At 46.2% G+C, this 63,466-nt stretch overlaps 2 long non-coding RNA genes across 2 annotated transcripts; both read left to right on the top strand.

Annotated features, from left to right (window-relative positions):
• The first annotated feature begins 4,124 nt into the window (after window positions 1–4,124).
• LOC132582458 (uncharacterized) lies at window positions 4,125–4,682 on the top strand. The gene is made up of 2 exons (XR_009556191.1): window positions 4,125–4,289; window positions 4,379–4,682. It is a non-coding gene; the product is annotated as an uncharacterized LOC132582458 (long non-coding RNA).
• Window positions 4,683–7,609: 2,927 nt separating this feature from the next.
• On the top strand, window positions 7,610–29,478 carry LOC132582456 (uncharacterized). Its single transcript, XR_009556190.1, has 4 exons — window positions 7,610–7,833; window positions 9,341–9,429; window positions 28,416–28,611; window positions 29,419–29,478. It is a non-coding gene; the product is annotated as an uncharacterized LOC132582456 (long non-coding RNA).
• Window positions 29,479–63,466: the final 33,988 nt, after the last annotated feature.

Here is a 63,466-nt window from a genome sequence, read left to right as displayed (position 1 = left end):
TGTGTTGTTTCCACTTCTGTTGCTGTGAGCCGTTGCTGATGCTAATGGCTAGTAAAAGAGCTCTTTAAGAAACCCCTCGCTGTGTGCCGATAAGCATAAAAGGTTGGCTTTAGAAACACTTGTAGAATTAAGATTATGTTTTGTTTTTTTTTTAAAAAGGTCATTTCACTGCTCTGATGCATATAAGCAGGGCCAGCCCTAGACTGTCTGGCTAACTTCTGGCACCCCCTCCAGCACTGATAACATCACTGAGTTACATGGGGGGGGGGAATTCGTTGCCCCCAGAAGGGTGGCGCCCTAGGCAATCACCTAGTTTGCCTAGTGGCAGAGCCAGTCTTGTGTATAAGTGCTTGGCTTTTTAAAAACTCTGGACTCTCCCCCACCCCATAAACATTTCCATGCCTTTCTGGCAACATGCCTCTCCCCCCCCCCCCACCATCCCAGAAAATGGGCTCAGGAAGTGCTTCTTGAGGGATATGAAAGTAATCCGCCAGCTTTGGCCCGGTACAGATGTGACTTTCCAGTATAGCCAGGGTGGAATTCTAGCAGGAGCTCCTTTGCATATTAGGCCACACACCCCTGATGTAACCAATCCTCCAAGAGCTTACAAGGGTCTTTTTTGTAAGCTCTTGGAAGATTGGCTACATCAAGGGGGGTGTGGCCTAATAGGCAAAGGAGCTCCTGCTAGAATTCCACCCCTGAATATAGCAGCTTTGTAAATGTGAATACTGGTTGCTTATCTTGGAGTTCCTTGGAAACATCTCATGGGTCCCTCAGTGCCTCTCTTTGATATTATATATTCTATTCATCTTTCCCTACAATGTACATGTTGAGGCAGAAAGAGACATGGCTCAGAGGTAGTGCTTTCACTTTGCATTCAGAAAGTCCCAGGTTCAGTCCAGTCAAAGGATCAAGGAAAGATCCTTCTGTCTCCCTGAGACTCTGGAGGGGCCACTGCCTTTCAGTGTAGAGAACGGAGAACTTGATATAAGGCAGCTTCACATGGGTTCAGTTTGTGCGGAGCAAACATGAGCCCGACAGGCTTGGCAAAGTGCTGTTTAAGAACTGGGTTTGTCCCCTGGAACATGCTCTGGAATCCTTTGCGACATGAAAGTGTTTGGTGTAGTGGCTAAGTAGAGCCAGTTTGGTGTAGTGGTTAAGAGTGCGCGGACTCTTATCTGGGAGAACCAGGTTTGATTCCCCACTCCTCCTGCAGTTGCTGGAATGGCCTTGGGTCAGCCATAGCTCTGGCAGAGGTTGTCCTTGAAGGGGCAGCTTCTGGGAGAGCTCTCTCAGCCCCACCCTTCTCACATGATGTCTGTTGTAGGGGAAGAAGATAAAGGAGATTGTAAGCCAGTCTGAGACTCTGATTCAGAGAGAAGGTCTGGTCTTTTTCTTCTTCTTTTTGGTGGATGAGTCAATATCAAAAAGTTTCCTTTCGGCAGGAAGTTGGACAATCACTTCCTGTAGGGATGCTTCTGGAGTTCTGCATGCTCAGAGGGAGAGGAGAAATTTTGCTCAAGGTGCCTTTACTTAGGGAGTTCTTAATTAGTTTGCATTAACTCCCAGCCCAGGAACAACTGACTTTGATAGATAATAGGCTAATGTTCCATTATGGGAAGGCACTTAGTAGATACTTTGTCCCATTAATGTTGGCCAGTTTCAGGATTCCCACTGCCAGGGTCTTTTTTTTGTAGCAGGAACTGCTTTGCGTATTAAGCCACACAGCCCTGGTAGCCAATCCTTCAAGAGCTTATAGAGCTCTTCTTACAGGGCCTACTGTAAGCTCCAGGAGGATTGGCTACATCAGGGGTGTGTGGTCTAATATGCAAAGCAGTTCCTGCTACAAAAAAAGGCCTGCCCACTGCCCCCTTGTCTTTCTGGACAACAGCCCCACTGCGCCTCCCCTTCTGTCCCTTCCCATGATAACGGATCTTCCTGTCCCTATATGAGACTAGTTTCTCTATCCGAGAGCAAAATTCAAATCCAGGAGTGCCTTAAAGACCAACAAGATTTCCAGGGTCTGAGCTTTCGAGAGTCAGAGCCCCCTTCATCAGATACAAGTGGGAATGGAGATCCTTGAGTCCTTATTCTCCAGTCAGAAGGGGTGTGTGTGTGTGTTGCAAAAAAGCGAGTCAGGACAGAAAGGTATAATATCAACAGGGCTTTTTTGGTAGCACAAACTCCTGTGCATATTAGGCCACCCCCCACCCTCCCCCCGATGTAGCCAATCCTCATGGAGCTTACAGTAGGCCCTGTACTAAGAGCCCTGTAAGCTCTTGGAGGATTGGCTACATCAGTGGTGTGGCCTAATATGAGAAGGAGGCCCTGCTATGGTTGCCAAGTCCAATTCAAGAAATATCTGGGGACTTTGGGGGTGGAGTCAGGAGACATTGGGGGTGGAGCCAGGAGCAAGGATTGAACTCCAAAGGGAGTTCTGGCCATCACATTTGAAGGGACCACACACCGTTTAAATGCCTCCTCTCCAGTGGAAATAATGGATAGGGGCACCTTCTTGTAGGGCTCATAGAATTGGACCCCCTGGTCTAATCCTTTTGAAAGTTGGACGGTCTCTTGAGGAGAGACATCAGATGTTATGCTGAAAATTTGGTGCCTCTACCTAAAAAGACAGCCCCCTCAGAGCCCCAGATACTCAAGGATCAATTCTCCATTATACCCTACGAGAATCAGTCTCCATAGGGAATAATGGAATGCCCAGTAGACATTTCCCTCCCCCTCCCCCACGCTTTCTGATGACCCCAAAGCAGGGGGAGGACCTCCAAACCGGGGGATCCCCTGCCCCCAACTGGGCATTGGCAACCCTAGGCCCTGCTACAACCCCCCCCCCCCCCCCATGAATACCAAATACTTGATTAGAGCATGGGAGACATTCTTTGGGGCAAAAAATTAGCCTCTGCATATTTTATCCAGGAAAACTTGTTGGTCTTTAAGGTGTTACTGCACTCGAATCTTGATCTTCTACTGCAGCCCAACATGGCTACCTACCTGAAAACCAATTTCCTTGCCCAAATATCCTTCTCAGAAGTGAGATTTCCCCAGATGCAGAGCACCAGAGAAGTTTTTTATGCTACCACCCAGATTCCAACTACGAATCTCTAGAAATGGTGCTATAAATGATATTATATTTGGCTTTTAACAATTATTAATATTAGGCTTATTTTAATGAGTTGAGTGTTATCACATTGTTGTCACCTGCCCTGAGCCTTGTGTTGCAGGGAAGGGTGGGCTAGAAATCAAAGCAAATAAATAAATAAAGTCAGGCATAGCTTTTTGTGGGTCCAAAGAAGTGTGCTTGTCAGCAGCAGCTGGAGAAACACACTGGTAGAACCATGTTCTACAATAGTTCCACATTTGTCTTAAGTGACATTTTTGCAAGGGTCAGAAGTTATAACAGAACTATAGAATCCCGTTCTTTTCCCCCCAAGAGCAGTCTAAAAGCACAACAAAGGCACACACACGTACACAAAACTCACCAACCTCACATTGCATATTAAACCGAGGAAACGTTTATTTGCTGCAAATTTTTCATTCAGCTCTAGTAAATAAGCTGTTGGAAACCAACTAAACGAAAATCTGTTCCTCGACATCTGTTTCCTCTCCTTTTTTCGGTACTGTGGTATTTGCACAGTGGTTTATTACACTCTGAGGCTGCCTGCCTTTTAAAGTGGTAAACACTTCAATTTTCTTTGAGAATGAGAACACCAAGACAGCAGCATTTATTTAGGTACATAAAGCAGAAATGACTTTTTTTTGCAAACATCCACAGCAGATAAAAATAGGGCGAGATCTTCAAATAAGACCAATGCAGCCTACCTAAGAGGGTCTTCAGAGAGCAGAGACTCCAATCCTTCTCTGAAGACTGCTGGGCACCTTCATCCCCTCCTTGACATGGACAACCATTTTGTGTGGGAAGCGCATCCTCCTCAACGGTCCAAAATTACCCCCTGATGGCTGTAGTTTCTTAGCCCATTGGCCTCATAGTATCAGTAGCTTCCCTGCCTTATATTTAATGCGTTGGATCTTTAAATTGAATTCATTGATGCCCAATGTGCTGAACAGTGATTGGGACCTGTCGTGCTTTTTATAAGTTGTATTAATGGATCTGGAATATCGCTGTAGATTTTCTGTCTAGGACTTTAAGAAATTGCCCTGATTGTCAACACCTGGCATTTAAAAGTGCATTGTGGTCTGTAATTGTATGCTGTTTCTTGTCTGCAGAATGGTTGGCGCGTCGGTCTCCATTATGAATTGTTAAGTGTTATTTGAAGGTATGTATTTCTGAAAAAAAATATTTTTTTTTTGTGTAACCTTGGAATGACAAGATTTGCTAGTGATTTTTAATATTTCATTCACGCAGCTCGTAGAAGCCTTATGTGAAACGGGGCATTTAGCACAACCCTGTTGTGCACCTTTGCCTTGCTGCTTTCATCCTTTCCACTGGCTAAAAGAGGACTTGGAGCATTGGACTCTGTTCTACTCTACGGCTCTTTATACCACATCCCGGATTTTGAAATTGAAAGAATGGACTATCGGCTATGAGTACTTGAATTGTATATGGGAGTGGTCTCTACTTGCACTTTATTGATGCTTTTTGTATATGTGTTTTGACTACAAATATTTTTTCATTATATAATCATTTAAATTATTGAGGTTTCTCTTGACGTGGATGCCTTTGGCTGTATACCTGTGCTTCGTTTCATGTTACTCTTTTGGGGTTGCAAATCCCTAGGTGGGGGCAGGAGATCCTCTGGTTTGGAGGCCATCCCCCTGCTTCAGGATCATCAGAAAGCGGGGGGAGGGAAGGGAAATGTCTGCTGGGAACTCTATTATTCCCTATGGAGACTTATTCCCATAGGAAATAATGGAGAATTGATCCGTGGGTATCTGGGAGGGCTGTTTTCTTAGGTAGAGGCACCATATTTGCCACATAGCATCCAGTGCCTCTCCCCAAACTACCCCCCAAGTTTCAAAAAGATTGGGCAAGGGGGTCCATTCTATAAGTCCCCAAAGAAGGTGCCCCTATCCTTCATGATTTCCTATGGAAGGAAGGCATTTAAAAAGGTGTGCGGTCCCTTTAAATGTGATGGCCAGAACTACCTTTAGAGTTCAGTTATGCTTGTCACACCCTTGCTCCTGGCTCCACCCCCAAAGTCCCCAGATATTTCTTGAATTGGACTTGGCAACCCTACAAGTTATACTCAGTGCTCTAAGGAGGCCTACGAGCAGCTTGAATAGCCCAGCTTAGCTCAAGCTTATCAGAATCTGGAAGCTAAGCAGGGTTGTCCTTGGTTAGTACTGGATGGGAGTCTGCCAGGCAGGGCTTCTTTTGTAGCAGGAACACCTTTGCATATTAGGCTGCACACCCCCTGATGTAGCCAATCTTCCTGGAGTTTACAGTAGGCCCTGTACTAAGAGCCCTGTAAGCCGCAGGAGGATTGGCTACATCAGGGGTGTGTGGCCTAATATGCAAAGGAGTTCCTGATACAAAAAAAAGCCCTGCCGCCAGGGAAGACAAGAGTTGCTATGTGAAGGAAGGCAATGGGAAACCACCTCTGCTCATCTCTTGCTTGGAACAACCCGTAGATGAGGTCACCATGATAGAGTTGCCAACCACCAGGTGGGACCTGGACCTGGAGACTTTTATGAGTGATCTCCAGCTGGCAGAGATCAGTTCCCCTGGAGAAAATGGCTGCTTTGAAGGGTGGACTTTATGGCATTGTACTAGGCTGAGGCCTCTCCCGTCCCCAAATCCCACCCTCTCTGGGATCCACCCCTAAAGTCTCCAGGTATTTTCCAACGCAGACCTGGCAACCCTACATGAATTGGTTGTGACTCAAGAGGCTTACAGCAGCCGCAGTTATGCCAGTGCAGTAGTCAAGGAGTTACCTGAGCTAAACAGCAACTTTTTCATGACTCTCAGTTTCTCAGACTTTCCCAACAGTCATCTTTTTGCCTGTCTCTTTTGTGAGCACTACTAGTTCACCTGCCTTCCTGTCAACTGTCAGCTTCCTAAGGAGGGGCTACAAGTTATAACTCAGTGGGTGAGACCTTGTGTTGTATGTAGGAAGACCCAAATTCAGTCACTGGCATTGTCCACCATAGGATCTCAGGGAATAGCTGTTGAAGACCTTTAGCTCATGCCTTTCTTTTTAGCTGACAAGAAGACGACCGTAGATTTATACCCCGCCCTTCTCTCTGAATCAGTCTCAGAGCAGCTTACAATCTCTTTTATTTTCTTCCCCCACAACAGACATCCTGTGAGGTAGGTGGGGCTGAGAGAGCTCTCCCAGAAGCTGCCCTTTCAAGGACAGCTCTGTGAGAGCTATGGCTGACTTAAGGCCATTCCAGTAGCTGCAAGTGGAGGAGTGAGGAATCAAACCCGGTTCTCCCAGATAAGAGTCCCCACACTTAACCATTACACCAAACTGGCTCTCTGACAAAGAGAGGCACGGCCTCTGACAAGGAAGGCACTCTGAGACTCATTCTGTTTAGTAGTTGGGGGAAATATTATAGAGGTGAAGGAGATGGAAGGGAACAAAAAGGCACATGGAACCTCTGACCTGGATAGCTCAGGCAAGCCCTATCTCTTCAGATCTCAGAAGCTAAGCAGGACCGACTCTGGCAAATAGTTGGATGGGAGACCTCCTTGAAATACCAGCAGTTGGGAGGTGGGGGCAGGCTTTATTCAGTTTCAGTCACCTCCCTGAATATTATTATATTATTCATACTCCTAGTAGGAGTCAGTCACCAGCAATACTCCCTCTAAGCTGTGGAGTCTTGTGAGCAAGATGAGTTTGAGCTGGCTACCTAAGAGGAATCACAAGGAGAGACGGAAATGAATCATTGTGAAAATTCCTTCTACTTTGTGAGCTACTGGCATTAAAGTTGTGAGCTGTTGCATCAATTGGTTTGTTTTGGGGCCATTTTTCCTGAGCTAAGACGACGAGTGAGCTGGATGCTAAAAAACTGTGAGCTAGCTCACACTAACCCAGCTTAGAGGGAAAACTGGTCACCAGAGGTCACCATGATTTCCAGGTGTGTGCGTGTGCGCGCACACACACACATGCACATAAAAATACAAAAACAAACAACCCCCCCCAAAAAAAAAAACCAACACAAAAATGCACATGAATAAATTATCTGGAGCTGCTGGACAGCTCAGCAGCTAATGGACAGTCATAGTCAGGTGCACAGAGACCTGCAAGGAGTAAGTCTCAACATAAAATACAAAATGTACACATTTGAAAGGGGGGAAAATGAACAGTTAGGTTGGCTGAAACAGCAGTGGTGCCAGATGTGGTAGCAGGATTTGTGCTGCAGCTGTCAGAAAACAATAAGACACATTTGAGGCATTCGGGCGCAGATGATTCCATCGAATTTCAGCTCCGTCATTTGCTACAAGTGAGTGGGACATAAGCCAAACTGGTGGGTCATCAAACATCCCTTGTAAATAGGGAGGGGGGGGAATAGAATTTAGAGGACAGAACTAATTATAGCCGATCGCTTTACTGAAGAGACAAACGCAGAAGTTTGGCAAACAGCTGGGGAACATTTTAATCAGCTGAGAGCGGCTCGCTCTGGCTCCTTTAAGGAAAGAGATATTTAATCAGTGTGTATCGCTTTGTTTATCTGTGGGAAGGAAAGACGATTGCGCTAATGATGTGGAATGTCTTTGGAGTAACTCACTGCACTGTGGAACTTTTTGGGAACTTGATGAGTTTGAGCTGGCTACCTAAGAGGAATCACAAGGAGAGACGGAAATGAATCATTGTGAAAATTCCTCTTGAACCAAATCTCTCCCAGCAAATTACAGTAGGGGCTTGTACAAGGCAATTTTCGTCTTTTTCTTTTCCTCTCCCCCCCCCCCCTACTTTCTACCGTTTTAATTTATTCTCAACCCTCCTGAGAGTTCCATGTCTCCTAAAACATCCTCTGACTGCAGCAGACCATTTTCCCCGAGTTTATTTTCTTTCTTTTTAATTTACGTAGTCATGTTCCCCCCTCCCCCCCGAGCATAAAGAAGCTCATACTGTGTCTATTGGAAGCCTGGTTTTGCCGCATTTGTGTTCAGCATGGGTCAGCTCTGTTACTGTGATAAGGAAAAAGATGTAAGCTTTTAGACAAGTTTATAATAACTTGTGTAATGGTTGCCTCGTTGCTGTTAGCAAGAAACACGCCACTATTCTGATTCTTTTCTTTATTCAGTCTTTGGTAGATTTTTGCTCCGCTCCTTTTCCTGAAAACTTTTGGAGTACCTTTTAACATAGATCAGTTAAAATATAAATCAGAATTATAGGTTGCTAGTCGCCAGGAGGTGGCTGGAGCTCTCCCGCTATTACAACTGATCTCCAGGCGACAGAGATAAATTCACCTCAAGAAAATGGCTGCTTTGGAAAGTGGGACCAATGGCATTATATCCAATTTAAGTCCCTCCCCTCCATAAACCCTGCTCTCCTCAGGTTCCATCCCCAAAATCTAGAGGTATTTCCCAACCTAGAGTCAGCAACCCTAGAATTATACCATTTAAAACATCTAATATATTAAAGTAAAAAGTGGTAAATATTATATCAGCCGCCCTGAGCCTGCTTCGGCGGGGAGGGCGGGATACAAATAAAATAAAATAAAAATTTAAAAAATATATTTAAAAGGCAGGGCTTTTTTGGAGAAGGAATGCACAGGAACGCAGTTTCGGCTAGCTTGGCATCAGGGGTGTGGCCTAATATGCAAATGAGTTCCCGCTGGGCTTTTTCTACAAAAAAGGGGCCCTGTTAAAAGGGAACAACATTTAAAGTAGCATTAAAAACAAAAGCAAAACCATTTCCCCTTCCCTCTCTAAACTAACTGGAGGCATAAAAAAAAAGATTGATTAATCAATATTTCCTTACTTTAAATATTATATTGGTTTAAACTAGATAACAGTTTGTTGACTGAGCTTTTTCACCATTTGGGGTTTATGGAGCCCCTAGCCTGATGGCTCAGAGTGGTAAAGCTGCAGTACTGCAGTCGGAGCCCTCTGCTCACGACCTGAGTTCGATCCCAGCGGATCTGGTTTAGGTAGCTTGTTCCAGGTTGACTCAGCCTACCATCCTTCCGAGGTCGGTAAAATGAGTACCCAGCTTGCTGGGGGGAAAGTGTAGATGACTGGGGAAGGCAATGGCAAACCACCCCGTAAAAAGTCTGCCGTGAAAACGTTGTGAAAGAGTCGAAAACGACTGGTGCTTGCACAAGGGCCTACCTTTACCTTTAATATCTCGGATAAGTAGTGTTTTAAGGTTTTTGTGCTGGTCACTTTAATTGACTGTCCTCAATTTCCTTTCAGTGAAATCTTCAAGATTAAAACAGAATATGAGGCAGGGTTTGAAACACGACGATATCAGCACAGTTGAGCTTCTTGCAGGAAAATACACGGTGTGTGAAGTTTTTATATCATTTTATACATCTTTTGGGGCAGGAGGATTAAAAGGTAGGTGCCTCAGCTTTGCATCCGAGATGTAGTGGAAAGCGGAGAGGAGAGATCTCAACCGCTGCTGTGGAGAATTTGAGGCACCTTCATACAAAAAGAAACAGGTATTAATAGCGGCAACAGCCTTATAGTTAATTATAATTATGCGCAGCTTGTAAATGCTTTGAATTTTTAATGGGCCTCTGGAATTCTCTGCAGAGAGTGATTCAACACCAATAACTTTTTGCAGTCCTCTTTCCCCATGTACTCCAGTTTGAAAATGACATGCGCTTTTTGAGGGGCTATCACAATGCAGGAAATGATTTAAGTTTATTAGCATTCTTTTTATTATTTTTTTAAAAAGAGAAACTCCAACCTTTCCAGGTGATTTACGATAAAAGTTATAGTACGGCAATACATTTTAAAAGCTGCCCTCTCCTGTAGCTGGTTTCGGCTTCCGATAAAATTAGTTTCGGCCTTCATATAGATATATTTTGTGTGAGGACCTATGGTATATATATATGAATACTTTATTGTCTTGCATTTATATCTTGTACGGTTATTGCGGCTGGGTTGGGAATAAATGGGAAGGAAGCCCATTGCATGACAGAGCAGGTAAAACAAAAAGGGTGATATTTGGAGCTGTGTCTTAGTCTCTCTGGCCTCATCTGAACATGCTGGAGAATGAGGTGATAATGAGGTGGCAGAATGGACTGTACCACTTGAGACTGCAGGCAAGAGATTACGTTTTTCAAAGTGCCCTCACATTAATAATTCCCTGTAAGTGGATAATTAACATAGGTTCCAGCCAAGCTCTTCTTTTCTCCCTGAAGAGCTATTTTTAATTTGGAGGCAGTTTTTATACAAGGAGCATTCAAATGGGATTCTCTTCATCTGAAGTCGGACAGGGTAGGGTCTGTTTTTCCGCCTCAGGATCCTCCTGCCTTGTTGTGCTATGCGTGTAGACAAGGACTCAAGAAGCATTGTGTAGTGGCTAGAGTTTTGAACAGAGATCTAGGACAGGGGTGTCAAACATGCGGCTCAGGGGCCAAATCAGGCCCCCAGGGGGGTCCTCTCAGACCCGTGAGCAAATCAAAAGTAGGTTTGCAACTTACAGATACACACCTGAACAACACCTGAACAGCATACTCAAGACTGCTACAGCACAGACATTGCCTCTGGTTTTTGATGCAATAATTCAGAACAAGAGGTGTCAGTTATCAGAAGCTGCTAAATAAACAAAATATTGCAAGAGTACTAATGTTTTAAGCATGTTTTATTTTAAGTTTAAAAAAACCCCTTTAATTGTGTGTGTTTGTGTCCGCTACCTGGCATTACATTTCATGACACACATGGCCCAGCCTGACAGGGTCTCATTAATCCCAGATCCGGCACTCATAACAAGTGATTCTGACACCCCTGATCTAGGAGATGCTTTATTGAATTCCCTTACTGCCATAGAAGCATGCTGGGTGACCTTGAGGTAGTCCTAGGGAGGCCAGGTCTCCTGCTTTTATGAGGACCTCTTGTTCCCCTCCAGCTTTGTTTGCCATGGGGGAAACGTGGGTAGTGGTGACATCACAATGTAGCTTCTAATGTGACCTGAAAGTGACCGCACATTGCCAGAATGATGATGTCATTTCCGGGTCATGCTGGATGTCATGGTGCTGCCTTCAGTGTCATGGTGTTGCTGACAAGGACAATGTCACAATGTCACCCACCTTGGTAAGTCTCTCACCAATCGCCAGCCTTAGGCTGCCAGCCGTGGATTAGAGCAAGGGTGGCCAACGGTAGCTCTCCAGATGTTTTTTGCCCACAACTCCCATCAGCCTCAGCCAGCATGGCCAATGGCCGGGGCTGATGGGAGTTGTAGGCAAAAAAACATCTGGAGAGCTACCGTTGGCCACCCCTGGTTTAGAGTGTCTGTCAGAGTGCAAAAAAAAACCAGCCCTTCCTTGCGCAGAAAGATGGCTTCTATCTGCTGAATGGACTTTTGCATCTAACCCCACATTGCCTCCGATATCCTTTCTAAAAACCACTTTAAGAAAAGAGAGGTACCAAATGGACATCTCTAAGGAGAGCCTTTATGGTCTGGGTTAGGGTTGCCAGGTGGGGCCTGGAGATCTCCCTTTTACAACTGATCTCCAGCTCGCAGAGATCAGCTCCCCTGGAGGAAACGGCTGCTTTGAAGGGTGGACTCTATGGCATTATACCATGTTGAAGTCCAGGGATGGAATTCTAGCAGGAGCTCCTTTGCATATTAGGCCACACACCCTTGATGTAGCCAATCCTCCAAGAGCTTACAAGGCTCTTTTTTGGAAGCTCTTGGAAGACTGGCCACATCAGGGGTGTGTGGCCTAATATGCAAAGGAGCTCCTGCTAGATTTCCACCCCTGCTGGGGCCCCTCCGCTCAAAACCCACCCTCCCCCAGATCCACCCCAAAGTCTCCAGGTATTTTCCAACACAGACCTGGCAACCCTAGGGTGCCTCTGCTGAGAAGACCCTTTTCCTAACCTCTGAAGGTAGGGCATCTGGAACAGAGAGTTTCAGATGAAGATAGCAAGCAGAGAGGCTCAGGTAGAAGAACAGGAAAAACATCACCCCACCTTCGCAAGGAAGGCTGGGGAGGGGAAGCTGTGGTAGCTTTTGGGGCCCAGGGTGGAACCTTGTAGCTCAGGGTTGAGCCAGCTAGCATGAATCATTGGAATATGGAGGAATTTTGCATGTGAATGGGTGGAACCTGGTGGATTTTTCATTGGGTCCTGTAGAAAAAGGATCTTTGTTAAATGGGCTCCGATGTTTATTGGCCTAGTAGCAATTATTTGACAGAACATAATTTTATTTGTTGGGCCATTAAAATCATATCTGATTATCAAGCCTGCTTTTGCCTTAATGGAGACACGACTCTTGTGGGTCAACAGGAATAGCTTAAGGAGCCTGCCATGGAAAATAAAATAAATCTACTCTTTTATTCAAATGGTAAGCATTCTCATTAGCACCTCCTTGCAGGGCTTTTTTTTGTAGGAGGAACTCCTTTGCATATTAGGCCAACCCCCACAATGCAGCCATCTTTTGACTCTCCCACAACTTAAGTTTCCCCATCTGGCATCGACTAGTGAGTCCAAAGTGTGGTCAAATCGTAGCCGATTTATGGTGACCCCATGTTTTCAAGGCAAGAGACTAACAGAGGTGGTTTGCCATTGCCTGCTTCTGTATACTGACCCTGGAATTCCTTGGTGGTCTCCCATCCAAGTACTAACCAAGTACTAACCAGCACCTGTTGGATCTGGTTTAGGATGGCTGGACTGGTCAGAGCAGAGTGCTCCTTCTGAGCTTCAACCCAGCAGCATGGCCTAGTCTAATGGTTACCACACTATCTCACAAATTGTACAGAGAGCCTTACTTTAAGTTAAGGAACCAATATTGGTGCATTTATTCAAAGAAAACAAAACGTATTAGTGTAGCGGAGAGAAAGTGTGACTAAACTGTTCTAACTAACTGGATGGCTTTGGATTGTAGTAGGCTATCTGCTTAGTTCAGAGCAGAAGGAGAGACACCATGTTGTTCCTCCTGATGCATGCACAGAAGAAGCAGGAAGAGGAGATGAACAAAGAGGAAGGAAATTCTCTGAGATTGCACACTAGCAATTAGAGAGGTTGAGTGAAAGCAGAGCAGACAGAAAGGAGACTGATATTGTCCTAGCTATCTAGCTTGCTCTATGGTGTTTGTAGTCCTGGTGGACTGAACGAGAAACATCGCCAGCCTGTTCTTCTAACAGCACCATCTCTGCTTAGCTTCCATAATCTGATGAGACCGGGCTAACCTGGCCCATCCAGGTCTGGGCAGTAAGGAGAGCCTTGACCTTTTCCTTCATGACTCCCAATTTGGGACATGGGCTCCTTGAAGAGGTGAGGTGGGCACCATCTTGGAGACCTTCAGGAGGTGCTGAAGGCCTCCTGATTTGAACATAAGAGAAGCCATGTTGGATCAGGCCAATGGCCCATCCAGTCCGAAACTCTGTGTCACACAGTGGCCAAAAAACACAGGCATCATCATGAGGTCCATTAGTGGGGCCAGGACAGTAGGGCTGAAGTAGGTCTCCGGTCCATGTGACTGCCGGGCGCCCCCACATGGGAAGGCAACCCGGAAGCCAGATTGCTCTTTGTTCCCCCTCGGAGGGGGGGGGGAGAAGCGCTAATGCTCTCATCAGGTCCTTTAAAAAAGCTGGAAACAGCTTGGGGCGGCTTGGCAGCTCCACACCGCCAAGCCGCCTCACTTGCGCCCTTCCCCTTCCAGATGGCGGGGAGATGACTGACGACCGGCTCAAAACTTTGCTACCACTTTCACAGTGGTAGCTTTTTGAGCTGGGTGGAACGGCCAGAAGGACTGGGTGAGTGCGGGCTGGGGACACCCGGCAGATGTTCAAGTGTGGAGGGTTTTTTTGGGCCGACTTCAGAGGCGTCTCTGAGTCAGCCCAAAGTGCCGGTCTGTAATCAGCCTAGAAGTCCTCACACTGTTGTTCCTCCCAAGCACCAAGAATACAGAGCATCACTGCCCCAGACAAAGAGTTCCAACGATATGCTGTGGCTAATAGCCACTAATGGACCTCTGCTCCATATGTTTATCCAATCCCTTCTTGAAGCTGGCTGTGCTTGTAGCCGCCACCACTTCCTGTGGCAGTGAATTCCACGTGTTAATCACCCTTTGGGTGAAGAAGTACTTCCTTTTATCCGTTCTAACCTGATTGCTCAGCAATTTCATTGAGTGCCCACGAGTTCTTGTATTGTGAGAAAGGGAGAAAAGTACTTCTTTCTCTACCTTCTCTATCTTGTGCATAATCTTGTAAACCCCTATCATGTCACCCCCCGGTGGACCTTTCTCCAAGCTAAAGAGCATCAAGCATTTTAACCTTTCTTCATAGGGAAAGTGTTCCAATCCTTTAAACATTTGCCAGTAATTTTGTGTGTGTGTGTGTATGAGGGGGAGGGGTCTGAATTGCAGACCTCTTTTAAGGGGAGGGGAAGAGATTTAAGGCTTGCTGTTTTTTTTTAGTTTTAACTGGAATTCTAAAGAAGCCATTATTGCAAGGCACCCTGAACCATGAAAAAAGATGGGGTAGAAATGTTTTAATAAATATAAATAAATTAGTATCTCTTGCTGGGCCTCCAGTATAAGGCTTAATTTGACTCTGTCATGTCAATGAACACTTAAAAAAAATGTTCACAAGGCATGTCTCCAAAAGGGAAAGAACTGAGGCAGTGATTTACAAGGGATTGCAAAACAGAGACTCTGCCTGGTTAATAGGGGAAGTGCCTTTGTTTTGCCTTGCTTGGAGGCGCCTATGTAGAACTGACATCCTACCGGAGCCGGATTAACAATTAGGGCAAGTAGGCACTGCCCTTTGGGCCCCTATGCCTTTAGGGGCCCTGGGCCAGCTTTTCCCCACAGTTTCCCCCCTGCAGGTGCAGCCAGCAACTGAGCTGCTCTTTGCCCAACTTGCCTGGTGCAGCTGCTGCTGGCGTTGTTGCCAAGTTTGCCTCTCTCTGCCTCTCCCCTGCAGCTTTGTCAAAGGGGCTTTTGAGACGGTGGCTGCAGCAGGGGGCATGGGCTGTGGGGTGGGTGCTCAGACTCTGAGATAATTTGCAAGCCCTCCCCGCCCGATTTCAATTGCCTAGGGACCTCCAGAGGGTTTAATCTGGCACTGCCTCCTACTGGCTTGTATTTTCATGGACAGATGCAAGTACCACTAAGTTACTTGTTCTTTTATATATATATATATATATATATATATATATATATATATATATATATATGGAAAATGTCTCTTATTCCTCATCTTTATGCACTGCGCTTCTGTTTTCCCTTCCTTTTAACAGAACATTCTTCTCTCCACCCCCCACTCCCACCGCTGGCATCCTTGCATGCTAACTATTTAAGATTTAAATTCAGCTTTGCAACTTTATAGCCAAAGTTGACTCCTGCTGTGGGGAAGGGAATGGGACAGATGGCATGAGATATTACTGTAATTTTACTGACAAAGCACTAAGCAAACCGCAGAAGTAGTTGGAAATGCATTCGTCTCTTTCCCCGTGGAAGGAAGCTTAGCAGTCGCTGAAGCACCGTCTCGATAAACGTGGCTTACGGTGATGAGGAGGAGGCGTTCACCTGTGTTGTTTGTTTCCATCATCCTCATTTAAATGGGGAAGAAAAGCCCACCCTCCACAATTCAATTAGAAGCAAATGTGGTGTTTCAGATTTATTACACTGAGCTACACCAGAATGCGGGCGGCAGTGTGGAAGTCTCTGGATTGCTCTTGGCCACATTGTTCCTCTGGGATCGCTTCCCTGGAGGGCCATTCTTCATAAGTTAAAGGGCCAGTCTGGCTGTGATGGAGGGCAGCATCCTTTCTAGCAGTGGCTGGTCAAATACCTCTAAGCCAGGAGTGTCGAACTAATTTGTTATGAGGGCTGGACTTTGTGGGGCTGGGTTGATGCATGTCATAAAATGTAATGCCAGGTAGTGGAGAGATAACCTTTATAAAGGACACAAACACAATTAATGATTTTTTTTAACTTAAAAAACAAATACATGCTTAAAACTCTTGTGATATTTTGTTTAAAATGGAAAGGTGGAGGAATAGTTGGATCTGGCAATGCAATTTTAAAAATAAAACACCAAGAAAAAGCATAATGAACACAGCAGAAACTAAAACTATAAAATGCTCTGAGCCTAGGAAAACATGAAATGGCTGGGCATTGCAAACTTCTCCCCTGCCCCTGGGTTGGCAATGGCTCTCCAGCGTAATATCCCCCTTTGGCTGTGCGTTCCCAGGTTAGAGTACTCAATGGGTGACATCACTTCACCCGGGTCCATTCAGCAGAGACAAGCTGGCTCAAAGCATCAGTCCTTTATTTGCAAAGACCAGGAAGCAACAACTTTAGCTGGCCTTAGGAACACGGGAAAATGAAACTGAGCTCCACTCCATTGAAACACATTGCAACCCAGAAAAAGTTGCAGGGGAAATGTGGAGTGGATTTTCCATTAAGGGCTCTGGGTCTAGACAGACTATCTTTCTGGGCACAGAAACCTTGATGGAAAATCCATTCCACATTTTCTTTGCAGCTTTGAAAGCGCAGAGGAGCTATCTGCTGCAACCTGCAAAGAAGGCAGAAGGAGCTGAGAACTTTGGCAGCTTCAAAGCTTCAAAGGGTGAGGGCAGGAGGGGGAGGAGGGGGGAGAAAAGAGCCATGGGCCTGATTGAAGCCCTAGGTGGGCCGGACATTTGACACCTCTGCTCTAGGCACGCAAGCAGAGAACAAAGAGTTGGCTTTCCAGTGTGCTTGCCCCCTAAAATCTAGGATTCAGAGGTATCCTGCCTCTGCACATGGCGGTGCCATCTTGTTTCCAGAACAAAGAGTTGTTGACAAGATGTGTGTGTGGGGTCTCTGAGGAATTGTGGGAAAATGGGTGGGGAGGAGATAAACAGTTTTGAAAACTTCTGCCCAAGCTCCATTATGCTGCAGATCTTAGGGGACTGAGCAAGCTAATTTCCCTCCCTTTTGGCTTCCTGTTCCTCTTCCTCCTTATTTGACTGATGCTTAACATTCTGTCCCTCTTGATCAGAGCATGCTCAGTGAGTCCATTTTAGGTTTTGTTGTTCTTTGCAATGAGTTCCATGCCCAGTTTAGTGACCTGAAGTCTTCATTTCGAGCTGGTGGTCTTCTATTGAGCCACCATGCTTCAAACTCAAATGACAAGATGCCGAGTGTTTAAATAGTCCTCTGATGAGAATTAGTGGGTACGGGGTTGTAAAAAAAAAATCCCAGCAGGAACTCATTTGCATATTAGATCACACACCCTGACATCACCGGAAGTGATGTCACCCATTCAGTAGGTTACTTTCTGCATATTGACACAGAACAGTACAATGCCATCAGCTGCAATTCATGGATGTGTGTTTTCACATAGCCCAATGAGAGACCTTGTTTAGCCCCCCCCCCCCCCACAACATGGCCGGGGAGAGAGAGCCACGTGTGGTGGAGTGGGCAGCAGCAGGCTCAACTTCTCCCAGGAGGGGGAGCTCATGGGCAGCTCTGCATCTCTCTCTTTGCAAGCGTGTTGGAGGCTGGAGGTGGCAGAGAGGACAGAGCGTGTGGTCTGGGAATGCATGGCTGCCTAGTGCCTTCCCTCTGTCTGAGACCTTGTTTTGAGCTGCAACCCTGACCAAGCCAGCCAGAACTGTGTTCCTGTGTGTTCTTGTCCAAAAATACCCTTGTAAGTAGCAATAAAATGTTTAATGGCTTGCTGTTTTTATATTGATAATAGCTTAATTGTAAGCCACCTTAAGCAGGACTCTGAAGTGGTGGCACAGAAACCCTCAAAATAAGTAAATTCTCCGAGCAAATGAGAATGATATGTGTGTATGAACCAGCCCCGGGCACATGAATCAAATCCAGCAGCATCTTGGAGACCAAAAGTATTTTGGCAGTATGAGCTTTCACGAGTTAATCTGATAGGGAGCTTTGGCTTTTGACAACAACAACAACAACAACAACAACAACAATTTTTATTTATATCCCGCCCTCCCTGCCGAAGCAGGCTCAGGGTGGCTCACAACATAATTCCATACATTAGTTGTACAACATGATTACACAAAAACTACATTTACAGTTTAATTAAAATCTATTAAAATTCTAAAATTGATAAAAATATGCTGGTGCTATTTACAAAGGTGAATTCCTTAGCAGTTACCCTCTTGGTCGGTGAAGGCCAATTGAAAGAGGATAGTCTTGCAGGCCCTGCTGAACTGTTCAAGATCCCGCAAGGCCCGCATTTCCTCTGGAAGTTGGTTCCATAGGTGTGGAGCCATAGTAGAGAAAGCCCGATCGCGGGTGCTTTGTAGCTTCACCTCTTTCGGCCCAGGAATAGTCAGCAGGTTTTTCCCAGCTGACCTCAGTGCTCTCTGGGGTTCATATGGGGAGAGACGGTCCCTAAGGTAGGCAGGTCCTCGGCCATATAGGGCTTTAAAGGTAATAACCAGCACTTTGTAGCAAATCCGGAATTTTGAAAACTGCTACCCCCAAAATCTTGTTGGTCTCTGGTCTCCAAGGTGCAACTGAATTCGAATCTGGCTGTTGTACTGCAGACAAACCCTCTGAAACTATCCCTGAGCACGAATCTCTAATTTTGCAGCTGAGAATCTCTGATTTTGCAATTTGAATTTCGTTGTGTATGAAAGGCGGGGTGGTGGTGGTATAACACTAATTAAAATGAATACCAATAAGCCGAGTATGTATTTAATTTCAAAATTAAGTAAGAATGAGTTTTTTGGACAGTGCTTTGGAAGTGAATGTTTAGAAACCTTTAATTATGTATGTGCATCTTTTCTACACACACGCACACATATAACAAAAAATAAAAGATCTGGGAATATGTGCACAAGCCTAGAATGTTTTCTGCGCTCTCTCATTGCTATTGACAAAAGCATAGTTTTATGTATTCGAAACAGCATGTGGCAAAATATGTGCTGAGTTTTTTATGAAAATCCTCCATTAGCTTTTTTGTATTTTCCAGGGCTATTAAAATGTCACTCGGGGTAAATAATACATGATATTCTACCTGATAAATCTCACCTGCTTTTGTTCGCTCTCTTGATCTGGTTCGGTAATAACTCAGGTACTGGATGGCTTCATTGGAGTAAGCATCGCTGCCATAAAGAAATCCAAGCTTTCGGCTTGTAATTCCAATTTCATCAAACCCAATTCAGTTATTTGAGATGTCATGCTATGAGAATTTAAACAGCTTCCTTTCTCCGTGGCTGCAATGCATCATATACCCCCTTTGGTTTAACCAGTCTAATTTACTGTGGTTAGGAATGCATCTCCTAGGCTTCTGATAACTGAGAGACTGCACAGGTATTGGCTCACATGGCTACATAAGGACTTAGGTTAGCGGGGGAAAGAAAAAAATTGGGAGATCTGCAGATATTTGGTTCAAATGGTGAAATTCAGAGCTTTTTTTTGCAGCAGGAACTTCTTTGCATATTAGGCCACACACCTCTGATGTAGCCAATCCTTCAAGAGCGTACAGGGCTCTTAGTACAGGGCCTATTGTAAGCTCTTGGAGGATTGGCTACATCAGGGGTGTGTGGCCTAATATGCAAAAGAGCTCCTGCTACAAAAAAAAAGCCCTGATGAAATTCTGTCTCCTCATCACCTCTTTGAACAGGCTTTCCTCTTTATTCTCAGCCATCAAGATCCTGTACCTGCCCAATTTTTGTCTACCATCAAAATAAATCCCCTTGGGAGGGTTGTGGGGGGAGGGAGTATCACATGAGAAAAGAAAACAACACCTCATCAATTTACAAAGAGTTCTTACCATAGAGTTTCTGTTGATTCCTAGAGATACCCTTTTCACTTCCCCACCCCCAAAGGGCCCTATGCGATGACATTACCCAGAAGTCACATCATCTCACAGGTCATGTTGCACCAGGGACACTCTAATATTCATGATAAAACTCTATGGTACAAAAGAGTTTTTACTGTGAATCCTAGAGCATCTTCGACATGATGTGCTGTCATGATGGTGATGATGTAACTTCTGGATGATGTCATTGCACTGCATGCACCTGGCATGCGCGAGGAGTCCTCCACTGCAGCAGCAGAGGAACTTGGGAACCCTATCTGAGTTCACTGTTGACTCTGACTAGGTTTGTCTGGGATGTTCATCACTTTGAGTTCTGGAATGCAAATAATGATTTTGTAGAACCATTAATGTGCAAATCCAGATAACTGATCATTGGATTTCTATCCCTCATCTTCTACTGCTTCAGCATCAGTTTGCTTCCTGATTTAAATCTGTTAAACTTTCCAAACATCTCAGCCAATCAGGGGTCATGCAATAAATGTGACGATGCTACTTAGCAAATAATATCTGTCTGTATGTTGAAGATATTGAATGCATGTGTAGATGATGCTTCTGGATGGACTGGGAGCCAGAGTCATTAGTGGTTAAAAGTGGTGAAATCTAATCGGGATAACTGGGATCGAATCCCAATCCTCACTCCTCCTCCACCTGAAGCCTGCAGGGTGATTTTGGGCCAGTCCCAGTTCTCTCAGAACTCTCTCAGCCCCACCTGCCTGTTGTGGGGAGAGGAAGGGAAGGAGATTGTAAGATGCACTGAGACTCAGAGTGAAGGGCGGGGTATAAATTCAATCTCCTCCTCCTTCTTCCTGATAAGTCAGGATAACATGGCAAACTAACTGTGAGCAAACAAAACTATTTATTTATTTGATTTTTTGCCCACCCTTCCCGTAGAACAGGCTCAGGGCAGGTTACATCATAAAACAGTCCACAGTAAAAACAGTAAAAGGCCTAAAATCTAAAAACAGTAAAAGATCTAAAATCTAAAATTACGAAGACTAAAATGGCAGATTCCGCCTCACAGATGTGACCTAGCAGATCATGTAGTGCTGGGATGGAATGAGAGGTAGTGTTTTCTTGAAGGGGCTATCATGTCTAAGATCAGAGAGACTCAGGTTCAAATTCCCACTCCGGCATGGAAGCTTGCTGGGTGACCTTGGACCGGTCACACACTCTCAGATTAATTTACCTGTTGTGAGAATAAAATGGAGCAGAGGGGAATGATGTAAGCTGCTTTGGGTCCCTGTTGGGGAAAAGGTGGGGTATACATGAATTAAATAAACCATCAGCTGCTATCCTTGAATGTGGGGTTGTAAAATGGGAGGAGATTTTGAAGTGGAGGAAAATGTAGAGTCCCCTCTCCACTTTCAGCTTAATCTTCATGTCCCCTTCCCACTGTGCAAACAGTTCATATCTTGATGAAAATCCAGTAATACTCGGATGCAAGGCTCATTTTGTAGCAGGAACTCCATTGCAAATTGGGCCACACAACCCTGATGTAGCCAATCCTCCAAGAACTTACAGTAGGCCCTGCAAGAAGAGCCCTGTAAGCTCTTGGAGGATTGGCTACACTGGGGGTGGGGGTGGAGCCTAATATGTAAAGGAGTTCCTGCAAAAAAAAAAAAGCCCTGCCCAGATGCATTGGATGCTGTTGCCTTTATCAATCCAGGTGCACAAACACAAGCAGCTGCATTTATTATTATTTTTTTTAAAACATTTAATTGATTTATTGATTTTTGCCCTACATGAACTCTTTTACTACCAGCAATTTCTTATTAATATTAAAATAAGCTAAATGCAAAGGTGTGTTGAAATGTAATGAGCTAAGTGTAGAAGAGCAACAGAAATGCTAAGACCTCAGCAATCAACTACAGGTAAGCTGGGGTTTCTGTATCCCTGGACTCTAGAGAAAATTATTGCAATGATTGTAACTTAAAAAGAAGCCAGATGAGGACTGAGCAAGCGCTAGGAGGCACAGAATGTGAGGGAAGCAGTTTGTCTTTTGTACCATCAAGTCTCCTAAGGTCACTCCAGCAGCTGCATGTGAAGGAGCAGGGAATGAAACCACTTAACCACTACACCAAACTGGCTCTGGACTGAGAGAGATTCCATAAATTGGAGGAGACTTCAAGACCAACAAGATTTCCGGGATATAATCTTTTGAGAGTTAGAACTCCCCCAAACAGATCCCTTCCAACTAAGGGTGAAATTCTAGCAGGAGCTCCTTTGCATATTAGGCCACACACCCCTGATGTAGCCAATCCTCCAAGAGCTTACAAGGCTCTTTTTTGTAAGCTCTTGGAGGATTGGCTACATCAGGGGTGTGTGGCTTAATACGCAAAGGAGCTCCTGCTAGAATTCCACCCCTGCTTCCGACTCATATTTGAGTATTTTTTTGTATCCCCCCCCCTCTTTTCAATACGTTTTGTTATATAGGTAGACTCTCTCAATTCTCAATTCAGCTATTTGAGAGAATAATAAAATAGTGGGTCTAAAAATAAAAGGGCAAGAATATAAATTACAAGCATTTGCAGATGACCTAGTATTTATTTTAGAAGAACCATTGAACTCTATAGAAAATCTGAAGGAAGAGACGGAGAATTTTGGAGAAGTAGTGGTATGAAAATCAATTATCAGAAAACCAGGATTATAGTAAAAAATATGACAAAATTGCAAAGTTTAGAACTGTCAGAGAAATCTGGTTTTCAAGTTGGAAAAAAAAAGTGACCCATCTGGGTGTACAGTTTACTAATAGATGTAGCACCTTATTTTAAGACAATTATATGAAAACTCTAAAAGAGATTGAAAAAAGCCTTAATATCTGGAAGCAGGGGTGGAATTCTAGCAGGAGCTCCTTTGCATATTAGGCAACACACCCCTGATGTAGCCAATTCTCTGAGAACTTACAAGGCTCTTTTTTGTAAGCTCTTGGAGGATTGCCTACATCAGGGGTGTGTGGCCTAATATGCAAAGGAGCTCCTGCTAGAATTCCACCTCTGTCTGGAAGAACTTACAGTTATCCTTAATGGGCAGGATTGCTGTAATAAAAATGTCTATTTTACCCAGGCCTTGGATTCAGCAGGAGCTCACAGGAGCACAGCTCCTGAACCTTTCTGAGGGTTCCCCCTCCTCCTCCCCACTGTGTCCATTGAATAGTAGGTGCAGCTGCATAACAATCCCTGGATGAGCTCCACCACCTCTCTCTCTCTCTCTCTCTCTCTCTCGGCTTGGCTTCGCGAACGAAGATTTAAGAAGGGTGCAATAGTCCACGTTTGCTGCAGGCTCGCTGGTGGCTGACAAGACCAATGTGGGACAGGCAGGTCCGGCCACAGCGGCTGCAGGGAAAAGTCTGATTTAGGGTTGGTCCTGTAGCAGTGCGATTCTTCCTCAATCTCCTTTTGTCCTCAAGACCAGCTATGCGTGTGTTCTCAAAGGAAGAGGCAGCCTGGTGGATGGTGTGCCTCCATGCTTTGCGATCTGAGGCTAGGTCAGACCACTGGTGATGGTTGATGTGACAGGTGCTAAGGGATTTCTTCAAGGAGTCCTTGTACCTCTTCTTTGGTGCCCCTCTATTTCGATGGCCGGTGGAGAGTTCGCCATACAGGGCAATCTTGGGAAGGCGGTGGTTTTCCATCCTAGAAATATGCCCTGCCCAGCGCAGCTGCGTCTTCAAAAGCAGTGCCTCGATGCTGGTAACCTCTGCCCGCTTGAGGACTTCAGTGTTGGTCACAAAGTCACTCCAGTGGATGTTGAGGATGGTGCGAAGGCAGCGCTGATGAAAGCGCTCAAGGAGTCGCAGGTGATGACGGTATAAAACCCACGATTCGGAGCCATAGATGAGGGTTGTCATCACAACCGCTTTGTAAACATTGATCTTTGTGCCTTTTTTCAGATGCTTGTTGCTCCACACTCTTTTGTGCAGTCGGCCAAATGCACGGTTTGCCTTTGCCAGCCTGTTGTCAATCTCCTTGTCGATCTTGGCATCTGAGGAGATGATGCACCCCAGGTAGCTGAACTGCTGGACTGTCTTCAGAACTGATTCACCCACAGTGATGCAGGGAGGGTGATAATCTTCCTGGGGTGCAGGCTGGTGGAGAACTTCTGTCTTCTTCAGACTAACTTCTAGGCCGAATAGCTTGGCAGCCTCTGCAAAGCAGGACGTCATATGCTGCAGAGCTGATACCGAGTGGGAGACGAGTGCAGCATCATCAGCAAACAGTAGCTCTCGGATGAGTTTTTCCATTGTCTTGGAGTGTGCCTTTAGTCGCCTCAGGTTGAACAGGCTGCCATCGGTGCGATAGCGGATGTAGACACCATCGTCCTCATCTAGATCTACTGCGGCTCTTTGAAGCATCATGCTAAAGAAGATCGTAAAGAGAGTTGGCGCGAGAACGCAGCCTTGCTTTACACCTGTGCCTATTGGGAAGGGCTCCGAGAGGTCGTTGCAGTGTCTGACTTGGCCTCGCTGGTCTTCGTGTAGCTGGATGATCATGCTGAGGAACCTTGGGGGACATCCTAAACGTTCCAAGATTTGCCACAGGCCTTTCCTGCTAACGGTATCGAAAGCTTTGGTAAGGTCGACAAAAGTCACATACAGACCCTTGTTCTGTTCCCTGCATTTCTCTTGGAGCTGCCTGAGAACAAATACCATGTCGGTGGTGCTCCTGTTAGCTCTGAAGCCGCACTGGCTCTCTGGGAGGAGTTCTTCTGCAATGGTGGGCACCAGTCTGTTCAGGAGTATTCTGGCAAGGATTTTGCCTGCGATGGAGAGCAGGGTTATCCCCCGGTAGTTGGAGCAGTCTGACTTTTCCCCTTTGTTCTTGTATAGGGTGATGATGATTGCATCGCGAAAGTCCTGTGGTAATTTGCCTTGTTCCCAGCAGGTGACAAGTACTTTGTGAAGTGAGCTATGTAGTACTGTGCCCCCATGCTTCCAGATCTCTGGTGGAATTCCATCAACTCCTGCTGCCTTGCCACTTTTCAGTTGCTTGATGGCTTTAACAGTCTCTTCTAGGGTGGGGATCTCATCCAACTCTGTTTTCACCGGTTGAAGTGGGGTGAGGTGGATTGCTGAATCTTGAACTACGCGGTTGGCACTGAAGAGAACCTGAAAATACTCCGACCACCGGTTCAGTATGGATGCCTTGTCTGTGAGGAGCACTTGGCCGTCTGCACTATGCAAGGGACTCTGAGCCTGATATGATGGACCATATACTGCCTTCAGGGCTTCGTAGAACCCTCTTAAATCACCAGTGTCTGCACACAGCTGGGTTCTCTCTGCAAGCTTGGTCCACCACTCGTTCTGAATGTCTCGAAGCTTGCGCTGGAGGTTGCTACATGCAGCGCGAAAGGTTGCTTTTTTCCCAGGACAGGAGGGCTGAGCAAGATGTGCTTGGTAGGCAGATCTCTTTTTTGCCAGTAATTCTTGGATCTCTTGATTGTTCTCATCAAACCAGTCCTTGTTCTTCCTTGTGGAGAACCCGAGGACTTCTTCAGAGATCTGCAGGACGGTAGTTTTTAGGTGTTCCCAGAGTGCTTCTGGAGAAGGGTCTGTGGGGCAACTGAGGTCCTCAATTCTTGACTGGAGTTTTGCCTGGAAGGCAGCTTTAACTTCGGCTGACTGGAGGCTGCCAACCTGAAACTTCCTCCGAGGGATACCTCCTCTCCTGGGTGTGGGTTTAAAGTGAAGACGGAGATTGCAGCGTACAAGACGATGATCCGTATGACATTCTGCGCTGGGCATTACTCGGGTGTGTAAGACATCTCGAAGGTCTCTCTGGCACACCAGAATGTAGTCGATAAGGTGCCAATGCTTGGACCGTGGGTGCATCCAGGTTGTCTTCAGACTGTTCTTCTGCTGGAAGATAGTGTTGGTGATGGTGAGCTGGTGCTCCATGCAGAATTCTAGCAGGAGGCGCCCGTTGTCATTGCAGTTGCCAATGCCGTGTTTGCCAAGTACTCCTTTCCAGGCTTCCGAGTCTTTACCTACTCTGGCATTGAAGTCGCCAAGGATGATCACCTTGTCCTCTGTAGGGGTCTTCCGTACGAGGTTGCGTAGATCAGCATAGAACTTGTTCTTTTCTGCAGGATCTGCTTGAAGGGTTGGGGCATACACACTGAAGAGTGTTGCATGCTGCTTGTTTTGAAGTGGGAGGCGCATGGACATGATGCGATCTGAGTGACCTGTTGGCAGGTTTTCGAGTTTGGAGGCAATGGAGTTCCTGACCATGAAGCCAACGCCAGAAAGGCGGCTCTCAGCCTTTGACTTACCCGACCAGTAGAGGGTATAGCCAGCACCGTGTTCTTGAAGACTACCTTCCTCAGGGAAACGGACCTCACTGAGAGCTGCTATGTCGATATTCAACCTGAGAAGTTCGTGGGCAACTAGAGCAGAGCGTCGTTCAGGGCGACCGCTGCCTACTGTGTCAAGCATGGTTCTGATGTTCCAACACGCAAGCTTTAGTCTTTGCACACTTTGTGAGGCAGGTGCATGCCTTTTCTTTGTTGTTATTTTTCGACCGCAAGTAAGGATGCCCGTTGACCGCGGCTAGCCAACTGGGGTGGGGGAGACGAGCTTTGTTTAGGCCACCTTTTCTAGGCCCCTCTCCGTGTGGAGCAAGCAGTGCTGTCCCTAGATAAGGCTGCTTGGTCGTTCAGGGTGCTGCCGAAAGATGCTTTCGTCTCCGGGTTAGCATCAGGCGACCAATATCCTGAACCGCCTACATGCAGGATCGGGACTGCGGCTTCCAGTGGCACCTTCCACCTGCCGTTTCGCCCCTTGCCTATCGCTGCAGGACTTGATGCGTTGTGGGTTGTGTGTGTGGATATGCCCTTCAGGCCTGCGCAGAGGAATTTTTTAGGTGAAGCGCAGTGTGCGCGGTACTGGCTCCACCCTTTCACCTGGGGGTCATCTGCCATGGCCCAGTAAGCCGGGACGCCGACAGTGAGTCCTCCAGGTGGTAGGTGTTACATTAACGAGCTCTATCTGCCCGGGTTTGATGTTAGAGTTTTCCTTCTCTTAGGCTGACGAAGTTGGTGGGCCCAGCCTGCCCATCCGGTTATACCGCCGGACAATTCGGTCGCACCATGACGTAGCAAACTCTGTGAAAACGGGGGGGACCAGCGAGAAGGTGTTGCTACGGATGCAGTAATGCAGGAGAGGCCATTGCAGTGACCATCTGCCAGGCATAGCCAGACAGTGACCACGCGGCGTTCACTACACCGGGAGAGGAGAGGCTATGTATTGCGCATGCACTTTCCCTGGGGGGGTAGGATTCCCAGAGGGAGCCCACCCCCCACCACCCCCGCTCCACCACCTATTTTTCTACAAAACGACCCCTGCCGAAATTAATCTTTCTATTTCAAACTATTCCGGTTCCAGTTATAAAGACACTTTGGGGTTTGTTTGTTTTGTTTGCATTTTTATATGTGTGTGCATTTGTGTGTGTGTTTCTGTACCTGGAAGTCATGTCGACCTCTGGTGCCTGACTCCTGCTGGGGGCCTGGAGGATAGTCAGGGTTGAATAAAGCCTGCCTCTGCCTCCAGCTGTGGTATTCCAAGGAGGTCTCCCATCAAAGTACTTGCCAAGGGTCGGCCCTGCTTAGCTTCTGAGATCTGATAAGATTGGGCTTGCCTGGGCTATCCAGCTCAGGGCTCGACTCGTATTTGATGAAGGGAGCTTCTCTCAGAAGCTTTCATCCTTCAGATCTTGGTGGTCTCTAAGGTACTGCTTGAACTTGCATCTGCCAGCCCCTTACAGCATTCCAGGGACTGCACTGTAGGCAATGCCGTTGCAAGGATTTCTGATGTGCCAGCTCAGATTTTTTTTTTTAAATTGTTGTCTTGCCCTTGGGAACAGAAGAGACTCACCACTGAGAGTTGCCAAGTGGCTGCGTGCTCAGCCAGGAAAAATATCTCCCGAGCGATTGCTAAAAAATGCAAATGCACCAAGTGTTTACAATTGTGTCGATGCTCTGCAGCCATGTTTCTGCCGCGATTCTGTTTCAGCACATTAAAATCCACACAATGGAAGTACAGTAGCATATTCCCCAAGGCAGGCTGATTTATCTCTCGGAAAGTTTTCGTGCATATCCTAACTGCTGTAAACAGGGCCCCCATTTGCTTTCCAAGCGGGGCTGTTCTTTGTAATTAACTTTCTTTTTGTTTGGTACAACAAAGGATGGAAGAGTGCATCCCCTTTTATTTGTCGAAAGGGGGCACTGTTAAGTTTTGTGTCCTTGCAAAACAAGATTTAATTGCTTTGCCTTGTAGTTGCTTATTTAAGAATGACGAAAGCGAGACCGGTGCTGTATCTCATGCAGCATCACAGTGGTTAACTGGATGCTCCAGAAAAACCTTCCAATTGGACACACATTCAAAAGCCTCCCCTTCTGGGTGTCCCCCGATAACTTATTCCATAATGGCTAATAGTAATAGTAAGTGACTTAAATATATATCTTGCTTGGTGTGTGTTTTCCATTGTATCATTTCTAATAATTAATAATGTGTTCTGTTTTTCTTCTTGCAGCTCCAGAAAAAAAAAATCATCTCGGTCAATTTATAAGAAACAATTGTTGCATTGTGATCTCAGGAGCCGTTCTGGAATATCCTTTGTTTGACCCCTAAGGAAGGCCAATGGGCTGAAATGTGTACAGTCGGGGTCAATAATGGTCATTTTTGGATATCACTGTACAATTTGATTCTTAACTGAGGCATCTTATCTGGTGCCTCTCCTCAAAAGAACTACCAAGTTTCAAAAAGATTGGAACAGGGGGTGACCCTGTCCTTCATAATTTAACTTAACTGCTACGGTCACCTCAAGAATAGATCACTGTAATGCTCTCTACATGGGGCTACCCCTGACGCTAACCCGGAGACTACAACTAGTGCAGAACGCTGCGGCACGGCTGTTAATGGGGCTACCACGACGGGGGCACATTCGGCCAGTGCTGAGAGAGCTGCACTGGTTGCCTGTTGTGTTCCGAGTTCGCTTCAAGGTGTTGGTATTAACCTTTAAAGCCCTTTATGGTCAGGGACCTGCCTATCTGCGGGACCGCCTTTCCCCATATATCCCCCAGAGAGCACTGCGATCAGGGACAAAAAATCTGCTGTCTGCCCCTGGCCCAAAAGAAGCCAGGCTATCCGCAACAAGATCTAGGGCCTTCTCGGTGGCAGCACCAGAACTCTGGAACACCCTCCCAGAAGCTATAAGGGCCCTGCGGGATTTGTCGGCGTTCCGCAGGGCCTGTAAGACCGAACTGTTTAGGCAGGCTTTTCTGGTTGACTGAAAATGGGCTGCCACCGGACATCCTACAGAAGCTGGCGGTCATAGTCAGAACCCAATACCGCCAGACTGGATTGAGATAGCGTACTAGTTTTTAACTTGATAAATGTTTTATGGTTTTATATGTTTTATGGAATTGATTGTTTTTATGATACTGTAAGCCGCCCTGAGTCCGCTTGCGGAGAGGGCGGGATATAAATGTAAAGTAATAAATAAATAAATATAAATAAATAAATAAATAAACCAGGGCCAATAGCTGTTTTTTTAAAAAAATTTACTTCATAATAAATTTATGAATATTTTTGTATATCTGTCAATATTTAATGCTTTTAACCCAACGAAGTAGGGTTTCCAGGTCCAACTCAAGAAATATCTGGGGACTTTGGGAGTGGAGTCAGGAAGCTTTGGGGGTGGAGCCAGAAGCAAGGGTGTGGCAAGCATGATTGTACTCCAAAGGGAGTTCTGGCCATCACGTTTAAAGGGATCACGTGCCTTTTAAATGCCTTCCCTCCATTTGGAAATTATGAAGGACAGGGTCACCCCCTGGTCCAATCTTTTTGAAACTTGGTGGTTCTTTTGAGGAGAGGCACCAGATAAGATGCTGAAAATGTGGTGCCTCTACCTCAAAAAACAGCCCTCACAGAGTCCCAGATATCCACAGATCAATTCTCTATTTTACCAATGGGAATTGGTATAATGGAGTGCCCGGCAGACATTTCCCTCCCCCCCACCACAAGTTTTCTGATAACCCTGAACCAACTATGATTCGTTGATCCAATACACCGTTTCAAATCTTCCTCAGGTCCAAGGATGAATAAATTGAATCCAAAAAAATTATAGTCTTGTTTGTTGCTATGACTTTGAAGTGGGACCAAATTGGACTCCAAAAAGCTTACAAAATAAGAACATAAGAGAAGCCATGTTGGATCAGGCCAATGGCCCATCCAGTCCAATACTCTGTCACACAATGGCAAAAAACCCCACAAAAAACAAACAGGTGCTATCAGGAAGTTCACCAGTGGGGCCAGGACACTAGAAGTCCTCCCACTGTTGCTCTCCCAAACACCAAGAATACAGATCATCACTTGCCCCAGACAGAGAGTTCCACCTATACCTATATCACATTTGGAATGGGGAACTTACAGTTTCATTTGCAAGAACTTGTGTTTGTATGGGAATCACTGCAAACATTCACCAGTAGCCGAAGCCTACAATGATTATACAGGGAAAGCTTTTTGGAGTCGAGCTACCATTGTCCATACGTTATATTTAGAATTTGTACGTTGTATATGTGTGTGTGTATGTATACATACACACAAACGACTAGCAATTACTAAATTATTTCTTGTTGTGCCTGAACCGGTGTATTCCTGATTTGTATTCTCCGTGTGTGTGTGTATATATGTGCATGTGTGTGTGTGTGTATACTAAATTATTTCTTGTTGTGCCTGACCCGGTGTATTCCTGATTTGTATTCTCCGTGTGTGTGTGTATATATGTGCATGTGTGTGTATACTAAATTATTTCTTGTTGTGTCTGAACCGGTGTATTCCTGATTTGTATTCTCCATGTGTGTGTGTGTGTATATATATATATATATATATATATATATATATATATATATATATATATATATATATGCGTGTGTGTGTGTATATGTGTGTGTGTATACACACACACATATACACACACACAAACGACTGGCAATTACTAAATTATTTCTTGTTGTGTCTGAACCGGTGTATTCCTGATTTGTATTCTCCGTGTGTGTGTGTGTGTGTGTATATATATATGTGCATGTGTGTGTGTGTGTGTGTATGTGTGTGTGTATACTAAATTATTTCTTGTTGTGCCTGAACCGGTGTATTCCTGATTTGTATTCTCCGTGTGTGTGTGTATATATGTGCATGTGTGTATACTAAATTATTTCTTGTTGTGCCTGAACCGGTGTATTCCTGATTTGTATTCTCCGTGTGTGTGTGTATATATGTGCATGTGTGTGTGTGTGTGTATATTAGGCTTCCCAATCCCCAGGTCCCAGTGGGGGATCCCCCGGTTTTACAGGCTTCCCCCCTCCCCCAGCCAGCTGGCCAGTGGGGGAAGCCCCACCCCCACAGCCATTATGCACCTCCATGAACAATTCCCATAAGGAATGATGGGGAATTGATCCGTGGGTATCGGGGGCTCTGGGGGGGCTGTTTTTTGAGGTAGAGGTGCCAAATTTTCAGTATAGCATCTAGTACCTCTTCCCAAAATGCCCCCCAAGTTTCAAAAGTATTGGACCAGGGGGTCCAATTCTACGAGCCCCAAAAGAAGGTGCCCCTATCCTTCATTATTTTCTATGGCAGGAAGGCATTTTAAAAGGTGTGCTGTCCCTTTAAATGTGATGGCCAGAACTCCCTTGGAGTTCAATTCTGCTTGTCACACCCGTGCTCCTGGCTCCGCCCCCAATGTCTCCTGGTTCCACCCCCAAAGTCTCCTGACCCCACCCCCAAAGTCCCTAGATATTTCTTGAATTGGACTTGGCAACCCTAGTGTATATGTGTGTGTGTATACTAAATTATTTCTTGTTGTGTCTGAACCGGTGTATTCCTGATTTGTATTCTCCATGTGTGTGTGTATATATATATATATATGTGCGTGTGTGTGTGTATATGTGTGTGTGTATACACACACACACATATACACACACACAAACGACTGGCAATTACTACATTATTTCTTGTTGTGTCTGAACCGGTGTATTCCTGATTTGTATTCTCCGTGTGTGTGTGTATATATGTGCATGTGTGTGTGTATACTAAATTATTTCTTGTTGTGCCTGAACCGGTGTATTCCTGATTTGTATTCTCCGTGTGTGTGTGTGTGTATATATGTGCATGTGTGTGTGTATACTAAATTATTTCTTGTTGTGTCTGAACCGGTGTATTCCTGATTTGTATTCTCCATGTGTGTGTGTGTGTATATATATATATATATATATATATATATATATATATATATATATATATATGTGCGTGTGTGTGTGTATATGTGTGTGTGTATACACACACACATATACACACACACAAACGACTGGCAATTACTACATTATTTCTTGTTGTGTCTGAACCGGTGTATTCCTGATTTGTATTCTCCATGCTGTGGTTCTTTGTTTTGACTACTAGCCACCAATACTCTCTCTAAGCTGTGGCATCTTGTTAGTAGTCAAAAATTCTACTGTGTGAGCTACTGTCATTAAAGTTATGAGCTACTGCATAACTTAATTTGCTCTAGGGCCATTTTTCCTGAGCTAAGATAGAAATGCGTGAGCCAGAGGCTAAAAAACTGTGAGCTAGCTCACACTAACTCAGCTTAGAGGAAGCACTGCTTGCCACCTGGAGGCTGGCAGCCCTGCCAGGGAAGAGTATATTGGGCTGAATTATGAGGCTGGAGATGAGATGCAACAATAGGATTGTTTTATCACATCCCCACATCAGAGAACAGATCAACTCATTTTCTGCTGTCAACGTTCTCATTTGATCCCATCAAATGCCTCTAGAATTAACAAGCTTGGCATGGCTAGCATACAGCGGTGCTCTCTTTAGCCTTCCCATTGAAACTATGGATATCTGCATTATTTCTCCTCCCAACATTTTTCTTGCAGCACTGCCAGCTCAATGGCCTTGGGTCAGCCATACCTCTCGTAGGAGTTGTTCTTGAAAGGGTAGCTGCTGTGAGAGTCCTCTCAGCCTCAGCCACCTCACAGGGTGTCTGTTGTGGGGGGAGAAGATGTAGGAGATTATAAGCCACTCGGAGTCTCTGATTAAGAGAGAAGGGCGGAGTAAAATCTGCAGTCGTCTTCTTCTTTTGCATGACCAGTCTGTAAGCAGTGACATCCTGGAATGGGGGCGGGGGGGGGGAGGCATGTTTTTGAAGACCTTAGCCAGTGTCGGCAAAGTATTTTAATGGTGCTGCCTGTGTTGTCTAGGGGAGGGTCATATTTCTCACCTTTGAGGCTTGAAGCATCTTTCCACTCACATTTTTCAAAACCTTCTCTCCGGCGTTGATATTTAGAGACTTGTAAGGGGCAAAAACCCCCACAAAGAACACGTCGCGACTGGCAGCACCAGTCAAGCGAAGCTTGCTAGTGTTTGACAGTATCGAGCGGCATCTAGCTATTTTGAGGTGCATTAACGCTCTGCGGCTGTTTGGCTCCATTTTGGCTCATGTTATGCATTTCCTTGTGGCACTGGAAACACAGATGACCTTTTTACAAAGGTATAATCGGGGCTTTGACCCCCAAAGCAATAAGCTTCTCTGTGCAACCCGATCCAAGAGTTTATGGGGAGTCACTCATGTGGGGGATTCTGCTATGACCAAAGTGATTGCAGGAGGCTGGAAAATGTGCTTCTGTGACTGCCACATTCTGAACCCAGTTCACTGGAACACAACAGTGGGTGTTATGCAAAGAACTCTATTTTGGATAGAGCAACTCATGTTGTGTGACATTTATAACACCCTGTAACAGCCTGTAACATGTGTACTGGTTATTTGGGAGAACCAGGTTTGATTCCCCACTCCTCCACTTGCAGCTGCTGGAATGGCCTTGGGTCAACCATAGCTTGCGTAGGAGTTGTCCTTGAAAGGGCAGCTGCTGTAAGAGCTCTCTCAGCCCCACCTACCTCACAGTGTCTGTTGTGTGGGGGGGGGGAGATAAAGGAGATTGTGACCACTCTGAGTATAGGGCGGGATATAAATCCAATATCATCATCATCATCATCATCATCTTCTTCTTCTTCTTCTTCTTCTTCTTCTTCTTCTTCTTCCTCCTCCTACATATGGACCTTAAGTGGGGAATTATTTCCAATTTTTCACCCATGCTGTCATGATCCTAGGCTTAGTGTGGGGAGGCCTGTGGTGGAGTGGCTGGAGGGTCTGCATTTCCTACGATCCCTTCTGTCCCTCTGATTGGGTGGGCAGCAGTTTTGGAGGGAAAACTTGCCCAGTGGGGACCAGAGGCGTGTAGGGTTGCCCAAGAGGGGTGGGACTTGGGAGGAAGAAAATAAAAGGCCAAGCTAGAGAAGGGGAAGTGTTTTCTTTCTGGAAAGGCTGGACTGGAGAAAAGGCTGCAGTCAGGAGAGTTCCCCCATCCAAGAAATGGTAAATCAGAATCAGAAGGAAGGGAGCATATACCGTATAGCTAGTCGCACCAGGGCTTTTATTTTCTTTGCATCACCTTTACAGGGTTTTTTTCCCACTTTCACTATTGCACTAATAATTAAAACCACTTGTTGTTCTTGAGCACTTACAATAAACTTGTTGTTATACAGCCTGGGTCTGCGCACCTCTTTGGTCACAGATAAAAAGTTCTTGCTGAGAAGGAAGACAGGGGTTGGGTGGGTACTCAGGCCCTCCCAAACAGCCCCTTGCCAGAGTGATGGCAGCCAGTAGAAGGCCCTCCCTGATCCACTGCATGTGACACATACCCTGAAGTCCCCTTTTAATTCTCTGTTGAACAAAATCTTGATGCAATTTCCTCTTCCTTAAATCTGCCTTATACTGAACCATTGATCCATCAGGGTTAACATTTTCTCTTCTGTCAGGCAGTAGCTCTCCAGGGTCTCAGGTGCAGGTCTTTCTCAGCACCTGCTATCTGATCTTTGGAGTTGGAGGCCATGGGGATTGAACTTGGGACCCTCTCCATGCCAAGCAGATGTTCTACCACTGAGTAGGCTTGCCAATCCCCAGGTCCCAGTGGGGGTTTTTCCGCTTTCCCAGACTCCTTCCCGGCCCCAGTCAGCTGGCTGGCGGGGGGAAGCCCCGCCCCCAGAGGACCATGTGCCTTTCTACCTCCAGAGGCTTCAGTCTCCGATTGAAAGGCTTCCTCTTGGAATGGTGTCCCTGTGTTGCTGTGAAGAAGTTGGCAGCAACTCGTGAGTAGAGAGGCCAGTCTCTCGCTTCAGAGTTGCCAGAAATGGGGTTGCGGGGGGGGGGGGGGAGGGAAAGGGGAGGGAAACGTCTGCTGAGCACTTCATTATTCCCTATGTGGAGATCGATTCTCATAGGGTATAATGGGGAATTGATCTGGAGATTTCGGGGGCTCTGGGGGAGCTGTTTTTGAGGTAGAGGCACCAAATTTTCCATATAGTATCTAGTGCCTCTCCCCAAAGTACTCCCCAAATTTCAAAACGATTGGACCAGGGGGTCCAATTCTATGAGCCCCAAAAGAAGGTGCCCCTATCCATTATTTCCTATGAAAGGAAGACATTTAAAAAGGTGTGCTGTCCCTTTAAATGTGATGGCCAGAACTCTCTTGGAGTTCAATTATGCTTGTCACACCCTTGTTCCTGGCTCCATCCCAGTGTCTCCTGGCTCCACCCCCAAAGTCTCCTGGCTCCACTCCCAAAGTCCCCAGATATTTCTTGAATTGGACTTGGCAACCCTACCACTGAGCCACGACCCCTCCCCATGCTAGACTACACGGACTGGTGGTTTGATCCAGCAGGGCTCATCTTATGTTCCGAGTACTTCTGATTTTCCCACCTGCAATGTTTTACTTGGAGTAGACACAGGTAGTCTCCTGATCGTAACTGGTGCTCAACAAGCTCTCCTGCTGAGATGCTTTCTAATCTCCACTCAGGCTTTTGTTATGAAAACAGGGATTGCGGAACTCCGAAAAGAAGGGGAGTTCAAGAGCCGATGGGAAAAGGGCCTTCCGAATTGCCAGTATGACGTTAATTACCGACGACACATCTAAATACTCCTTGTGCGCAAGGGGACCGTGCAAGCATGAATTAAACATGTCTCTAGTGGTGAGCTGTCAGATCGACAAAGATGTCGGTTCTTGCAGGAAGCAAATGGATCCTCTTGCCAGTTGTGGTCGTGTCTGCGAATGTATTATGCATGGCCATCCTTATCATAAGCTTGTTTCCCTTGAGTGGTGCATAACGCTCTTTTCTAACAGTCAGCCTTTTCTCTGGGGTGGTGTCAGGTTTGTGCATACATATGTATGTAATTTGCCTGATACCTGTTACCACTTGGTGGAAGGTGAAGGATTGTGGATTGAGGGTGAATTGCATGTTTGTGCAAACACTCGGCACATACATGATCACATATGCTTAGTGGCCAATGCTCACACAGTTGGGAGGGTCAAGCTTGACTTCTGCTATGTATAGGAGGTGTATATGTTTGGTGTAGTGGTTAAGTGCATGGATTCTTATCTGGGAGAACCGGGTTTCATTCCCCGCGCCTCCACTTGCAGCTGCTGGAATGGCCTTGGGTCAGCTATAGCTCCCGCAGAGCTTTCCCTAAAAGGGCAACTTCTGGAAGAGCTATCTCAGCCCCACTTCACAGGGTGCCTGTTGTGGAGGAGGAAGATAAAGGAAATTGTGAGCCGCTCTGAGACTCTGCGACTTGGAGTGGAGGGTGGGGCATAAATCCAATATCATAATCATTATCTTCTTCTCCTCCTCCTCGGTGGGTCTTGAATCAAGAATTCTGGATGTAAGACCCAAGTACCTTATCATCTGTACCATCATGATAGTTTGCTGAAGACAGGCTCACGTGTCTCTTTCTGCACTTAGGACTACAAGCCACAGTGGAGCTGGTGGTGGAAAGTACCGTCAAGTTGCAGTGAACTTATGGCAACCCTGTAGGATTTTCAAGGCGAGACATGTCCAGAGGTGGTTTGCTATTGCCTGCCTCTGCATCACAATCCTGGTATTCCTTGGAGGTGTCCTATCCAACTACGGTGGACCAGGGCCAACCCCGTTGAGCTTCCTATATCTGATGAGATCAGGCTAGCCTGGGCCGTTCAGGTCCATGGAGCCAGCTGGCAAAACTTGCATTTGGCCATTCCTGAGGTTTATGGCTGATCTCATGCAAGCTGTCACAGCAAAGCTCTTGGAGGATTGGCTACTTCAGGAGGATGTGGCCAAATATACAAAGGAGTTCCTGCTACAGAAACAGCAAGTGAGAAGCAGAGGTGGCTTCCCATGGCCTCCCTCTGCAGAGTGTTCCTATGCGGTTCCCCATCCAAATATTGAACCTGCTAAGCTTCCAAGATATGATTAAGATTGAGCTATGCAGGGCGCTTTTTTTTGGTAACAGGAGCTCCTTTGCATATTAGGCCACACCCCCTGATGTAGCCAATCCTCCTGGAGCTTACAGTAGGCCCTGTACTAAGAGCCCTGTAAACTCTTGGAGGATTGGCTACATCAAATGTGTGTAGCCTAAGGCTGCCAAATTCCTGGGCTGGGCGGGGGTTCTCCTGCCCTGGAAGTTCCCAACCTGCTGGCTTATATTGGGTCAGTGGGGGGATCCTCCCCCAACGTTGCCGGTGCGATGACATCACTTGGAAGTGATGTCATTGTGCCGGCGACATTGTGCGCTGGCCGCTCTAGGAGTGTCTGGGAAAACTCTATGGTTTTCCTGGATGCTCTGGCAATTTGGGAGAAAAACCCGATGGTATTGGAGGCTGCAGGGGACTTGGCAACCCTAGTGTAGCCTAATATGCTAAGGAGTTCCTGCTACAAAAACAGCCCTGAATTCTACACTGAATTGCACTTTGAGTCCACGAATAAGGGAAATTTGAATCTGCAAATGGTGTACTGTAATAGAGCCCTGGTTCACTGAGATATCAGCCCTTCCTGGACGTGTTCCTCAACCGAATGTGTTTATCTTTGTTAGAGCTGGCCGTGTGGGAGCTGGCCGATGGGCTGGCTGGCACAGCCTGAGAGTTTGGTCTGTGCCCAAATGATGTGGTGAGGGAACTAGGCCAGACCCAGCAGTTTGATAGGACCGCAAGGAATTCTCTTTCTGCAACTAGCCCAGATGTCAATTCTGCCTCCCTATCTGTTCAGGAAATTGTATGACAGGCTCTCATCGGGTTGGCTTTTCCCACAAAAGGCTCCTTCCATAGTTCATCTTCCGACACGATCTGTGCCATCGCTTGTCAACAATGCCTTTCTCCTGTCTGCCCGAGATAAACAGGCCTCCACACGACAGGAGAAACGGACGCAGACGTGATATCGAAAATGGCAATGTTCAGAAATGAGCATTTCGGTCAGCGAGGTCACTCCTGGATTGATACGAACGTCACGGCTGTTCGACAAAAAGACTTCAGATTCCAAAATGGATATGTTGAAGGAGAATTTATTGGTGAGTGGAATTGTATTTGCTGGAGACTCAATCGGCACCACAGTATTTGCACTCACAAATGGTGTTAAATGAGCACAGAAAAGCTAGAAAGGTTGTGTTATTGCCAATTTTCTTGAACTCTCATGGATCTACCTTATATTGTGTCAGAATTAGGGTTGCCAATTGCCAGTTGGGGGCAGGGGATCCCCCTGTTTGGAGGGCCTCCCCCTGCTTCAGGGTCATCAGAAAGCGGGAGGGGTGGGGTGAGGAGGGAAATGTCTGCAGAGCTTTTTTTAAAGGTAGAAGCTCCAACATTTCAGCATAGCATCTGGTGCCTCTCCTCAAAACACTCCCCGAGTTTCAAAAAGATTGGACTAGGGCGTCCATTTCTATGAGCCCAAAAAGAAGGTGCCCCTATCCTTCATTATTTCCTATGGAAGGAAGGCATTTAATAGGAGCACGGTCCCTTTAAAAGTGGTGGCCAGAACTCCTTTTGGAGTTCAATTGTGCTTGTCATGCCCTTGCTCCTGGCTCCACCCCTGAAGTCTCCTGGCTCCACCCCCAGTCCCCAGATATTTCTTGAATTAGACTTGGCAATCCTAAAATGCTGGTCTGTCCAAGTTAGGACTGGCTACCCTGACTGGCAACAGCACTTTAATGTTTCAGGCAGGGATGGAGTTCTAGCAGGAGCTCCTTTGCATATTAGGCCACACCCCCTTGATGTAGCCAATCCTCTGAGAGCTTTCAAGGCTCTTTTTTGTAAGCTCTTGGAGGATTGGCTAGATCAGGTGTGTGTGGCCTAATATGCAAAGGAACTCCTGCTAGAATTCCACCACAGGTAGAAAGATCTTTTATACCCCGCCCTTCACTCAGACCGATTCCTCACTAGCAGTTGCTCCGCCCCCAGGCTTCTGCTTTCGCTGGCTCAAACCATCAATTCCCCACCAGTTGCTGTGTGGGCGCATTTTGATTTGAGACTCCCTCCAATTTCTCTTGCGGCTACTGGATCTTGGTGTTTGGAGATCTGGAAACTGCGAGAGAAGTTGGAGGGAGCCACCCTCGCAGCGACTGGTGGGGAATGGATCCCTTGAGCCGGTGAAAACAGAAGCAGAGCAACTGCTAGTGACGAAGTGGTTTGGGAGCCTCAGAGCGGCTTACCATTGCCTTCCCTTCCTCTCTCCACAACAGACATCCTGTGAGGCAGGTGGGGCTGAGAGAGCTCTCAGAGAACTGTGACTGACCCCAGGCCACCCAGCTGGCTGCATGTGGAGGAGTGGGGAATCAAACCCAGTTCTCCAGATTAGAGTCCACTGCACTTAACCACTACACCAAACTGGCTTTCATATATCACCTGGTATTTGATCCTTCTAAGCTAGGGATGCCAGCCTCCAGGTTGGACCTGGGGACCCCCCCCCTCCCCAGAATTACAGTTCATCTCCAGACTACAGAGATCAGTTCCCCTGGAGAAAAGGGATGCTTTGGAAGGTGGGCTCTATGGCATTGTGTCCCACTGAGGTGCCTGTCCTCCCCAGGTTCCATCCCCAAATTCCCAGGACTTTCCCAACCTGGAACTGGCAACTCTACCTACACCCCCTCCCCCATCCTCTGCTGGTGGCCAGGGCGGACCCTACTTCTAGGGCTTCTTTTGTACAGGAATCCCTTTGCATATTAGGCCACCCCCTCCCATGTAGCCAAACCTCCAAGAACTTACAGAGCTCTTATTTCAGGGATTGGCTATATCGGGGGGAGTGGCCTAATATTCAAAGGAGTTCCTGCTACAAAAAAAAGCCCTGGGTAGTGGCAAGGATTGAGCCTAGGACCTTCTGCTCGATGCTTCGTCACTGAGCCATGGCCCTGGTTTCATATACACATACACATATGTTTCCCAGAGAGCACTGCATTCAGGAACCCAAAATCTGTTGTCCATCCCTGGACTGAGGGAGGCCAGATTAGGCTCTACATGGGCCAGGGCTTTCTCAGTGGCAGAACCAATGCTGTGGAATGCTGTCCCTGAGGCCATAAGAGCCCTGCGGGATCTCTCCCAATTCCGTAGGGCTTGTAAAACTGAACTTTTTAAACAGGCCTATAGGTAGCTGGCTGGAGGTTGACTCAGCCTTCCATCCCGAGGTGGGTAAAATGAGTACCCAGCTTGCTGAGGGGAAAGTGTAGATGATTGGGGAAGGCAATGGCAAACCACCCTGTAAAAAGTCTGCCCCGAAAATGTTGTGATGCGACGTCACCCCAGAGTTGGAAATGACTGGTGCTTGCACAAGGGACTGCCTTTACCTTTTTATAAGAACTAGGGGGAGAAGGCTGCCGCTTCTGAGCTGCTGAGCAATTCCACCAGAAGGACCACCAACAGATAAATAGAAGATCTAATACAATCTGAGCTGCCTATGCTTTAAGATTCTGTATAGCACCAATATTTTGTTTTAAATTGTAAATTGTTTATGTTTTATCATTTTATACCTGAAATTGAGATGTTGCTTTTATTATGTGTTAGCCGCCCTGAGTCCATTTTGGAATGGGCAGGATATAAATCAAAAGTAAATAAAATAAAATAAAAATAGAATACATTTGGCAAACAGAACTGAGAATTGTTTTCTAGCAAATGCCACAAAGCTGCGTTCTATTGATTCAGACTGGTCTCTCAAGGCCTGTCTTATTTACTCTGACTGGCAGGAGCTCTCCAGAGTCTCAGAGAGAGGTCTTTCACATCACCTCCTACCTGGTCCTTTTAAGGAGATGGCAGGGATTGAACCGGCGACCTGCATACCAAGCAGAAGCTCTACCACAGAGCCATGCCCCCTCCCCTCAGCCTATTATGAATGGTGCGTGTGCTTGCTTTGTATAAATGTAAATGTTGCATATACGTTTCAGATGAACTTCTTGCTATTCTTAGCCTTAGGGCCCATTGTTTACAATAAATTTGTCAATAAGCCCAGAGGGGAAAAAAAAAGTCCTGTCTCTATAATAAAGGCTGAATGGGATGTAGTTTACCAGGTTGTCATGATCCTGGGCCTAGTGAGGCTTACAGGCTGCAGAGAAGCCTGCCTAGGGGTATTACAGAAAGCCTACATTTCCCAGGATCCCTTCTGTCCCTCTGATTGGGCGGCAAGGTTTTGGGGAGAAACTAGCCTAGAGAGGGGTGGGACCTGGGAGGAGAACTTAAAAGGGCCAAGCACAGACAGGGCGTGTTCTTTCCTGAAGAGGCTGCAAGGAGAGAGGTTCTCCCTGAAAGGCTAAGCTGGAGAGCTTGCAGCTGGGAAGAGATCCTTCACCAAAGGGAGGTGGGTGAGTTTTGGTATTAGTAGCAGGGAATGTCTAGCTAAACACGTCAGGGCCTCTGTCGATTTGCACCGACCTTTACTCTTTTCATATTCACTATAGCACTAAATCTTTATCACCCACTTATTGTTTTCAGAGCACTAATAATAAACTTCTTTTTGTTGTTATACTGCCTGGGTCCTCATATTTCCTTGGTCACAGTTAAGAGGTATTTACTAATAAGGAAGATACAAGGGGGGTTGGGTACTCTGGGCCCTCCCATGCAGACCCTTACCAGAGTGGTGGCAGCCGGTAGAAGGCCCTCCTAGGCCCCTGCTGTATGACACAGGTGACCAGGGCTTTTTTTGTTTTGTTTTGGTAGCAGGAACTCCTTTGCATATTAGGCCACACACCCCTGATGTAGCCAATCCTCCTGGAGCTTACAGTAGGCCCTGTACTAAGAGCCCTGTAAGGTCTTGGAGGATTGGCTACATAAGAAAGGTGTGGCCTAATACGCAAAGGAGTTCCTGCTACAAAAAAAAGCCCTGCAGTTAATGTTATTGACTCCCATGCCCTGAAAAGTTTCAACTGCCCATTTCTACATTAAGCCTCTGTTAAAGGGACAGGACATTATTCTCCAGGTTTGTTGGCAGCTCAGTCTGCAGTTGTGTGCTCTTTGCTTTATGTGTACATGCACTGAGCAGGGTCATGCACTGGGGGAAATAACCTCTGGTCCACACACAAAAAAAAGTTTGCCACAGTAACGCCACAAATTTTTAAAGTGGCATGGGCCTATTTAGAAAATTTCAACACTGCCTCTCTAGTGATCTGCTTGAGTCAGTTTGGTGTAGTGGTTAAGAGTGGTGGGCTCTAATCTGGAGAACTGGGTTTGATTCCCCACTTTTTCTCTGCAGCCAGTTAGAGGACCTTGGGTCCATCACTGTTCTCTCCGAGCTGTTTTCTCAAGACCAGTTCTTGAAAGAGCTCTCTCAGCCCCACTTACCTCACAGGGTGTCTGTTGTGGGGAGAGGAAGAGAAGGAGACTGTAACCCCCTCTGAGACTCTTGAGTGAAGGGCGTGGTATAAATCCTCCTCCTCTGTTTTCTTCTTTGTCTTCTTCATTGTTGTCTTCATCTTCTTCATTTTTGTCTTCTTCATCTTCTTCTGTCGGCTCACCAATCAAAACACAATACAAATAATAAAGCAACACAAAGATCATTAAAGTGAACAAACCATTAAAACTTCAGCCAGAGAATAAAAGCTGCATAAAACGTTTAGAGGCCTAAAATGATCTTTGCACAACAGCCCAGAGGCACAAAGCACTCTGGAAAAACAATTTTAAAAGATTAGACCCTTACAAAAGAAAAAAGCCAGGGGTAAAAAAAATTGTCTGGACCTTGTTAAGCAAGTCTCTTGGGGAAGCACATTTCACAGGTGAGGTGCTCCTATGGAAAAGGCCCTGTCTCTGGTTGTCACCTGCCTTATTCCTACATGTGGGAGCACAGAGAACAGGGTGAGGCGGGGGCAGGACCTTTTTAATGGTGGCACCTCACTTGAGTATATGCATCTCTATGAGATATATCTAACCAGGTCAAGGCAATTTTTAAAAAAAATTTTACCCAGGGAAACAGGATTTGGCAAGATGGATGGGTAACAGGATCACTGGAAGGAGCAGACAGGATGAACATCTCTGGTAGACTGTGGACCCTCATGTCGATGGGTCACGAACGGTCCCCAAGTGTGGCATCCCAGGACCACTTCTGGATGTGGCCCAAGAGCTTTTAAAATCATTTTGTATATCATCTGACGTTAGTGACAGTTCTTTCGATGGTCCTTGACTATTTTTTTTCTCCTCTGGCAGTATTTCATTTTCTGGGTGGCTGCCTTCCAGATCAGCGATGCTGTTTCCCCGAACAATGGGAAGAAAGGCCTTTTTTCCGCTTCATTAAAAATGAATTGATCACCAAATGCTTCCCCCCCCCCCGCCCCGTTCGACTCCTTCCTTTGGTATTCAAGTAGCACCGTTTCAGCCACCTTCCAACAGAAAGGTGTGGGTGGGAAGTCATCTCTGTGCTCCTGACATTAGCACATACGCACCAAGCTATCGTCTTGCTGCTCCTTGTCTGATGGCGATATTCGTTCTTGCAAGAGAGGCCGGACGGCAGTGAACTTAATGGCAGGAGCCGTTGCCCTTCTTGCATCAGACGCCACAGTCTTTCTGCAGTGATGGGCTGTGGAATGCACTGCAGCGATCTGAGGGAATGGGAAAGGAAAGAAAAACACGGGGTGGGAGGGAGGAAGTGGAGCCCGAGAGTGGAGTTGTTCAAGGACAGGTCATAACAAAAGTCTGCCCCCCCCGGACATTTTTTGTAGCAGGAACTCCTTTGCATATTAGGCCACACCCCCTTGATGCAGCCAATCCTCCAAGAGCTTACAGGGCTCTTAGTACAGGGCCTACTGTATGCTCTTGGAGGATTGGCTACATCAGGGGTGTGTGACCTAATATGCAAAGGAGTTCCTGCTACAAAAAAAGCCCTGATCCCCACCAATTGCTTCTTGGCCTTTAGGCTTCGGTTGCCAGGTCTGGGTTGGCAAATACCTGGAGACTTCAGGGGTGGATCCAGGAGAGGGTGGGGTTTGGGTAGTAGAGGAGCCTCAGCTTGGTACAATGCCATAGAGTCTACCCTTAAAGCAGCCATTTACTCCAGGGGAGCTGATTTCTGCCAGCTGGAGATCAGTTGTAAAAGCAGGAGATCCTCAGGCCCCATGTGGAGGCTGGCAACCCTATGTTTTTGGCTAAGATCAAGTGTAAAAGTCTATCACCAGAGTTGCGCCGTTTCTATAAACAGGGGTAGAAGGTAATGCGATTTTAGGCTGTGTGAACAGAAGTACGTTGCAAAAAGCAAGAGTTTCCTGCTTTGTGTCTGTCAGAATTAGGGTTGGAGAATTCCTGGAGATTTAGGGCTGGATCCCAGGGACGGCGGGCTTTGGGGAAGGGACGGATGTCAGCAAGATGCAATACAATGGAATCCACCCTCCAAAGCAGCTGTTTTCTCCAAGGGAACTGATATCTGGAGGTCAGCTGGAATTCCAGGAGGTCTCCACACCCCACTTGATAGGCTTGCCAATCCCCAGGTCCCAGCGGGGGGTCTCCCGCTTTCTCAGGCTTCTTCCCGCCCCAGTCAGCTGGCCAGTGGAGGGAAGCTCTGCCCCTACAGCTACCATGTGCCTTTCCCCTTCAGAATGTTAGGAGAAAGCTTGCAAAGGCTTCCTTTCTGGATGGTGTGTCTGTTTCTGTAAGGCTGAAGGGGGGCGGGGTGAGCAGGCAGAACAACGTGGCTGCTCCCACTAGCTGTGAAAGCAGCACAGACCCTCCCGTTTGTTGTACAAGCTTTTCAGAGCTACCATGTGCCTTTACCCTTCAGAACGCTAGGAGAAAGCTTGCAAAGGCTTCCTTTCTGGATGGTGTGTCTGTGTTTTTAAGGCTGAACGGGGGAGGGGGGAGCAGGCAGAACAACATGGCTGCTCCCACTAGCTGTGAAAGCAGTCCAGACCCTCCAGTTTGTTGTACAAGCTTTTCAGAGGTCACTTGCATAGTAAAGTGTAAACCTTTGGTTTCCCTGTGTTATTGGAAGTTCAGCAATTTTTGAGTAAATTGCTCTAGTGAGACCACATAGTGTGGGATTGCAAACTGTTTTATTTTTGTGTGTGTGTGTGTGTGTGTGTGTGAGAGAGAGAGAGAGAGAGAGAGAGAGAGAGAGAGAGACGATTGGCAGCTGCTTGGGTGAAGAAATGAAGACTGTATTCAGGGGAACTGCACCTGCTGTGTTTTTATTTATTTATTTTAGGAGAAGTCTCCTGGCTTCACCCCCAAAGTCTCCCACCCCCACCCCCAAAGTCCCCAGATATTATCTGAGTTAGATTTGGCAACCCTACCGCCAGAAGATTGGTATCCTTAGATCTTATCTGCAGTACTGGTCTGTATCCTGTCACCCTGAAATTTTGTCTCTGAGGGGGCACAGAACCCTCAAGAACAGCACAGGTTTACAAAAATATCATTTCTCTCTGGGGGTGGCTGTGCTTGAATTCTCCAGTGCTGTATGTTTTTTTTTAATTTCAGAAAAAATAATGAGCGTTAGGGAAAAGAAAAGGGAAAAAAGAAAAACATGTTATACAGCATAATTGCAATTGTCAAAGGCAATCATGTAGTACATAATGTAGAAGACAGAAAATATTTTTCCTTTCATCCCCTTCATTATAATTTTAAAGGTATTATCTATAAAATACAATAGTTCTTGTTTCTGTTGGGGTACAACTGTATTAATCATTTGCGTTTTAAGTTTCAAACCTCAACAGCTATCCTATTTTGACTACAGAACTGGTTTTATCATTAGTACGCATTCAAAATATATTTTCAGTAATTCAACATATTCATTATAACCTTTAATTAGTAATATCATGATGTAAAAGAAAGTGCATTATATATCTCATATAGAGAACCCATTTCTCTCTGGGAAATCATTTGGAAATGATTTCAATTCTTCTATTTCATTATCATACATTTGTATATGATATTATCTCACATTTAAGTTTGTCTCCTGCTACCATAACAGATACTCCATCTTTCCTCAAATTTTGTAACATAGGTTGTTAATTTTGCCATTACTGCATATTGAGCAAGTTTATTTTCCCATTCTTCTAAACATGGACAGTCTACTTTCCATTTTGTTGCATAAATTGTTCTGGCCACTGTCACTATGTATTTGAATATCTCTTCTAAATTTTTGGTAATGTGTTAGGCAGAACATTGAACAGCATGCTGTTGACTTCCACTGAGAATTTAAACTTTAATATGTTCTGCATTTTTGGTGTATTTCTTTCCAAATGCAATATTCTTTCCACTACTTTTTTTGCTTTTTTACAAGTCCACCACATACGAAAGAAGGTTTCGTCTATGGGTGCATTCACACATGCTAAATAATGTGCTTTGCAACTGGATTTTTTTTTACTGCATAAGAATAGTAAAATCCACTTGCAAACAGTCACCGTGTGAAAGCATCCTATGTCTTGACATTTCCAGCACCTTCCTTTGTGCTTTCTTAATGCCCTTTGGAGTTATGTATATCTGAAAAACATTTTGTATTAGGGTTGCAAGGTCCAATTCAAGAAATATCTGGAGACTTTGAGATGGAGCCAGGAGACATTGGGGGTGGAGCCAGGAGCAAGGTTGTGACAAGCACAATTGAACTCGAAGGGGAGTTCTGGCCATCACATTTAAAGGGACCACACACCTTTTAAATGCCTTTCCTCCATTAGAAATAATGAAGGATAGGGGCACTCTCTTTTGGGGCTCATAGAATTGGATCCCCTGGTCCAATCCTTTTGAAACTTGGAGGGTGCTTTGAGGAGAGGCATCAGATGTTAAGCTGAAAATGTGATGCCTCTACCTCAAAAAGCAGTCCCCTCAGAGCCCCAGTTATCCACAGATCAATTCTCCATTATACCCTATGGGAATTAGTCTTCATAGGGAATAATGGAGTGCTCAGCAGCCATTTCCCTCCCCCACCCTGCTTTCTGATGACCCTGAAGTAGGGTGAAGGCCTCCAAAATGGGGGATCCGCTGCCCCCACCTGGGGATCAGCAACCCTATTTTGTACCAAGTTTCTTTTAGCGTCTGGCTGACTGTAAATGTGATATCTTTTCCCCATAGCCGCTTCCATTGTTGCATGTTTTGCGTCCACATAATCATACGTTTTCTTTTCACTTGTTCATCTTCTGTTTCTAGCTGGAGTCAAATCTTCTTCTTGTCTCCTTGTGCTGGCATCGCTGTCTGCTGGAACTTCCCCCTCTCCAGCCAGATGGCTAATGAAACAGATGCACCGCAGAGGGTCAAAATGGCCAAAGCTTTGATTAATAACAAAGTGAAACTGATCGTAGTCTTTAGTCAAGGAGGGGGAGAAAAGGCATGGGCTTGGCACGGGAACAACTTTGTTGATGTACTGCTGAATCTAACCTGAACTGAATGTTGGCATGACTGTGAGCCAGATATAATCGCTGAATAATGGGACATTAATGCCTGGCTCTCATGACACCGGGCAGCCTGCCTTCCGGCAGAAACATAACAGGGTGGTCTTGGTTTGATGTTCGGAACTGCCTGAAATTAACCACTATCAACATAGCCAATAACCCCGGTCAGGGCTTTTTTTGTATCATGAACTCCTTTTGCATATTAAGCTACATCCCCCCTGATGTAGCCAATCCTCCTAGAGCTTATAGGGCTCTTAGTAATTGGCCTACTGTAAGCTCCTGGAGGATTGGCTACATCAGGAGTGTGTGGCCTAATATGCAAAGGTCCTTGTCTTTGGGCAGGGCTTTTTTGTAGCAGGAAGTTCTTTGCATATTAGGCCACACACCCCTGATGTAACCAGTCCTGGAGCTTACAGTAGGCCCTGTACTAAGAGCCCTGTAAGCTCTTGGAGGATTGGCTACAGCAGGGGTATGTGGCCTAATATGCAAAGGAGTTCCAGCTACAAAAAAAGCCCTGTTTTTGTGGACTGGTTTTGAAACTGAGTCCCCAATGACCGTACTTCTCCCAAGCCAAGGTAACTAAAACAACCCAAACTTTGTAAGGCTTTAGGCACCCTCCCTAACTAGGTAGGGCAGGAACCCTCAAAGTGTCGCCTGTGGGTGCTATGGTAACCACCCACACATTTTCTGGCACTCACCAAAAAGTGGGTGGGGACTGGTGGGGCTTTTGCCCAGCAGGGCTTCTGACTGGCTGTTGGATATTTGATTGGCTGTGTAGCTATCGCCACCATAGCCCAAGGTTTTTGACTGTAGGTACCTTAACTGAAGGCAAAATATTATGTGGCAGCCATTTTGTGACTGCATCCACCACACTGTCAGAATTCCGAAGGTGCCCACATGCTCAAAAAGGTTGGGGACCCCTGAGGCAGGGGATAGAATCAGGAAGGTGGACATTTTAGTCTGTAGTTGTAGAACTAAATTCAAGTCCAGTAGCACCTTAAAAGCCAGCAAACGTTTTCCAGGGTATAAGCTTTCCTGAGTCAAAGCTTACTTCATCAAATACAAATGATTGAAGCAAGCAGATATGCATAGAGGAGGAAAATGCAGAGAACTGACATCTGGAATGAGATAAGGAGCCTGAATCCATTTGTTTCAATTTGCCCCTGGGTGGTGGGATGACATTTTTCCAGGTGGAACATTAAAGAAATAAACCCACCCCTCCATGACCAGCATCAACCTTTTTTTTTCCAACAAAGACTGCCAGTTAAAAATCTCATCTCATTCTCAACCATAATACTCTCTCTTTGACCTTAGGTGACTCATCTGGTCAGTAGCCCAATGGTGACACAACTATGTGAATCATGGCTTTTTTTGTAGCAGGAACACCTTTGCATATTAGGCCACACCCCTGGATGTAGCCAATCCTCCAAGAACTTACAGGGCTCTTAGTACAGCGCCTACTGTAAGCTCCAGGAGGATTGGCTACATCAGGAGTGTGTGGCCTAATATGCAAAGGCGTTCCTGCTTCAAAGAAAAAGCCCTGATGTGAATACTGATCTACCTTACAGAGCAGTTGTCAGGAAAACTGTTATCAAAACATACTTCCGTGTTCCAGATGCTTATTTGGAGTAGAGATTGTCTCTCCTGGGTCCTGAGCATACAAACATTAGGTTTCCCTCATCACTGATTTATTTATTTAATCAGATTTGTATCCGGCTTCGGCTTACAGGCTCAGGACAGCTAACAACATTTTAAAAACAACAAATCAGCTTAAAAACGAGACAATATAATAAAACAACAATATAATAATTTACAGAACTAGGATGGTGGTGCTAAAGGCAGCATGCTTAGCCCATGATAGTCCACATCCTGCACTCAGAAAGGCCTAATGGGCAGGAGACATGGATACAGTGAAGCATTATCTATGAGTTTTGTATTGCCATTACTTTCTCCGCTGGAAGTACTGCAGTTAAGGTCAGCGACAGACCCTGATCGGCTGTACTCCTGCTGCGGAGTGTATTTACCTTCCCTGTGGCTATGTCTCAGCTTTAATTCATTGTCCCCGTCACTCCCCAAATCTAAGTCTGAATCTCTGATATCATGCTATCTCACCTTATTTACCTATTTCACAAGGCTGTTGATTGTTATTAGCTATTTTCCACCCTCCACCCTCCCAAAAAAGAAAAGGTTTTGAAAGCTGAGATGCAAAGTGCTATTATTATGAATACATTATCTCTTTTCTTATGTTTAGGGGTCACTTGAGTTTCAAGAGACCTTTGAGAAAAGCTCTCTATCCTTTAAGGCAGGGGTGTCAAACATGCTGTCCGGGGGCTAAATCAGGCCCTGGGAGGGCTCCTATCGCCCCCCCTGAGCAACTGGCTGTCTGCTTCCTTCTCCCTTTCTTACTTCCTTCTGCATTATAACTTGCTTTTCCAGGCTTGCTCAATTTCACAGGAGCTACAGAGCAAAGCCTTTATTTTCTCCATTGGCTGAGGCTTCTCCCTTGGGGAGGAAGGAGAGCTTGCTTTGCCAGGCTCTCTCAATCGCACAGCAGAGCTACTGAGCCAAGCCTCTCTTCCTTCTATTGGCTGAGGCTCCTCCCCCTCCCTGTCCCCTGGGGAGGGAGAGGAAGAGCGATTCCCAGTTGCCTTGATCACAGGGAGAAATACAGAGCACTTTTAAGACCAACAAAGTTTTATTCAAAGTATGAGCTTTTTGTCTTGCTACAGAAAGAGAGAGGGAGAGTTTTGTTGGCTTGTTATACCAGGGCTCTCTTGGGTGCAACTGATTTGCCTCCCCCTTCCACTGTATTCATGCCTTCATGATCCAGTCTTTATTATTATTATTATGGCAAAACAAAACTCATAGATAATGCTTCACTTTATCTATGTCTCCTGCCCATTAGGCCTTTCTGAGCGCGGGATATAGAATATCATGGGCTAGGCATGTTCCCTTTAGCACTACCATCCTATTATCAGTGCTCAGGGAAACCTAATGTTTGTATACTTGGGACCCATGAGAGACAATCTCTGCTCCAAATAAGCATCTGGATCACGGATGTATGTTTTGATACAGTATTTTTGACAACTGCTCTGTAAGGTAGATCAATATTCACATCAGGGCTTTTTTTGGGCGGGGGGCAGGAACTCCTTCTGGTGATGTCTGGTGTGGCATATGCAAATCAGTTGTGCTAATGAGCTCTGGCACCTCTTTTTCTACAAAAGACCCCTGGGTGTAGGGCTGTGGTTCAGTGATGGAGCATCTGCTTTGCATGCAGAAGATCCCTGGTTTAATTTTCAGTTAAAAAGTACCAGTTAAAAGAACCAAGTAGCAGGAGGTATGGATGAAGGCCTGCACCTGAGACCCTGGAGAGACACTGCCAGTCAAAATAGACAAGGCTGACCTTGATAGACCGGATGTCTGACTTGGTATCTGGCAGCTTCTTGTATGTGAAAAATTATCGCTATATTTGGCTTCATGAAATGTTCCTACAATCCTACTCTCTAAGCTCTTCCAATGTGCAAAGTTGGGCCATCTACAGTCTGGAACGGCTGCTCGCCTATCTTAGAGGTATGCAACTGAAGAAAGAATTAAAAATAAATGTATAAGGAAACCCTCAGTAACAAGACAACTCATACCGGAGAAAAAAAGGGCAACATCTCTATATTCTGAGCAGTTTCTCCTTTGCAGTGTTCCTAGGGCCTGTCAGAGCGTCAAGGGTTTTTTTTTTTTTTTTTTTTGGAAATACAACTTATTGATTGGAAAGGGATTCATCACGTCCAACAGACCTCCCTCTGCCTATGCTGTTATGTACAGACGACGATCCCTCCATAATTTATACCATGCGCAGAGCAACTGGAGAGACATTTTCTTCCGTTTTTATGAGTTCAATTCATTTCATTTTGGGGGGAAATTTCATGTGACTAAAGAGGCGTCAAATTATTTTGATTTACGGAGAAGCTGGCAATGCATCCTCGGGCTCTGCTTTATCGGACACCTTGGGATTTCAGATTTCATACTTAAAAATGAACATTGATAGAGGAGATCAGAGTCAAGGACAAAAGCAGGAGGCTGCAGACTGATGCTGGTCGAATAACGTGGAACAAATACCCGGCTTGGACATAGACGGTGTCGGCAATACCCAAAGGGTATGCTGGGGCACATTAAGGCAAGGGTGTCGAACACATTTGTTATGAGGGCTGGATCTGACATAAATGAGACCTTGATGGGCTGGGCCATGTGTGTCATAAAATGTAATGCCAGGTAGCAGAGAGATGAACTTTATAGAGGACACAGACAAACACAAAGGTTTTTTTGTAAAAAACCCCAAAACCTAAAACATTAGCACTTGTTGATCTTAAAGGTGCTTTCTTTGTATGTCTCCCATGGAACCTGGGGAACTGGGCAATGGAAGCTCTGGCTTTTTCCTTCCTTCCCCAGGAGGACCAGGAGGGAATGGAGGCTCAGCCAATAGAAGGAAGAGAGGCTTGGCTCAGTAGCTCTGCTGTGCAATTGAGAGAGCCTGGCAAAGCAAGCTATTCCTCCCCCTGTCCTCCCCAAGGGAGGAGCCTCAGCAAAAGGAGAAAATGTTCTGTAACTCCTGTGCGATTGAGCAAGCCTGGCAAAGCAAGCTGTCATGCAGAAGAAAGCAAGGGAGAGGGAGAAGGAAGCAGATAACAGCCAGTTGCTCAGGGGGCTGATAGGAGGCTGCATATTTGACATCCCTGCGTTAAGGTGTGGAGGGAGGACTGCTGGTGTGTATAAGAAATGCACCCATTAAATCATTAAAGGTTCCCGCTAGTCCAAAGTCACAGAGGAGGAGGAGACAGTTACTGTGTCTCTGCATGATTCTTTACCCTGCCCTTGCCTCCTTTCCCTGGGAACAGGTTGTTTTGCTATACCTGTGTACTATATGCGATTAGGTCTTTCCATCACTCTTCATTCAGGAATTAAAGAGAATGACCGGCGGTCAGGGAAGGTGCCTGTTGCATCTCTGCATGAGGCACTGCTCTGAGCATGCCACTTTGGAGACAAACAACCCGGGATCACAGTGTAAAAGATCCAAAAACTGAACAATCACTGTGAATAATGGCTACCGTGCTTTGTAATGAAGCTACATTACATACAGCCCTTACATGTCAGGTTGATAATAAAGATTACACAATTAACATGATCCTGTGTTGCCAATTACGAGCAGGACAGAAGGATTCGCACCATATTATGAAAAGACTAAAGTACCGGTTTGCTTTATATATAAATGCAGAGTTATAAATAATAGGGAAATGGCCACAGGGGAAGACTTACTAAGAATATAATACTGTCTATAGGGGAGGGACGGCGACTTAGTGGTAGAGCATCTGCTTGGTAAGCAGAAGGTCCCAGGTTCAATCCCCAGCATCTCCAACTAAAAAGGGTCCAGGCAAATAGGTGAGAAAAACCTCAGCTTGAGACCCTGGAGAGCCGCTTCCAGTCTGAATAGACAATACTGACTTCGATGGACGGAAGGTCTGATTCACTATAAGGCAGTTTCATATGTTCATACAGATGTTCAATATATTTTGAGGAAAGTTATGTCAAGAGTCTTTGCCACTGTTTTTAATTCTGTATGAATGCTTGCTTTGTCTAGAGAAAACCGAAAGTTTGCACCCCATGAGAGAGGCCAGCTTACTCCTCCTCAGCCTGGTCTTCAAGGTTACTCCTGTGTGTTATCTCATGGTGATTTCATGTGTTGCTTTGTAGTTTGAGAAATATTTTGTAGCATCCTGCGTTTGCCTTGCTTTTGAATTAAGCTCGCGCCCAGCACAAAAGAAGAACTGCAGATTTATACCTCGCCCCTCTCTGAATCAGAGACTCAGAGCGGCTTACAATCTCCTATATCTTCTCCCCAAACAACAAACACCCTGTGAGGTAGGTGGGGCTGAGAGCTCTCCCAGAAGCTGCCCTTTTAAGGACAGCTCCTCCGATAAGCTATGGCTGACCCAAGGCTATTCCAGCAGCTGCAGGTGGGGGAGTGGGGAATCAAATCTGGTTCTCCCAGAAAAGAGAAAAGCTCACTTAATAACATAAGAGAAGCCATGTTGGATCAAGCCAGTGGCCCATCCAGTCCAACACTCTGTGTCACACAGTGGCCAAAAAGCCCAGGTGCCATTAGGTCCTTCAGTGGGGCCAGGACACATTGAAAGAATATATCTGACTAGGGGTTGTTTTGTAGAAAAAATATGTGGTGGAGCTCATCCGGGGATTGTTATGCAGCTGCACCTACTATTCAATGGGCAACGTAAAGGTTCAGGAGCTGTGCTCCTGTGAGCTCCCGCTGAATCCGAGGCCTGTATCTGACACACCTGCAGTTGTATCTCAGTTCTGACACTGGTGTCAACCCGTGTCACTAGTCCTATCTTACAATAAACGCTTCTCCTGAACCCATGGAGAGTCGTTATTATCGAAGGTAGTTTGGAGACCTGACAGGTTAACCATGAAATGGACTTTCATCCGGATGGGCTCACCACAGAAGCTGCCCTGCAGTATTATGAGGCTGAGCAGGGCTTTTTTTTGTAGCAGGAACGCCTTTGCATATTAGGCCACACACTCCTGATGTAGCCAATTCTCCTGGAGCTTACAGTAGGCCCTGTACTAAGAGCTCCATAAGCTCTTGGAGGATTGGCTACATCAGGGGTGTATGGCCTAATATGCAAAAGAGTTCCTGCTACAAAAAACGCCCTGAGTGGACCAAAGTGGGCTGAAGAGAGATGCCCTCTGTCCAAGAGAGACCCATGCATCTAAACCAATCGCTGACATTTGTATTAATCAGATCAAGACTCCTGCCTTATCTTTGTGCAGTTGAGCTTAGGAGGCCGATTCCAAGCAACCACCACAAATGCCAATGGATAAATAGCAGGTAATTCCAAGAAACATCTGCTCAATATTTTGCTTGGATGGGACTGTTCCTTTGTTGACATTCCTTTAACTCTGGTACCACTAGAAGGCACTCTGGCATCATTGTTTTGTCTCTCCCCAATTGTCTTGGAGATCTGAACGAGGGAGGTGGGGGGAAGAGTCAAACAAACAAAACACGTCCATCTTTGAAATGCCTAATTGCAAAGATAATCATGCTCTCCTTTGCCATAACCCCCCCTCTCAGACTTGGCTTACCTGCTGCCTACCGGCAATAATCCGAATGGCTGTTATCGATTGGTGTTGCAATACAATGTTGCAAATCCAGGACATAGCCTGGTCTCCGGTGCTGCCATCTTCTAGAAGGCTGAGGTCTTTCGAAAGTAAGCAGGCACTTGCCAGGGGGCCAAAAAAATCAGGTTTTGGTTTTTTTTTTTAGCAGGAATGCACAAGAACACAGCTCTGGCTGGCTTGGCATCAAGGGGTGTGTGGCCTAATATAAAATTAGATCAGTTGTAATTCAGGATCAATTGTAATTCTGGGCTTTTTTTACAAAAAGTTGTGTATGAAACAATGGCTATGTCAGGGGGTGTGGCCTAATATGAGTTCTTGCTGGGCTTTTTCTACAGAAAAGCCCTGTGTGAAACAATGGCTATGTTAGGGGGTGTGGCCTAATATGAGTTCTTGCTGGGCTTTTTCTACAGAAAAGGCCTGTGTGAAACAATGACTATGTCAGGGTGTGTGGCCTAATATGAGTACATGCTGGACTTTTTCTAAAAAAAAGCCCTGTGTGGAACAATGGTAATGTCAGGGAGTGTGGCCTAATATGCGAATGAGTTCCTGCTGGGCTTTTTCTACAAAAAAAAGGGCCTGCATAGAAGAATGGTCCTTTTAGGGTTGCCAAATTCCGGGTGGGACCTGGGGATGTCCTGAATTACAACTGATCTCCAAAACTCAGAGATCAGTTCTGCTGAAAATGGCTGATTTGGAGGGTGCACTGTGTGGAATTATACCCATCTGAGGTCTGTCCCCAAACTCTGCCCTCCCCAGCCTTCACCCCCAAATCTCCAGGAATTTTCCAAACTGGAGTTGGCAAACCTAGGTCCTGGTGGGATCTGGAACCATTTATTGAGGTAAATTATCAGCTAGGGGCCCACTGTTGGAACTACATCACCGTGGTACTGCTGCTTACTCCACTGCCTCTAAGAAAGTAGGCAGTTAAAAGAATGTAGAGGAGAAGGAAGGGTAGCAGAAAACCTTGGCTCACTTGCCCTATCCCTCTGGATGGCTGTGATCCTCAGTGGAGTCATTTGGGGCCAAATTTAGGGCCCTGTCTCCAGGGCTTCTTTTGCAGCAGGAACTCCTTTGCATATTAGGCTACACCCCCCCCCCCCCCCGATGTAGCCAATCCTCCAAGAGCTTACAGGGCTCTTCTTACAGGGCCTACTGTAAGCTCTTGGAGGATTGGCTGCATCAGGAGGGTGTAGCCTAATATGCAAAGGAGTTACAGCTGCCAAACCCCTGTTTCCCAACATTGGCCAGTGGGAAGAACCTCCCTCTATATCGCCAGTGCAATGACATTACCTGGAAATGATGTCATCGCACCGGCGACATGCAGCGGCTGCTCTAGACATTTCTGGGGAAACTATATGGTTTTCCTGGATGCGCTAGCCATTTGGGAGAGAAAACTCTATGGTACGCATGCACACAAAAGTTCCTTGCTGGAGAACACAGGGGACTTGGCAACCCTAAAAGGAGTTCCTGCTACAAAAAAAAGCCCTGCGCTGTCTCAAAGGTAGGAAGTGGCACCCAGCGGGTTTGTTTTTGCTGTTGACATGTGCATCCAAAGAGGAATGTGAGTGGTCCTCCAGTTCAGGTCTCTGCTGAGAGCAAACCCACCCAGAGTTAATCTCATCGAATCTCATTTATCTCATTTTTATCCTGTCCACCTTCCAAGAAATGCAGGGCAGTGCATGTGGTTCCCATATCCAAGGGAAGGAAATGCAACCTGATCTCATCTAATCTCGGAAACAAAGCAGAACAGGGAGTGGAGACCCCCCAAGGAAGACTCCGCAGAGGAAGATCAAGATGGGTAGTTGTGTCTGTCTGTAGCAGGAGAAAAGAGTTCCTGTTCTTTTTCCCCCTTGTACTTAGGTGATGATTCCAAGCCTCCGCCACAAACGCCAATGGATAAATAGTCTCTTAAAGACTAACAAAATTTGTGTCCGGGTATGAGCCTTGTGACGTAGAGTGGTAAGCTGCAGTACTGCAGTCCAAGTTCTGCTCACCAGGGGTGGAATTCTAGCAGGAGCTCCTTTGCATATTAGGCCAGACCCCCCAGATGTAGCCAGTCCTCCAAGAGCTTACAAAAAAGAGCCTTGTAAGATCTTGGAGGATAGGCTGCATCAGGGGGTGTGGCCTAATTTGCAAAGGAGCTCCAGCTGGAGTTCAACCCCTGCTGCTCACGACCTGAGTTTGATCCCAGCGGAAGCTGGGTTCAGGTAGCCGGCTCAAGGTTGACTCAGCCTTCCATCCTTCCGAGGTTGGTAAAATGAGTACTCAGCTTGCTGGGAGGGAAAGTGTAGATGACTGGGCAAGGCAATGGCAAACCATCCCGTAACAAAGTCTGCCATGATAACCTTGCAATGCGACGTCACCCCAGAGTCGGAAATGACTGGTGCTTACACAGGGGACTACCTTTTACCTTTTAAAATGAGCTTTCATGAGTCACTGCTGCTGAGTCACTCTGTTTCTGCAGAGGAAGGCAATGATAAACCACCTCTGCTTTGGTATAGCCAGTTTAGTGAAGTGGTTAAGAGCGTGGGCTCTAATTTGGAGCACAGGGGTTATCTTGTAGTGCCTTGTTTATGGAGCACTTGTAGTCGGTGCATATGCGCACGTCCCCATTTGGCTTCACCGGGGTCACTATCGGGGTTTCCCATGTGGCGTAGGAAACCGGTTCTAGCACTCCCTGGGCAGTGAGGCGGTCTAGCTCTGCTTCGATTTTGGGCTTCAGAGCGAACGGAACCCGCCTGGCCTTTAGCCGTATCGGCTGCACGTGGGGGTCGAGGGGTGAGGATATGGGAGGACCCTTGTAGCACCCTAGGGCCCCATCAAACACCTCCGGAAATTCCCTGCACACATGCTCAAACCCTTGCCTCCCCAGCTGCTGCACCCCCACGATCTGAATTCCCAACGGTTGAAACCAGGCCAGGCCCAGAAGTGTGGTGAGCTGGCATTTGACCACCAGTATATCCAGTTTCCCCCTAAAGCTCTTAAACTCCACCCTCACCGTGGCCCATCCCAGTCTGACCAGTCCAATCCTGGTCAGTCAAACTTCCCACCACAGATCTTGATGGGCGGGGTGTCTGGCGAGCTACATCCGGGGACCCGTAGGGTCGCCTCTGTAGCGATCGCCATGCGGTACATCAGCTTATGTTCAAGACATAACAGGTAGTGAAGGGTGGGGTATAAAAAACTCTTCTTCTTCATCCTCCTTTTCCTCCTCCCCTCCCCATCTTTGCCTGAACATATGAAGCTGCTTTATACTGAATCAGACCCTCGGTCCATCAATTTCATTATTGTCTACTCAGACTGGCAGCGGCTCTCCAGGTCTCAAGCTGAGATTTTTCACACCTACTTGCCTGGACTCTTTTTAGTTGGAGATGCCAGGGATTGAACCTGGGACCTTCTGCTTACCAAGCAGATGCTCTCCCACTGAGCTCACCATCCCGTCTCCTTTCTCAGGCTCCATCCCCCAAATCTCCAGGAATTTTCCATCCCTGGAGGTGGCAACTGTATCCATCTCTGATATGGATGGAAGGGCTGAGAATGAAACTCTTTGGCTCTGGATGAAGATGTCATTTAATGTACAGAGAAAAGCATCTTATATAAGACCCAGGTGCATGAAAGTAAATTCACAGTGAGAGGCTGCTGGGCAAGATTTCCCCCCACTCACCCCTCACAACCAACCCGCTGTAGCTAAGTTTACAAAGACAGATCTTTCTGTATAGACACCCATTAATTAAACATAATACTAGTTTACATAATCTCTTTCCAAGCATATTATCTTCAAAGTACCCTGACACTGTCACTTCTGTTTAATTCCTAGGGAACGCTTAACTAAGATAGTATGAAGAGGTTGGGAAACGAAGCTTTTGTGAAAGTGCAGGACTGAATGGAATAGGCTGGCATTTAAAATAAGGTGGTGGTGGTGGGGGGGGGGCGAAGCCTTATGGGGAATCTTTGGATTAAAATCTCTGAAATGCAGAGGATACCAACCTCAGATGTTCTAATATTTACCTTGGAAACACCCCCCTCTACAGAAACCTAGCTGATCAGGGAGAAGGATGGGCTGAAACGCTGGTTTTCTATGTGCAGGGAGATTTATTTTTATTGGGCATGCATGCAAAAGAACCAGGGCTTTTGGGGGGGGGGTAAAAAAAGCCAAGCAGGAACTCATTTGAATATTAGGCCACTCTAACCACTACGCCATACTTGCTGGTTGAAGAAGAAGAAAAATTGTAGATTTATACTCCGCCCTTCTCTCTGAATCAGAGACTCATAGCGGCTCACAATCTCCTTTATCTCCCTCCCCCACAACAGACACCCTGCAAGGTGGGTGGGGCTGAGAGGACTCTCACAGCAGCTGCCCTTTCAAGGACAACTCTTGCGAGAGCTATGGCTGACCCAAGGCCATTCCAGCAGCTGCAAGTGGAGGAGTGGGGAATCAAACCTGGTTCTCCAGGATACGAATCCACACACTTAACCACTACACCAAACTGGCTCTTGAACATGGAACCCTATACAGGCAATGCATGGCATGCTGCTGAAATACAGCCCTTTACCCAGGGCCTCTTCTCCTCACTGTGCAAGCTGGGTATGATTGACTGATGACCCAAGCAAGGCAATGGATGGGCCCTCACTGTCCCTTCTTCACTTCCCACCATTGCCTCCTTCACTGGAGCCCAGCCTAGAAAATCAGCTTCCAAAGAGACTCTTTGAGCAGGCTTATGGCAAATATGCTGAGTGATTGAACTGCTGGCCAATGACCATTACCCAGTGAGCATATCTGCTTCCTCCCGAAAGTTATCTCAGATTATTGCATCTGGGATAACTTTGGGGGCGGGGGTGGGGGGGGGGGAAGCAGCTTGCACAGGTACAGTAGCAGCATTGCTGGCACGTAGTGTGTCGTTGCTGGAAACTGGAGAACTGAATGATCCACAGTATGCTGGCACACGGTCAAAGTTATAATCCTAGAGGAGCAATTGATGTGTGGATGGCAGGGCAGTGTCTCAGAATCATTAAATCTACAAACGAGGCTCTGAGGGTGGCCAGCAGGGGGGACGGTGGTGTTTGCAAGCACTGTCTTTGTGGCTAAGGAAGAATCGCAGGGCAGGGAGGGAACAATTAACATAACCTCTCTCTCTTGCCTCTATGGGTGGGTACAGTGTCCTGGGAAGGGAACAACTGAGTACACAAACCGGAGAATCATCCCCACTTGATTGTCTTTGAATAGAGGGGGGCATTCAGGCAGCTGTTCATTGAGAAGTAACACGTATCAGCAGGCCTCGGATTCAGCAGGAGCTCACAGGAGCACAGCTCCTGAACCTTTCTGAGGGTTTCCCCTCCTCCTCCCCACCTTGTGCATTGAATAGTAGGTTCAGCTGCATAACAATCCCTGGATGAGCTCCACCACCTATTTTTCTACAAAGTCACCCCTGCGTATCAGGCACATAACTATTATAGTTGTAGCAAGTTATCTGAATTTTTAGTTTCTACCCTTGTGAATAAGTACCTTTTTTCCTTTTAGCTACACAAGAAAAGGGGATAGAGTTTTTGTTGTTGTTTTAAACGGAAGCTGAGAATTCAGAGAGCCTCCTGTTCTTACAGTGGCATAGATCGGGGTGGCCAAACTTGTTTAATGTAAGAGCCGCATAGAATATCTGTGAGGCAGAATCTGCTATTTTAGTTCGTCTAATTTTAGATTTTATATATTTTAAACTGGTCTTTTACTGTTTTTACTGTTGACTTTTTATGATGTAACCTGCCCTGAGCCTGTTCCATGGGAAGGGCGGGCTAAAAATCGAATAAAATAAATAAATAAAATATCCATCAGATGTTTGAGAGCTGCAAGACAAGAATGTCAGATGTTTGAGAGAAGGAAGGAAGGAAAATAGATGGGGAGGGGGAGAGAGGTGAAAAGAAAGCAAATTTAACTTTAAATGCATTCTCCAAGCTGCCAGCTGGCTTGGCTTAGAGAAATGATTTAAAGAGAGAAATGTCTTTGCCAAGCTGGCCATGGGGCAGTGGTGGCTTTGAGAGCCACACAATATGTGTGAAAGAGCCACATGTGGCTCCCAAGATCCAGTTTTACCATCCCTGGTATAGATATAACAATATTCTAGTGCACAAAGCGAGAAGCTCTGTGGGGAGGAAATGGCTTCCAAGGGTGAAAGGATCATGGAAAATGACTTGACATGGGCTGGATAATCCAAATTTCCCACCACACACTTTGCCTCTTCTGGAGTCTTTCCCAAAACTTCAGACCAAAGCAGGTTTGTGAAAGATCAGTGGAAAGCTGGGGGAATCCCTGTAGGTGCATGAATGCTCCATGATGCAGTTGTAGATTTCTTTGCCTGCTCTGAGTGGTGACAGGAGAAAAAGTTAGTGGTGAAAAAGCAGCCTCTAATGCTTACTGGAAGTTTATATAGGAAGTGACAAAAGATAGCTCTACGAATCTCCAAAAACGCTATAGTTTTACCATAGAGTTTCTGGTAATTCCTAAGGCTACCCTTTGGCATTTCCTGTATGAACTTCTGGTACATGTGCCTGCATTAAAACATTCTCCAACACTGTGTCCTCCCCCCACTTTAGCACCTTTAAAATATGCAGTTCAGCTCTCGAACGAGCAGTTTGCTTGCTTTTTTAATAATAAAAAAGGAGAGATGTCAACACTTCTTTGTATGCTAATGAACACCAGGGGATGCAAATTAGGAGGTTCCTTTCTTCAAGTGTGTGTGTGGGGGAAATTCCAGCAGATCTCATTGCCAAAGCAGGAGCTCTCTTTTGCAAATGTCACTGCCTGGCACCAGGCCGGAAATGATGGGAATGCCATAATGATTATTATTGTAATAGCATCCTATCTAAAGAAATAAAACAGCCTAGTCATGCTGAGTTTTCTTGTTCCACTTAAGAGCATCAACAAAGGAAGGGGGAGAGGGAGCCTTTGCTGGAGATTTATCAGCTTTCAGATTCATTCTTCCTAAAGAAGTATACCAAATCATAGAATCATAAGAGTTGGAAAGGACCCCCTGGGGTCATCTAGTCCAAACCCCTGTGCAGTGCAAGAAATTCGCAGATACCTCCCCACAGGGGTGGAATTCTAGCAAGAGCTCCTTTGCATATTAGGCCACATACCCCTGATGTAGCCAATCCTCCAAGAGCTTACAGGGCTCTTTTTTGTAAGCTCTTGGAGGATTGGCTACATCAGGGGTGTGTGGCCTAATATGCAAAGAAGCTCCTGCTAGAATTCCACTCCTGCTTCCCCCTAAATTCACAGGATTCTCATTGCTGTCAGATGGCCATTTAGCTTCTGTTTAAAAACCTCCAAGGAAGGAGAGAGCCCACCACCTCCTGAGGAAGCCTGTTCCGCTGAGGAACCGCTGTAACAGTCAGGAAGTTCTTCGTAATGTTGAACCGGAAACTCTTCCGATTAAATTGTCTTATGGATGGAAAAGAACTTTCTAAAGAGATGACTTGCTGGCAAGGGAGTCATCTAAGGGAGAGAGTGTGGACAAGCCCTTTGCGCTTACCAAGGATTTTTTTTTTTTGTAGCAGGAACTCCCTTGCATATTAGGCCACACATCCCTGATGTAGCCAATCCTCTGCTTCTTGTAGACCCTGTACGAAGAGCCCTGTAAGCTCTTAGAGGATTGGCTACATCGGGGGGGGGTGTAGCCTAATATGCAAAGGAGTTCCTGCTACACAAAAGGCCACTGTGGCCACATAGGAGAAAATAATTTTAAAAGTATGATGGGAGTAAAGTTTTATTATGATCATTATAATTCAAGAAGTATTTTAAGGTAGATGGTGAGCTGATATAATTGAGTACATGCCCCTCCTGGCTAATTAAATCTTGCCAGAGGGAGCTTAGATATCCTGTACGGGATATCATAAATAGATCCCTCTTGGAAGGGCAATTTCCAACATCCTTGAAAGAGACTATGGTCCGCCCCCTCTTGAAAAAAAGTACAGCCGATCCGGCCGAATTGGCGAATTACCGACCGGTCTTGAACTTACCATTTTTAGGTAAAGTTATTGAGAGGGCAGTGGCGCTACAGTTACAGAATTTTTTGGATGACGCTTCCGTCTTAGACTCCCACCAGTCTGGCTTTCGTCCGGGCTATGGGACGGAGACAGTGCTGGTCGCCTTGGTGGATGACCTCCAGCGGCATCTGGATCGAGGCGGCGTGGCGGTGCTGATGCTGTTAGACCTGTCGGCTGCGTTCGACACGGTCGACCATTGGCTACTGGCTCGCCGACGCAGGGATTAGGGGGTCGGCCTTACAGTGGCTTTCCTCCTTCCTTGATGGACGGGACAAAGGGTGGCAATTGGGGGAGAGCTGTCCCGGAGGCACCCACTAGTGTGTGGGGTGCCACAAGGGGCAGTTCTCTCTCCGATGTTGTTTAACATCTACATGCACCCCCTTGCCCAGATTGCTTGGAGGTTTGGGCTTGGGTGTCACCAATATGCAGATGACACCCAGCTCTATCTACTAATGGACGGCCAACCTGACTGCGTCCCAGAAAACCTGGACCTAGCACTACAGGCCGTGGCAGGCTGGCTCAGGCTGAGTGGGCTGAAGTTGAATCCAACGAAGACAGAGGTCCTTTGCTTGGGTCGCCATGCCCCGGGAGGGGTAATCCCCTTGCCGGTTCTTGACGGTGTGCCGCTGAAAGCGGCCCATAGGGTCAAGAGCTTGGGGGTT

This window comes from Heteronotia binoei, chromosome 14 (assembly GCF_032191835.1).
Source record: "Heteronotia binoei isolate CCM8104 ecotype False Entrance Well chromosome 14, APGP_CSIRO_Hbin_v1, whole genome shotgun sequence".
Taxonomy (NCBI): Eukaryota; Metazoa; Chordata; class Lepidosauria; order Squamata; family Gekkonidae; genus Heteronotia; species Heteronotia binoei.
This window is presented reverse-complemented; position numbering and strand designations above follow the sequence as displayed.